Source organism: Myotis daubentonii, chromosome X, assembly GCF_963259705.1.
Source record: "Myotis daubentonii chromosome X, mMyoDau2.1, whole genome shotgun sequence".
In the NCBI taxonomy this organism is placed as follows: domain Eukaryota; kingdom Metazoa; phylum Chordata; class Mammalia; order Chiroptera; family Vespertilionidae; genus Myotis; species Myotis daubentonii.
The window spans coordinates 30,937,391-30,988,736 of NC_081861.1; the positions used below are offsets into that span (position 1 = coordinate 30,937,391).

Sequence of the window (51,346 nt, forward strand, 5' to 3'; positions counted from 1 at the left end):
CCGGGGGTTGAGGAGCTCACAATTCTGGCTCCCCTGGAGAGTAGCCTGAAAACTCTGGATGCTTTGTTGCCTCTGATAGGTGCCCCAGAGCAGCTCCTGCCCTCTGCTCTGCTCCCAGGGACTTTTCCAGGCTGAGCCCTGGCTCCCAGGCAGGGACTAGGGACCAGTAGGATTAGAGACACCAGGGGGGGCTTGCCCTCATTTGCTGAACTCTGCCCCAAACCACTTCTGCCTTATTTATTTTTTTTGCAACCCAGAGGGGGCCTGAAAGAATACTGAATCTTCTCTCCCTGCCCCTCTGAAAAAAACCCACTAGGCCTGCACAAGACACTTCCTATGTCAGGGCTGTCATCTCCCTCCAGGCAGGCCCCTAAGCTGGTGTCCAGCCCTCCAAGAAGTGGAACCCAGCAGTTCTCTGAAGTTTTGTAGGGGTTCTCATGGTGCCAGGGCCAATCCCTGCAAAGGCCCGGAGAGCAAAGGTATAACTCTCCATTTAAGTGAGAGCAGGGTTCCATCGGAAGAGCAAGTGGCTTTCCAAGAGCCCTGACCAAGGAAGGTGGCAGGTCAGATGAAAGTTACGGTCTGGGAAGTTGCTCCCAACCTCATCCTCCCATCTGTATGCCTGTGCTTTGGCCTAGGCACATCCCCACCCTCTTTACCGCCCTAATATGGGCCAGGGTAACAGACCATCATCCCAGGAGGGAGCACTTTGTATAAGCTATCCCAGGGAATTTTTCTGTTTTGCAGCTACTCAACAATCTTTTTCTTATTTTTTAAAAAATATATTTTTATTGATTTCAGAGAGGAAGGGAGAGGGAGAGTTAGAAACATCAATGATGAGAGAGATTCATTGATTGGCTCCCTCCTGCACACCCACACTGGGGATCGAGCCTGCAACCCGGGCATGTGCCCTGACTGGGAATTGAACCATGACCTCCTGGTTCATAGGTCGAAGCTCAACCACTAAGCCATGCTGGCCGGGCTCAACAATCTTTTTTGAACAAACATTCCTTATAATGTCCAGCCACAACCTGGGACTTAGAGCTTTCTAGCTATCATTGGATCTAGCTAGTGCCTTGTCATATAAACCCAATAGAGGTAAACCAGGAGTTACTGAACATATTAGTATAGGCTGGCTGGATAGACAGAATTATAGGGGGCTTCTCAACTTTACAGGTGGGAGGGCTCCTTTTAAACTATAACTTCTCTCCTGGTTTTTGATATGCTTCTCATTCTGAAAGTCTGATTGATAGGCAACTTTTCTAGCATGTCTGTGGTGGAAAGTAAGGGCCATGGCCACAGTAGCTGGGCCAGTGTGGTATTTTGTTCTGGCCACCGTCTGGATAGAATGTGTTGAAGCCAAGGGGTTCAGGGTGGGAGAAGCAACCTTGTCTCCAAAGAACCTGGGGTGATCTGTAGAAGAACATAGGCTGTCGGGCACTACTTCAAAGAGGAGACAAAGGGGGGCTGAGAAAGTTGCCAAAGTGGAAAGGCAAGTTGAGTAGAGAAGTGGGAGGTGTCCCTATGCAGGCTATGGGCAGCCAAGAGGCCCCTCCAATCCCGGAATGATCCAGGTTCTGAGGCCTAAGAGGACCGAGTAAGTGTTGGAGAATGAGGGAGAAACAGGGCTGGAAGGAAAGAGGCTGAGAGTACACGCTGGATGGCGTGGCCTGGGCATCCGTGGGCAACTCGAGAAGGGAAATTCCTGCCAAGTCAGGGAATGAGCCATTGGCAGAGACAGCATGGCTGTCATCAGGAGCAGTGATCTCAGCCTGCTGGCCCCGCCTGGCTGCAGCTCACCCGATGGGTAAGTTGAAGAGCAGGGATCCAGGTGGGGAAGGGCTGACAGGCTGGGGAACCACAACAAGGTCATTGGGAAGGGCAACCCGACTGACCTGGAGCCACAAAGGTCATTCAGGTGGCCCATGGCTCCCCAAGGTGAGGTTGGCACAAGATTTTCATCAAGGGGGTAGGTTTGCTTTGGCTACAACTCCCAGATCATGGGGCTGTGCTTAGTTCTGAGTGGTTGGGGAAGGTAGGAACTTATGGGATTCCCACAGGTCCTGGGTTCCAGGTCACTAGTAAGCATTAGGGCCAGTCACTGTGAGCTGGCCGGGACAGTGCTGTCCTCCCTCCCCACCCTTCCCAAGAGGAAGGCCTCTGCTCTGGCTCTTCTGTGTCTTGAGCCTTCAGCTTTGGTTTAAACCACAAACACTCATAGGAGGGATCCACCATTAGTCCTCCAAAGCTTCTGGCCTGGCCCTGTCAGACCTTCCCACTCTCTCACCCTGAGAGCTTGGTAAAGAAAACCAAAACGACGATGAATATGATACTGAAGGTAGCCAACTTCTATTGAGGGCTTACTACGTACCAGGCACTGCCATAGACATAGGTTACCTCATTCAATCCTCATCACAGCCTTGTGTCATAGGTTGTTTTTTTCTCTCACAGCAACAGTATTTTTAAAATATTTTTTTAATGATTTCAGAGAGGAAGGAAGAGGGAATGAGATAGAAACATCAATGATGAGACAGAATCATTGATGGCTGCCTCCTGCACACCCCCCACTGTGCCCTGACCTAGAATCAAACCGTGACCTCCTGGTTCATAGGTAAACCCTCAACCACTGAGCCATGGCAGCAGGGCACAACAACAGTATATTTAATAATCCCTAATTCAAAATTTTTCAAATGCCCCTCAACAGCAAAATGAATAAATACTTTGTGATATAGTTCCAAACGTTATACAATACAACAAAAATGAATGATTTGCAACTATCTGCAACAATGTAGATGAATCTCATTGTTTGTCAAAAGAAGCCAGACCTGAAGACATTTATAGCATAACATTCTATTGATATAAAACACAGAAAGAGATAAAGCTAATATATGCCCCAAGACAGTGGTACCAGTTTTGGGGAGTGAGGTAGGTTCTTATCGCCAATTTAAAAATAAGGAAAGTGAGGCTTAGAGAGTTTAATTGACTTGCCTAAAGATTCACAGCTGGAATAGGAACCCAGGTCAGTGGTTAGAGACCTCTGAATTCTTAGTAAAATGGGAAAGTGTGTGTGTGTATGTGTGTGTGTGTCCATTAGTGAGTTTCAAGGGCAAGATAAAGGAAACTTAGGGGACAGCTGGAACCTACCACAATTTTGATAGTAGAACTTCATAGACAAGAGGCCAGCAGAGACCTGTGTGTCTCCAGGATCTGGAATCCCCTGGGGAAAGTGTGCCCACTTAGAAAAGAAAAAAGTGCCAGGCCAGTGTGGCTCAGTGGTTGAGTGTCGACCTATGAACCAGGAGGTCACGGTTTGATTCCTCATCAGGGCACATGCCAATTGCAGGCTCCATCCCCAGTGTGGGCCATGCAGGAGGCAGCCAACCAATGATTCTCTCTCCCTCTCCCTTCCTGTCTGAAATCAATAAAAATATATTTTTAAAAAATAAAGAAAAAAATTGTTCTTGGTGCTTATTTCAGGGATTTGGCTATAGGTAGCCAAGAGGTCTCAAGGGCCAGTGCCCCACTGCAGCCCTTAGGGCTTTCCCTGGAAACCTATCATCGGCAGCTGCCTTCACAGGTGTCACCCACCACCATTGTGCCAAGGCCGATCTTTTCCTATCGCTGGGGAAGCAGGCAGATGCTGGTGGCTGAGCAGGTCCCTGAGCTGCAGGCCTTTGGCTACCCCTGCTCCTCAGAGGGCCCTCCTGCCCCTGGGGCCCTTTCAGCCTTGCAGTTTTCTGCCAAAGAGATGCCAGGGTTCAGGCTCTGTTGGCACCCCCATCCAGACTATGTAGAGCCATAAGGAGGGACAGTTGTCAGCGCCTCCCTCTTAGAGCCTCCTGTCTGTAGGACATGGTTGGGAGGCTTGTGTGGAGGCTGAATCAGGTTAAAGGAGAGGGTAAGGAGGGCGAAGAGGAAACGGGGGTTCAAGTGAATGTCTCAAGCAGAGCAGCCTGAGTTTGGACCAGAGGGGGCATGAGCTTTCTCCCAGCACCCCAATTCAGACTGTTTTTTTTTTTACCTGCTGTGGCAACCTTGCACCTCTCTCCCCCGCCCTTCCCCCATGCATATTCTTTTGACCTCTTCCACCAGGATAGGCTCGCCTTCTCTCAGAAGTCCCCCAAACTCTCCAGTCACCCCAAGCGCAGGATGCATTTGGCCAGAGATTCCCCGGGCTTTTGGAATTTGTTCCTGAATTGTATTCTCTGGGCATCTCCTGGCCTCATCACCCGCTCACCCCGCCCTCCCGCCGGGTCCGCACACAACAGGCGCTCAATAATCTAGAGTTCAGGGCTCCGGCCAAAGGCGTCGAGCAATTGGAGTGTACAGGCCAAGGGGGTTGGATAGAGCCATCCAGAGTCCCCGGAGAACGGAGTTCGCTCCGAGGCACTGTGTGGGGGCTTACCGCCGGGGCCAGGGCAGAGCTCGAGCTGAGCTCTCTGGGGGGAGCCCTGACCTCGCCGTCCCCTGGGGGCCTGCGAGCCGGGAGGGGAAGGAGAGGCCTCGCGGGCCCCTGGCACGGCTCCTCCTGCCGTGCTGGCGACAGCGGCGGGCCGGGGGTGGAGGGGCGCTGTTTCCACCACGACGCCTCCTCCCTCCCTCGCTCCCTCCCTCACCCCGCCCGCCCGCGGTCCCTCCCGTCGGTCCCTCCCTCCAGCTCTTCCCTCCCTCCCACCCAGCCTCCTTCGCGCCCGCCCCAGCCGCCGCCTGAGGGGACGTGTGTGGCTCTGGTGCAATTTCCCCTTTCGCTCGGTTGTCTCAGCGCAGGTCTCCGCTGGCTCGCGCCCCCTCCCCGGGCGCCCCCACCGGCCGCCTGGACCCTCCCGAGTCCACCCTGCCCCCCGGAGTCGTTTTCTCAGGGGCGCCGTGGGTTCACCTGGTATTTGCATCTCGCCCTCTAACTTGCCATTGGCGGCGCGACGTGTGGGAGAGCCCTGCGCCTTGCCCGCCCGGACCAGCCTGCCCCCGCGCCGAGGTGAGTCACGGGCGCGGGGCCGCGGGGGCAGGCGGACCCGGAGGAGAGGAGGGAAGGAAAGAGGGAGGCGGACGCTGGCCCCTGCGGCCGCGGGGACCGACCAGGCGCTGCGCTCAACTTCCACTTCTCCTTTCGCCGGCGCCGAGATCCCGGCGCCACTTGCCCGGCCCGGCTTCTCCAGGGAGAGGAAGGGCTGGCGGGGCTGGGGACCCGTGATCTCGGCCCCCGGAGCGGGGAGGGGAGCACGGCGACCTATCCCGGCTCGGCGACCGATCCCACTTCAGCTCAGGTACGTCGATGGCGCCGGTTCTTTGAGCCTTCGGAGACTTCGAAAAGTTTGTCCGAGGGCGGGAGCCAGAGCCCCGGGGCCCCCAGTGTCGGGGTTGGGGGCCCAGGGAAGGGGGGTAGAGCCTCAGCGTGTTGAGTCCCGCCCTTGCCTCGCCCCGCCGCGTGTGTTGTGGAACCCCGGGTCCCGATCCCAGGTTAAAATCGGAATCGATTTCCACTGGTGGGGTTGGGGGAGGGTCATTTTTCCTGCGCCCTGGGCAGCCCGGGTCCCTGGACGGGACCGATCGCGACAACAGGTCCCCCAAAAGCTGGGTGTCTGAGAGTGGGAGGTTGGGCGGGTCCGTGGCGGGGCTGTTAGATTGATCCAGCGGCCCATAGGGCTTCTGGGGCCAGGCGCCTTAGGGTAAAATACACACACACACACACACACACACACACACACACACACACGAATAATTGGATCGCCAAAATAGAGACCTCTTGGCGGGGGTGGGGGTGGGGGCCGGAGTTTGCGTGCGAGCCTCCCTGCAGCCTTCCCTCTCCCTCGTTCCCGCTCTCTGGCTCTCCCGCCTCTCAGTTCCTTCTTCTGCTGCCGGCCAGGGGACTCTGCAGGCACACAGCGCGGGATCCCCTGCCCACAGCGCCGTGCTTTTGGAGACTGCTGAGGCGATAGTGGCTTTATGAATTCCTGGTCCCTCCACCGCACCCAAACTCTGCCGTCCGGTTCCTCCCGACTGAGTTCAGGGACAGTGCAGTTCTGACCAGAATCACCTCCTGACCCCTTGGCACCTGGCTCAGCCTCGTTCTCCCAGGCTGCTCCCACCACCACCACACCCCAACCCTGGGATTTGATGGCCTTTTGATTCCTGCCCCCCATCCCTCTGCCTGAGATTGAGGCCTGTCTGGTCCTGCAGCTTCTTCTGGTTAATGTTTGACAGTTCATTGTGGCTAATCATTTTAATTAGCTCTTAAAATGGGGAGGAACAGTTAACCTTGGACTTCTCGATTTTTGCCTGGTGGGGCCTCAAATGGGAGGAGTGCTGGGGAGGTGGGGAGGTAGGAGCGGAAGTGAGGTCACCACCCCAGGGCCTGAGCCACTGCTGCTGGGCCCCAACAGCTGGTGGGCACGCCCATCAGGGACTCACCCCCTAAGAGCTGACCCCTGGCCTGAGTGCCAGGTGGGAGGGGGATGAAGGGAGCAGATCTAGCTCTCCCCTTTGGCCCTGAAAATGTCCAGGGAACACGTATGCCTGGCAAGAATGCAAACCCCTCCTCACAGTTAGTTACACAGGGTTTGGCCGGTTATAAGGCGCTTCCTACCATTAATTCAGTGGACCCAGAGCAGAAACAACTTAGCGGGGAGTTATCTTGGGACTGAATTAATCTGGAGACTTTCTATGGCCTGCTGCCGTGTGAGGAAGAGGCTGCCTTGCATGTGGTTGTCTCTGAGCCTGGGTTCAAAGGCTGGGATTTCTTGGGGGGGGAGGGGGCGTTGAGCAGGCTCCACGTTGCCACCCTCACCCAGCCTCCACTGTGAGCCTAAGGAGTGGCTTGTTTGCAACTATGTCTGGCATTCCTCCCACTGCTGCACTGTTTGCTCGGTGGTTGCTCAGGAACTGGCGCCCACCCATGGACAAGCTGGGGGCCTGAAACCCACCCTCCTCTTGCCTAAGGCTAAGAGGTGGCACAGTAGCTTCTGTCTCCTCTGTCCTATATTGGGACTTAAATATGAGGGTGCTGTGGTTTGTCGTTCATAGGCCCAATTGAAAGGATGTGCAAAATACCCCAACCTGCAAAATTCAGGGCTTTTGTCCCCTGAAACCACAGCCAGACGAATCCACAGCCAGACGAAGGCTGGGGGACTGTTTTCCCAGAGAAATCCCCGCTCCTAAGTTTGGCCCTGGGCCTCACCACCCTCCCAACTTTTTCATTTTCCTTCCAATCCCTAGAACCAAACTGTCTGGGTTTTAATCTAGCTTTCGTATTTACTAGCCATGTGATCACAGTCAATTATATACCTCAGTTTTCTCATCTGTCTAATGGGACCTACCTCACCAGGTTGTACCGATTATCAGAACAGTATGTGGCACAGACTAACATAATGATATTGTCAACACAGTGCCTAAAGCTCAGATTCAACTCAGCAAACATTTGCTGAGAGCTAGTCCCAGGACCAGGCATCAGTGGCAGTGAGGAAAATGTGGTGAAGAGGACACCACCCACCCGCTGTTGGGGCGTCTGGGTGAGGGTTGTGGGAGGGGTGGAGAGAGTGGCTGGGTCATCTATATAAATAACTGTAAGTCAAAGTCAGACTGGAATCCTTGAGCCGATGCTGGGAGCTAGGTACCCCTTTGCCTAGGGACCCTGGCTGAGTTCTGGTCTGGATGCCCCCCTCCCCCAGGCCTGTCCTGGAATTTGGGTGATTGATAAAGGGAGACCTTGTTCCCGCGTGGGCTGCAGCTGGCAAGCATTCAGTGGTATCATTTGTTGGGTTTCAGTGCAGGCTGACATTATTTAGGGCTACCCCCAAACATCCCTTAACCCAAGGAGTGGCAGGGTCCATGCCTGTCATACCCCTTGTACCTTCTGGAGGTTCCCCCCACGAGGTGGGAAGGGCCTTGAGCAGCCTCATCTCCTCGGGCTTGGGCCTGACCCCAAACGGGGCTTGGTTATCTCTCTGGGATTTCTAAACTGCAAAGAGGTTTCTGGCTTCACTGCCAATTTACTCCCTTTGTGGTTCTCAGACTGAAAACTAGTTCTGCAGGGGAGAAAGGAAACTCATCCACAGTACCCAGAATCCCATGGGCGCTTTCCTAGGTGTAAGGGGCTTTTCTCATCAACACCAACCTGCCTGCAAATCTCTGGCCGCTGAGCCTCTCGTGGCCTGTAATCGTGGCCTTGCCGCTAATGCCCTGTAGCCCGGGCCCCAGCGCTGGTTGCCAAGGAACTGCTGGTCGGGGAGCTTATGAGGGTTCTGACCTCATAGGGACTGCTGAGTTTCGATTCAACAGACATTTATTAACACCTACTGTGTGTCCAACCTGTGCTAGGTGCTGTGGAGTGGGGGTGCGCCAAGGAGACGGTGGGGGAGAGATGACTAAGACACTCAAAACCATCAGAAGCTAGGACAAACAGCCAGACTAGCGACAGTCAGGTGCTAATTGTGCTCCTCTGAGCAGGGGCCAGAGGCAGCCAGGGCTCTGAGGTCAACTGTGGCTGGAGGAGGGAGGGAAGGCTTTGTGAGGGATGAGCCTCAAGCTAGACCTTGAAGGGGGTGGGGCGGCGCGGGGAGAATTGACTAGGCAGAAAGGAGAGAAAAGACGCCTTGCTCTCTATTCCCTGGCCACAGACAGACCTTGGAAGCCTGGATAATTGTTTGGTAAATGCATGTCACATAAAAGACCAGGTCAGTCAGTGTGGGTGGCTCAGTGCAGACCCCAGTCGCCACTCTAGGAGGTATAAAGTGCCTGGCTCAGACCAGGAGCCCCGCCTGTATTGATAAGACACAAAGGATGGCCAGGCTTCCCTACCACCCACGCTGAGGGGATTTCATTTTGACACCACACCCCCCCACCCCAGACCCATACACATACACACACACACACACACACACACACACACACACACACACACACACATTCATACACATACATCCACACACACACACACACAGATCCATGACATACACACAGGCCCTGGTGAGAAGAAAGGGGAAAAGAGAGATAGGGGGCACCAGAGGAACAGGAAAACTGACATGTCACAGGTGTTCATGGCAGCCACAGGCTATTGGGTCCCACCTTCCCTAGGCTTCTGGGAGCTCTCTGGAAGCACAGGGGTTCAGGTGGGAGACAGTGATTTTCATTTTCTCATCCATCTGGGAACCAAAGGGTCTGGAGATTCCAACATATTCACCCAGACCACTGGGCAAGGGCGAGTGTTAGCCATATATTTGTTCTGTTGCTTTTGTGTCTCCCATGGCTGGGCATAGAGGAGAACTTTGCCCTTGTTAGGTTTAATTGGATATAAACACCTAGACACATACATGGCCCTCCAGACATCACTTTTCCTCTTTCACTGACCTCTTGTTCACATTCCCAGCACACTGAAACCTCACAGGGGCACACCAGAGTGCCCTGACTTCTTGGACAAGAAATTGTATCCTAAGGTGAGTTTCTTTGCAAAGAGACCCCAGCGTGCTCCCAGGGTAAGGAGGAGGGTCGGGCAGCAAGGAAAGATGTTTCATGCAGAGGGTCTTCAAGGGAAAGCTCCAGAACATTTTTCAGACAGACCAACATGAAGCAAGAAACTAAGCAGCTTGCCCATGTTGAGCAAACTTTTTCTTAGGTTTCCTCTCCCCCTCCTCCTCCTCCTCCTCCTCCTCCTCCTCCTCATCCTCCTCCTCCTTCTTCCTCTCTTTCTTCATTTGGCAGAAGAAAACAAACTAAAGTTTAATAACATTCATGCCTCCTGGAACACTGAGTAACTCACCAAAATGTTACAAGACATCATCTTAAATACTAAAGACAAAAGAGATGTTGAGGATCGAGAGTCAGTTATGGGAGGTTACCAGTAGAAGCACAGCAAACAAGGATAAGATTGGTATGCAGACTTAAGACCCTGCCTTCTTCATTGGTAGTAAAGGCAGGCCTGGTCCAGTCAGGGAGACATTCTTACAAATGGAGGTTTCCCCTACAAATGTAAATGTTCTTCACAAAGTGTAACTTCTAGTGGTTTTCCAGAGCTTCTCCCAAGTCTGACCTTTCTTCAAATTAACCAGTCTAAAATAACCAAAATCCCAAAGAGGCATATTTTGAGGTGGCAAACTCCACACTCCCCTTTGTCAATGTCAGAATTATCCAAACCTGTAGAGAATTTTTAAAAAATATTTTAATTGATTTTTAGAGAGAGAGGAAGGGGGAGGGAGAGAGAGAAAAAAAACATTGATGTGGAGTGAAACATCGATTGGCTGCCTCCTGCACACCTCCCACCGGGGACAGAACCTGAAACTGAGCCATGTGCCCTGACCAGGAATCAAACCGGCAACCTTTTGGTGTATGAGATGATGCCCAACTGAGCCACACTGACCAGGGAAAACCTGTAAAGAAGTTTTATGACTTTATTTGAGCCAAACTGATGACAATTTCCAGGAAGAATTTCTCAACAGATTGAGAAAATGCTCCAGAGAATGGCAGTTTTGTACCTTCTTTTATACATTTGATTAAAAGGAGGAGACATAAGGCACCTTACATGAAATCCATTGGAGGTTCCCATCTTCTTAGTGGATCACTTTCTTGTTCCAGTGCTGGCACTTCCTGCCTCACCTGCCCTTCCTGAAGCTTCCTTTCCTCTTCTACTCTATCCCCAAATCCTTCTCAAGAAGCGTATTATCGCCCGGCCGGCTTGGCTCAGTGGTTGAGTGTCAACCTATGAACCAGGAGGTCATGGGTAAGATTCCCGGTCAGGGCACATGCCTGGGTTTCGGGCTCCATCCCCAGTGTGTGGTGTGCAGGAGGCAGTCGGTCGATGATTCTCTCTCATCATTGATGTTTCTATCTCTCTCTCCCTCTCCCTCTCTGAAATATATATATATATATATATATATATTTTTTTTTTTTGAAAGCATACTGACTAGAGGCAGGAAAGAGCACAGGCCCTTTGCCTTCATATCCTAGACCTACCACTTACTGGCCATGTGACTGTGGACCACTCTGGGTCTCAGTGCCTACCTCACAGGGTTGGAGTCAGGATTAAAGGAGATAATGCACGTAAAGCCCTCAGCATGGTGTCTTGCACATAGTAACCTGCCAATATGTGCTAGCTGTTATTATTCCTGTGGCTACTGTTATTGTTGTTATCATTTCCCCTTCAACACACGCTTGACTTTGCCAGGCTCCAGGGATCAACTGCTTCTCTGGCAGTGCCAGCAGGGTATGCCGTATACAGTCCTATAACCATTTTCCAGATCTTCCTGCTAACTTTTTGTTAACATTCCCATCACACAGGATAAGGAGGCCATGTGAAAGAAGTGTGTGTGTGTGTGTGTGTGTGTGTGTGTGTGTGTTTGTAGACTGAAACTTGTCTTTAATATTTTATTAACGTTGCCATCTTCAGCTCAGCTGGCATGGCTCAGTGGTTGAGCATCGACCTATGAACCAGGAGGTCACGGTTCGATTCCCGGTCAGAGCACATTCCCGGGTTGCAGGCTGAATCCCAGGTATGGGGCGTGCAGGAAGCAGCTGATCAATGATTTTTCTCTCATCATTGATGTCTCTGTTTCTTTCCCTCTCCCTTCCTTTCTGAAATCAATAAAAATATATTTTTTAAAAAACATTGCTATATTCATCTCTTTACCAGTTTTATCTTGGGTATCATTCACTGCAAGAATCAGAGTAAGTTAGTTCCTTTGAGAGCAGGCCTCACATTCCACCCCTAGTGAGTATTTAGCAATCATCAGTTTGTTGTTTTGACACTAATGAATGTAGAATTCTGGGAGCCCACTGGCCAACACTGCTCACTTCTCCCTCCTTTTGCTAGAATAGATAGTGGGTCCATTCTAGACCAATGCCCAGAGGCCTGGAGTTAGAACTGGGGCACTGCCTTTGCCCAGAAGACTTCCTAGTGGGCTGGGCCATTCCAGTTCCAAAGGCCTACCAGAAAGTAACTTGGAGGTTCCATCTGCTATCAAATGGGTTGTGTTTGCTTGAGGAGCCTGTGGCCACCCACAGGGCCAGGAGGCCCAGGACAAACTGGATCACCCTTGGACCACCCCTGAAACCACTTCATTTAGTCCCTTGGTCCAGCCCCTCAGATTAGAATTGCTAGGCCTCAGGGGATGGGAGAGTGGGCAATTAGTCTTAATCTCTCCAAATTCCTGATGACTTGATAACAAGGAGGTACTTAGACATACATTTAAGAGATAATTCATCTTTTTCCCATAATGCCCTCAGAGGATAAGAGAGGCTAGTTCAGCTTTGCTGATTCTTTTAGAAACACAGAAAACACCTGCCTCATTAGGTGACCACTTCCTTGGCACCATGCTAATCTTAATACACATGCACGCACGCACGCACGCACGCATGCATGCACGCACTCACACACAAGTACTGCTCCCTGCTCTGAAGGATCTAAACCCAAATCTAGAGCTGTAGCAATGCATATGCATGTAGCCCCTCATCAGGCGGGAGCTGAAGTGCCAACCAGCCTATGTCATTTTAAGATTTGTAGACTGGTTGGGTGATGGTGGGGCCCATGGCTTATCTAGAGGAAGGTCATTCTCCATCCTCAGCTTCACTGAGGAAAGCGTCCTGGAGGTGAGACGGCAGATGGCTTTTCAAAATAGGAACATGAGCATTGGCTGTGCTATAAGGATATTCCAGGCTAGGTGGGACAATAACACTGGCGTGAGAGTGAACAAAAGATGAAACAGCACATTGCCCTAGCCAGTTTGGCTCAGTGGATAGAGTGTCGGCCTGCGGACTGAAGGGTCCCTGGTTCTACTCCGGCCAAGGGCACATGCCCAGGTTGCAGGTTCAAGCCCCTGCAGCTGATTAATGATTCCCTCTCATCACTGATGTTTCTATCTCTCTCTCCCTCTACCGTCTCTGAAATCAATAAAAATACATTACCAAAAAAATTTTTTAAAAAAGATAAAACAGCCGAAACCGGTTTGGCTCAGTGGATAGAGCATCGGCCTGAGGACTGAAAGGTCCCAGGTTCGATTCCGGTCAAGGGCATGTGCCTGGGTTGCGGGCATATCACCAGTAGGAGATGTGCAGGAGGCGGCTGATTGATGTTTCTCTCTAGTTGATGTTTCTAACTCTCTATCTCTCTCCCTTCCTCTCTGTAAAAAATCAATAAAATGTATTTAAAAAAAATAATAAAAATAAAAAAGATAAAACAGCACAAACCCACTAGAATCAGCACACCCAGTAAGTCCCAAGGTTCGGAATTTATCTTTACTGGTGGCACCAAAGAATGTGTTTTCTAAGAGAGCATTGGTGTTCTTGCTTCTTTTTGTCTCTACTGTTGTTACAGAATAAAATTCTACATTGTTAAATTACATAGTAATTTAATTATGTTACATAGTGATGTGACTTAGTAAAATTACAGACTGCTCTTGTTATTGTATCCATCTGGGGAATGGAACTTTTTATTTAACAGCTTTATTGAGGTAATGTTGACATACAAGAAACTGCACATATATAAAGTGTGCAATTTGACATATGTAGATACTCATGAAACCATCACCCCTCAAAGTTTCCTTGTGCACCTTTGCCAGCCCTTGTTCTCATCCTGAGCAACCACTTATTTTCTTTCTGTCACTATTGATTAGTATGCATTTTCTTTTTTAATTGAAATATATTTGGCATATAATATTGTGTAAATTTAAGGTGTATAACATGTTTATTTGATACATTCATATATGGGATATCGTTGCTGTTGTGATAGCACTTCTATCACTTTACATAATTATCCTTTCTTTTTAGTGATTGGAGTAATTGAGATTAAGTCGATTAGCAAGTTTGATGATTATAATACACTAGAGGCCCAGTGCACAAATTCATGCATGGGTGGGGTCTCTTGGCCTGGCTGGCAATTAGGGCTGATGGGGGCCATTGGGGCTGGCAGGCTCGGGGGAGGGGCCACAGGAGGTTGTCCGGCTGGGGGAGGTTGGCTGTGGGAGTGCACTGACCACCAGGGGGCAGCTCCTGCATTGAGCGTCTGCCCCCTGGTGGTCAGTGGGCATCATAGCAACCGATCAACCAGTCATTCGGTCATTCAGTCATTTGGTTGTTTGGTTGCTTAGGCTTTTATATATATAGATTATTGTTGTCCTATATTCACTATACTGTGCACTAGAGCTCTAGGGCTTATTTACTACTCATTGTAATAGTTTGCATTCTCTAAAGTTTTACACAAATGGAATCATATAGCATGTACTCTCATTTTGTGTGGCTTCTACCCTCCAGTATATTTAAGACTCATCCATGTTGTTATATACATTAGTATTTCATTCCTTTTTACTGCTAAGTAGCATTCCATTGTTTCTTTATGCATCAGTTGAACATTTCGTGCCACTCCCCCTGCCCCAGTTTTTGGTGATACAGTGGGGCCTTGACTTATGAGTGTCCCGACTAACGAGTTTTTCGAGATATGAGCCGTCTCTCAGCCAATTTTTTGCTTTGAGTTGCGAGCTAAAATTCGGGTTATGAGCCAGCTTCAGATACCCCATGGCTAGTTGGTGCAGCGAATGTCACAGTGAACACCACAACATCAGCCCAGCATCACGTGTCTCACTTGTTCACTTTTTGATTTGACATACGAATAATTTGAGTTACGAGCTCCATCACGGAACCAATTAAACTCGTAAGTTAAGGCCCCACTGTACAAACAAAGCTGCTATGAACATCTGTGTACAGGTTTTTGTGTGACCATATATATTCTTTTCTCTTGGTTACATACCTGGAAGTTTAATGGCTGAATCATACAGTATTTGTAGATTCAACTTTTTTAAAAGGTAATTTAAATATGTTTTTATTGATTTTAGAGAAAGAGGAAGGGAGAGGGATAAAAAGATAGATAGAAACATCCATCAGCTGCCTCTTGCACTGCCCCTCCCCCCCAACTAGAGATCAAGCCCTGACAGAGAATTGAACCAGTGACCTTAGTTCATAGGTTGACGCTCAACCACTGAGCCTCACCAGCCAGGCTATAGGTTTAACCTTTAAAGGAACTATGAAACTGTTTTACAAAGTGGCTGTACCATTTTACATTCCCACCAGCAGTATATGAGATTTGCAATTACTCTGTATTGTCTCCAAAACTTGGCGTGGGCAGTCTTTTTAGCTTTAGCCATTCTAACAGGTATGCAGTGGTATCTCATTGTGGTTTTAATTTGTATTTCCCTAATGACTGAGAATGTTGAACATCTTTTCATGTACATATCTGTCACCCATATATCTCTTTGGTGAGGTGTCCATTCAAATCTTTTGCCCATTGGAAATTGATTTGTTTTTTTGTGTTTTTTTTTTTGTAGTTGAGTTTTGAGAGTACTTTATATATTCTGGATACAAGACCTTTATCAGATACATGCTTTGCAAAGATTTTCTCCAAGACTGTAGCTCATCTTTTCATTCTCTTCACAGTGTCTTCTGAAGAGTGGAAGATTTTAATTTTGATAAAGTCCAACTAATCAATTTACTTTTATGGATCATGCTTTTAGTGTTGTATCTAAGAATTTTTCACCTAGCCCTAGGTCACAAATTTCTTAACTTTAAAAAAAATTTCAATTACAGTTGATATTCAATATTATTGTATATTAGTTTCAGGTGTACAGCATAGTGGATATATATATATATATTTTTTTTTACTAAGTGATCCCCCATAAATCTAGCACCCACTTGGCACCATACATAGTTATTACAATATTATTGACTATATTCCCTATGTTGTATTTTACGTCCCTTTTTAATTTGCATTTTTTAATCCCTTATCTTTTCACCCAGCTCCCCAAGCTCTCCTCCCTCAGGCAACCATCAATTTGTTCTCTGTATCTGAGTCTGTTTCTGTTTTGTTTGTTCATGTTTTTGTTTTTTAGATTCCACATGTAAGTGAAATCATTCTTGTCTGTCTCTGTCTGACTTATTTCATTTAGCATAATAGCCTCTAGGTCAGTGGTTCTTAACCTTCCTAATGCCACGACCCTTTAATACAGTTCCTCATGTTGTGGTGACCCCCAACCATAAAATTATTTTTGTTGCTACTTCATAACTGTAATTTTGCTACTGTTATGAATTGTAATGTAAATATATGATATGCAGGATGTATTTTCATTGTTACAAATTGAACATAATTAAAGAATTGTGATTAATCACAAAAACAATATGTAATTATATATGTGTTTTCTGATGGTCTTAGGCGACCCCTGTGAAAGGGTCATTCAACCCCCAAAGGGGTCGCGACCCACAGGTTGAGAACCGCTGCTCTAGGTCCATCTATGCTGCCCCAAATGGTAAGATTTCATTCTTTTTTAAGGCTAATATTCCATTGTATATATACCAGCACTTTTAAAAAATAGTTTGTTGATTTTGAGAGAGAGAGGAAGGGAGAACAGAGAAACATCATTGTGAGAGCACAACATCCATTGGCTGCCTCCTGTATGCCCCCTACTGGGGATCAAGCCTGCAACCTAGGCATGTGTCCTGACCAGGAATCAAACCAGCAACCTCTCAGTGCATGGGACAACTCCCAACCCAATGAGTCTCACTGGCCAGGGCATATACCACTACTTTTTAAAATATATATATATTTTTATTGATTTCAGAGGGGAAGGGAGAGGGAGAGAGAGATAGAAACATCAATGATGAGGGAGAGCATTGATCAACTGCCTCCTGCATGCCCCCCACTGGGGATTGAGCCTGCAACCCAGGCATGCACCCTTGACCAGAATCTAACCCCGGACCCTTCAGTCCGAAGGTTGTTGCTCTATCCACTAAGTCAAACCAGCTAGTGCTGGTTCCATAAATTTTATAATTACTTGTTCTAGTTGTTTTTTTTAAATGCCATTGTTATTTTGATAGGGATTGCACTAAATCTTTAGATGCTTTGGGTAGTATGGACATTTTAATTATGTTTATTCTTCCTATCTATGAACACAGTGTATGCTTCCATTTATTTGTATCTTCTTCACTTTCTTTCTTCAGTGCTTTACATTTTTCCGAGTGCAGTTCTTTTACTTTCTTGGTTAAATTTATTCCCAGGTATTTTATTTATTTGATGCCATTTTAAATATGATTATTTTCTTAATTTCTGTTTTGTCATTGGTGTATAAAAATGCAACCAATTCATGAATATTAATTTTGTATCCTGCTACTTTGCTGAATTCATCTATCAGTTCTAATAGTGTTCTGATGGATGAATATTTTGTCTAATGTTTTCTTTGAGCAGTTTTATAATTTTAGGCTTTACATTTTGGTCTTTGATCCATTTCAAGTTAATTTTTCTGTATGGTGAGAAGTGTGGATCCAAATCCATTTTTTTTTTAACATATAAATACCCAGTTTTTCCAGTACCATTTGTTGAAAACACTATCATTATTCTACTGCAGTTGTCCTTATACTGGTATATGTGGACTTATTTCTGGACTCTATATTCTGTTTCTTTTGTTGTTGCTGTTAACCCTCATCCGAGGATATTTTTCCATTGATTTTTAGAGAGAGTGAAAGGAAGGGGGAGAGAGAAACATTGATGTAAGAGAGACACATTGATTGGTTGCTTCCCGAATGCGCCTGGACCAGGGCCAGGGATTGAGCCTGCAACCGAAGTACATGCTCTTGACTGGAATCAAATCTGGGACCCTTCAGTCTGCGGGCCAATGCTTTCTCCACTGAGCTAAACTGGCTAGGGCTCTATATTCTGTGTCATTGATTGATCTATTTGTTTATCTTTATGCCAATACCAATTGTTTTGATTACTGTAGCTTTATAGTCATTCTTATAATCAGGTAGCATTTGCCCTTCGATTCTGTTCTTTTACAAAGATGTTTTTGCCTATTTAAAGTCATTTAAAATTTCATATGAATTTGAGAATTAGATTGTCAATATCATCTCTTTTTTATACTTGAATTTATCCTGTTTACATGAATAACTGCAACAGATACACTTGGCTATGCTTTTGTGATCTTATTTTATAATCATGGATGAACCTGATGTTATTGTCATTTTAGAAGATACTTAATCTTTTCATTTGTATGATTCAGCTAAAAAAAGTTCCTTAACTTTACTATGCATTTGAAAAATAGGACTATTTATTTGCCCTTCACTTACAACCCATTTTTTTGTAATGCACCAAACTAATATATATGGCCCTTTGTAAATATCTGAATATTATATCTGTAAACAACTGATTGGATGTGTTCTAAGTTATAGTTATATATCTTGCTCCAGACACCCTTTTATTTTTTAATTTTTTAAATTACTTATGTCTTATTCCCATTTCCTTACTCTCCTCCCCGTTGGCTTGTTCCTTATATCTATGGGTCTGTTTGTTTTATCAATTTTTTTAATTCCACATATAAGTGAAATTATACAGTATTTGTCTGCCTTTTTTCACTTAGTATATCTTCTAGGTCCACCCATGTTGTTGCAAATGGCAAGATTTCATTCTTATTTATTGCCGAATAATATTCCAATGTGTGTGTGTGTGCATGTGTGTGTGTGTGTGTGTGTGTGTATTACCCATTCATCTATTGATGGACATCTAGGTTTCTTCCATATCTTGGCTATTACTATTACTAGTAACACTGTAATGAATATATCTTTCAAATTAGCTTTTTTTGTTGTTGTTTTCTTTGCATAAATACCCAGAAGTGGAATTGCTGGATCCTATGGCAGCTCTATTTTTAATTTTTTGAGGAATGTCCATACTGTTTTCCATAGTGGCCGCACTAATTTACAATCCCACCAACAGAGTAGAAGAAGAACCAATTTTTGGTGAACGGTCCATGATTATCTGCTCCATACATCATTTTATAGACGCCAGTCCCTTTTCAACCTTATCTGTCTAGACAACAAAAGGCCTCTTTTTTTAAAAAAGGTTGTCTGCACACCCAATTCTCTTGAATCATTTTAGCTCTTAAAATGGATCCGGCATTATGAAGTCTGTCCCAAGGGTCTAGTGATCAGACCAGCACCCAATATTCCTGGGGTCAAGTCAATGGTTTTATACAAAAGGACCATGCTTTAATGATGACTTGATGGACCATTAACTTCTTTCTCAATGCTTCTTGGAATAAATTACTCTAGCTGGTATGTGTTTCCCCTAACAGAGGCCTGGAAACCATTGGCCCCTAGCTCTATTCCTATCCCCAGACTGTATCTATCAGGACCTAGAGCAGTGGTTCTCAACCTTCTGGCTCTTTAAATGCAATTCCTCATGTTGTTACCCAACCATAAAATTATTTTCGTTGCTACTTCATAACTGTAATGTTGCTACTGTTATGAATCATAATGTAAATATCTGATATGCAGGATGGTCTTAGGCGACCCCTGTGAAAGGGTCGTTCAACCGCCAAAGGGGCCGCAACCCACAAGTTGAGAACCGCTGACCTAGAGTCTGTTTTCTAGAGATCTTACTTAGCCTAAGAATTTACATGGACTTAATTCGTGAATGTCCAGATCTGTGTTAGAGTCAGAAGATGAGATAGGCTTTAATCCCACGGATTTTACTGCCTGTTGGGGAAAAAAGACATACACAAGAATTAAAAAACAATTCAAAACCTGTAGGATTAAGAGATTTTGTGGTGGGATTTAAGGGCTATGGGGGTTTAGAGAATGGGGCTCCATGGGTGTGGACTCTAGTTATCAGGGTGTGATCAGTTCCATTGGTTTGGGGAACTTGGTTGGGACCTTGCTGGATGGGCACTATTTGATTAAGCAAAACAGAGCAGCAAGGGCATGGCAGGCCTGAGAAACTCTGTGAATGAGCCTGGAATGTTCCCTCAGGGGACCATGAGGAGACCACTGGGCTTGAAGCCCAGGCTTGAGTTGGGAAATCATGGGAAACAAGGCTGAGTAGGTAGGGTGGGGTCAGACTGTGAAAGACCTTTGGAAACCAAGCAGATGAGTTTGGACTCTAAAGCTCTGCCTGGTGTGGCCACAGCCATAGATCTAAATGTGTGCCCTGGAGTAGGAGTTGGCATCAGCTCAAAGGCTGAGGGAGGAGCTAGGAGGGGCAGGGCCATGACTGGAACTTAATCTTCCTCACACCCAGGCAAGTGGGCTTTCTGCACCAAGCCTAGTTGGTAACTTTGTCAAAGGCTCTCACATCCACTCTGTTCAGCTCCCTAACAGAGACCAAAGGCCAGGAGTGCGGGGTGGGGTGGGGTAGGGGGGGTGATGCTGAAGACCAGCTTGCTCCTTGGCTGATGGTGTAACCAGGGGCAGAGCCATTGAGAGACACCCCTGAATCACTGTCCACAGGTCTGCTCCACTGTTGCCTGGGAGCCACTCCTTAGGCTAAAGCAAGGCAACTCCAGATGGCCTTTTCAAATGAAATTGTGTTAAGGAGAAAGGTGACACATTAACCCATTAACACATGAACATTAAGTGGTTTATACATCTGAGCAGTGGGAAAATCATTCCTGGGGAGATGAGATGGAGACCTGTGGAAGCCCTGATTGCAACTAGGGTCAGTAAGCTTGAGAGGAGTTCTGGATAGCATGAGATCTATAGTGGAGAGGGAGGAGGGGAACCCAAGGCTGTGAGAGCCATGTGACATAGCATGCCTGTGGTTACATAGCCCATTAATGGCAAAATTGTCTGAGCAGACTTTTTCCAAACTTTCCCACCCAAAGGCCCCAAACTATTCAATTGTATGCTTTTACACAGTCTCATCAAATTTCTCTGAAGTAGGACATTTTATCTTAAGTGTGAATGCTGCAATCTACTGCTTAAATGTATTTTAATTGATTTATAAGTGAACAAAATGAAAGCCCCTGGAAGATGAGCCTGGTTTGGGCAGTGGCTTTGATTCCTGCACTGGGGCCTGTCAGCTTTAGCAGGCCCCTGTGGGACCTGCCGGTGGACAGGTCAGAACTTGAACTATCAGGATCTTAGCCCAAGTGCTGGAAGGGAAATCCATCACCTGCAGCATGTTCATTTGCCTACTGTCCCCAGCCCCTCCCCCTCCTTGGTTCAAATCTAAGCCTTGTGTTCTGGGAGAAAGTTGTTGAACTCGCTCAGTAGATAGCTCTGGCCTCAGCCTTTGGGTGGCTGTGCAGATCCCAGGGTGGAAGGGAGACAGCATGGGACCCATGAGGTTCTGAAGGCTGGGCATGGATTGGTGGAGGCCATGCCCAAGGACTCCCCAGCTTTTCCTCCCCCAGCACACAGCCTGCAGGCCCTCATTCCACCCCACGTTTAGCCTTCCAGCCTACCACTGCCCTCCCCCTCACCTCTTAGTGACTGAAAACAAAAGAGCCAAGGAAGCACTCCAGGCCAGAGAGCCTCCTCAGCAGCCTAAACACCTCATTTTTGTCCCAATAGCCTGCAGACAGAGACACTATAGAAAAAAACAAAGCATGCTGTCCTCCAGTTTGGGTGGCAAGGTACATAAAGCACTATGAACTTACAGGTTTCAGTAGTGAGCCTTCATTCACGCCACCCCCCTGCCTGTACAGGAGGGGGCCTCTCCAGATTACAGTGCCTGTAGTGACGAAACCACAGCAGGTAGTGCCCTGGGCAGGCTGGCGGGGCGGGGCAGCCAGCAGGGTGAGGCCCAGATTCCCCAGGCTGATAAGGCAGGCTGTAAACACCCAGCGAGGGGAGGGGGCAGAGGGCAGGCGACCAGATGGCAGGAGAAGGAGGGAACCGGAGGCCCGGCCTAGCCGCAGGAAGTGGGGCTTGATGTGGAAACATCCTGTCCAGCGGGGGCTAGACCAGTAGCCATCAGTGATCACTCCCTCCTCTGCAGAGGCAAGCTCAGCACAAGGTGGGGCTGCCTGGGCTCCTGGCCAAGAACCTGGTTCCTGACATCTCTAAAGGACGAGATCAATGGGTCTCTATTATAGGTGATTCTCACACTTAGTACTGCTCCAAGGAAATCAGGACTAAGCTACCCCCCATGGAGAAAGGCAGCAGTAGAGGCCTGGCCAATGTAACTCGATGATTAGAGCATCTGCCTGTGCACCGAAAGGGTCAGGGGTTCGGTTCCAGGGCATGTCCGTGAGTGAGTTGAAGGTTTGACCCCCAGCCCTGGATGGGGCGTGTGTGGGATGCAACCAATCTCGCTCTCTCTCTTTCTTCTCCCCCTTTCACTCTAAAAATCAATGAAAAAAAATATCCTTGGATGAGGATTAACAAAAAACAACAAAAGAAAGGCAGCAGTAGAATTGTCTGAGAGAATTTGACTGCCACAGGAGGGTCCTGGTCATCACTAGCAGTGAGGAGCATCGATTGGAACACCTGATTGTGTCCAGGGCTGCCTGCAGCCCTCGGAGAACCATATAGCTGACATGCCATTTTATTCCATCTTGCAGTGCTTTTATAATTAGCATCTCAGAGCTGACAGAGCCTTTTGCAAGGGATCACCAAACTCATCTGCTTTACTCTCCACATGGGGACACTGGGATCCAGAGAGGGGCCTGGTCACGCTCATGGCAGGCCTTAGTTAAAACCTAGAGCATTTTCCACTGCCTACCCTGTTGCTTTAGGTCCAGCTGCCAACCCTCACGCATAGGGCTGGCCCTGCCTTGCACAATCGCTGAACCTCAGCAGTTATCCTTGCGTAGGGTTATGGTGAGGCTCGTGGGAGGAGAGAGCCACAGAGACATAATTCAGAAGACCTGGAGTCCGGCCTGAGCTGCTCCATCACGTCAACTTGTGTGTGGCCTTGAGGGAGCTGCTACCCCTCTCTGGGTCTTGTTTTTTGTCTGTGTTTTTTATTACAGCTTTATTAGATATAGTTCAATGGCATATAATTCACCCAATTAAAGTACACGATTCAGTGGCTTTTAGTATACTCACAGAGTTGTATATTCATCACCACAATCCATTTTAGAATATTTTTATCACCCCATAAAGGAACTGTACCCATTAGCAGTCACTCCCCCTTTCCCTACAACCTCTGGGCCTCAGTTTTGAAGAGTCATTTGCTATAGAGGTGTGGGGTTTTTTTTGTTTGTTTTTTTTGTTTTGTGTGTTTTATTGGGGGGGGGGGGGAAATCCCAGCGGTATTGTTCAGGCAGATGGGCTAACCCAGCTTACTGAGAACTTAGATATGAAAAGACCCCACCATAGAGAAGAATAGAGTGGATCCAGTGGTAAGCCCTTGAGGAGCTCAGGTCTGACTTTCCATAAATATTTGAATGAGCATATGAACCAACACCCTGAGATAAGAACTCAGACTTACATATATGTCAGCCGAGAGCAAGTGTATATTTATGGGGCAGGGACCATGCCATGGCCACTCTGGAGCCAGGAACTCTCTGGAAACAGTAGGCCCTTGAGGTACAGGAATCGCATCAGTTTCCTTCATACCAGAGCTGGAAGCCTCCTGCTCCACAATACCCTTCCTCCACAGCTGGCCACAGGGGCTCAACTTGTCACCATTTGGGTACAGACTTGGCCCAGGAAATTAGGATTCGGTTATCATATGGAGCTTTGGTTGAGACTGAGGTCCCAAGGGGGATGAGACATCGGCTTGGGAAGCTTTTGTCAAGGGACATCATAGGGGCCCTGAGCCTTCAAAGTTGGGTGTTGTGAGCAACGCCTGAACTTTGGGTCAGAACAAATGCTCACCAGCACGGGGCAGTGGGAAAAGCATGGACTTTGAGATGAAGGTTACATAGGCCTGGGTTTGAGTTCTGCCGCCATTCTATTTTTAAATTGATTTCAGAGAAGAAGGGAGAGGGAGAGAGAGATGGAAACATTAATGATAAGAGAGAATTGTTAATCGGTTGCCTCCTGCACACCCCACACTGGGGATCAAGCCTGCAACCCAGTATATGCCCTGACTGGGAATCAAACTGTGACCTCCTGGTTCCTAGGTTGATGCTCAATCACTGAGCCACGTTGGCTGGCTTCTGCCGCCATTCTTAATGGACAGCGTGACCTTGATCATGTTTACCTAATCTTTTCTGAGCCTCACTTCTGTATCTTAAATGGAACTATTAAGGCGGGATTATTACCAAAAGAGATTTCACTGAAAACAAAGTTCAAAGAGCAAAATATTTGGAAATAAACCTGGGCTTAAACCCCAGCTCTGCCACTGACCGACTACTTTGTTGTAAGAATGAAAGGACAGAGCCCACATAGTAAAGTGCCTGGCATGACAGGAGCCCCACAGCTCGTACCCAATAAATGTAAGTCCCTCTGCTCCACCCTGTCACCCTATAATTTTTACTGTTTGGCCCCCTTCCCCAGAAGCAGAGGGAAGAGCTTAAAGTGATATCAGAAGGCGCAAAAGAAAATCTTGCTCACATTTAAACAAGTACATACGCCTGCCCCTCTGTCCCTCCCTCAACAGGCCCATGGCTGAGGCCACATTGGCCATCCCTGCCATCCTTGGCTCAGCACTAGCTTAGATGGGTGCCAGCCTCGAAAGCACTTGCCTTGAGTTGGCACTGATCTCAAGTGCTTCCACCCCTTCCCCCTTATCTAGATGTGCTTTCCTTCTTTTTTATTCTCTTAAAGTTTATTTATTATTATTTTTTCAATCCTCACCTGAGGCCATGCTTAGAGAGAGGAGTGGGAGAGAGAGAGAGAGAGAGAGAGAGAGAGAGAGAGAGAGAGAGAGAAATTAGATAAAAATATCAATTGGTTGCCTTCCACACATGCCCCATGGGGATTGGATTTGCAACCCAGGTACTTGCTGTGACCTGTGCCATGACCCATGCCGTGACCCGGAATCGAACCGGTAACCTTTCAGTACACAGGATGACGCTCCATCTGAGCTAGAGGTGCTTTGTAAACACGTGCCACCAACTGAGTTGGGCTTGTAACTAAACCTTGGCCTTTGGTTTGCACTGCAGATGTTGGGAGGAGCTGGCAGGAACCAATGTGCACATCCAGATGTTGTCTCTGAGGCTTCCTTGACTTCCTGAATACTAGCTGTGAAGCAGTATTTACTACAACTTCCAGGGGTAGAGAAACAGGATTGTGTGGAACAGGCACTCCCCTTGGGGGCTATAGAGCCCTATCAGTGGGGCACTGGGTCATATTTGCCCTGAGGGGTTGTGGAGGGAGTAGGGAGAGAGAAAGTGGGATTCTGCTGTTTTGACAGGAGGCCTAGCTGGGCAAGGCCCTTGGCTAAAGGCACAAGAGGATGACCTCTCAGAGGTATCAAGACCATCTTCCCATCCATAATTTTTTTTGTTGGCCCACCCAGAACCATCATTTCTAGTGTGGGGGGTCCCCTTAGCTTCTCTCACTACTTGAACCTCATGGAGCAATATTACCACAGGGGGACCAAAGTGATGGTGTCTACCCACTACTAGGCCCCCATCCCAGGCATCAAGGCTTCTAGAACCATCATCATGGATTTCTAACCTGTCCACAGGAGGACTGGCAACTGGGCAGAGGTCCAGGGCCTTGAGCTGCTATGCTACTGTTCCTCTGACCCAATGCCTTGGGAAGGCCTGGCAGAGCCGGTCACCTGCCCAGGGTTCCTCACAGGCACTGGGCCCCACTGCTAGGAGCCCCACCTTGCAAGGGCATCTGGGAGATATTTATAACTGGAAGTCATCACACCAAATCAGCCTCAGGTAGGGAGTGTGATAGCTTTCTGTTCCATCACCCAGAAAATGTCACATCTTTTTAAAAATATTTTTTATTGATTTCAGAGAGGAAGGGAGAGGGAGAGAGAGATAAAAACACCAATGATGAGAGAGAATCATCAATCAGCTGCCTCCTGCATGCCCCTCACTGGGGACTGAGCCCACAACCCAGGCATGTTGCTTCTGTCCATTAATGCTAGGAACAGAATTATGCAAAATTATGAAGTGATATTGATCTCAGTGTCACCTGCTCCTCCAAATTAAACCCCATTGCTGGTCACTTTCCTCAGGCTCTTGCTTCTACCTGCCCTGCCCTTCCATTCAAAGATACCCAGGGCTGGTCCTCAGCCCAGATGGACATTGACCTCAGCAGTCACTGTCCAGTCTCTTACCCAGTCTTCTAAGGCCAGGCTCACTCTGTCCCTAAGGTGATAGCTAGGCAAGGTGATGGACTCACCTGTATTCACCTGCTATCAGGAGAGTGTTCTGGAAACAGCCCCAACTCCCTCCCAGGTCCCTGCTCCCACAGCCCAAACAGGCTGGTCAGGAGCTGCTGGGGCGTCCTCTAGTGTAGACAGCTGTCTCCTCAGCCTTCCTGTGCAGGATCCTCCCCACTCTCCGTAAAGGCTCCTCCCCTCCCTGTACTCTCTGACCTGTGTGGGGCAAGGGCGGGGCTGGGAGGGCTAGCGGGCCCTGAAGGGGAAACTGCTGAAACCCCTGGGACAGGAAGTGGCAGAGAGGGGCTGTTTCCTCTGGCAGAGCAGGGGTGTGGTGAGAGCTGGCCCTACCTCCTGCCTGTCGCTGTGGGCCCTGGGAGGCAGGGGAGAGCTGAGAGCCCTTCTTTCCCAGTCTGTACCACTACAGGAAAAAAAAAATGGAGGCTCTCAGCCCACCAGATTGGAGGGGAGCTCTCTCAGAAGAAGTCATCTTCCTTTTGCAGGGAGAGGAATTCTGAGAGAAGGGCAGACTGGTCAGCCAAAGGGAAGGGTGGAGCAGGGCAGGTGAGTATGGAGCCAGGGGGGCCACATTGGCAGCAGAAAACCAGAGCTGGGCAGGCGAACCTTCTGTAAGCTCTCGTGAGACAAAATGATCAGGACCGTGCCTGCTTGAAACGGTGTGAGTTATAAATGCAAAAGATTGCTGACTCTAGGAAGGACCTTAGACCATCCAGTCCAATCCCCTCATTGTGCAGCTTGGGAAACAAGAGGCCCACAGAACAGAAAAGACTTGCTCAAGGTCACACCATGGGCAGGGCTAGTAGGGCCAAGACTTTTTTCCTGACGAGAAGTTGCCAAGTTTGTATTTGGAGTTTCACACCCCCCCTTCCAGGCACCTCTGAACTCTCTGTGTCATTCTTCTCAGAAGTGAACTTGATTAATCTATTCACACTGAAGGGGAGTGAAAGCCTTTAGTCCAGGACTCAGCAAGCTTTTCCTTCGAAGGACCAGATAGTAAATATTTTCAGCCTTTGTAGCCCACACAAACTCTGTCACAACAAGTTAACTTATAATGCAAAAGCAGCCACAGACAATGTGTAAATAAATGAGCATATGGGGAGGGGGTGAAGAAAACTTATGTCATACTTTAAACAATAAAGAATTTAAAAAATATTCAGGCTGTTAAAAAATTTTATTTTAAATGAGCATAGCTGTGTTCCAATAAACTTTATTAGTGGCCCAGCCTGTGTGGCTCAGTGGTTGAGTATTGACCTATGAACCAGGAGGTCACGGATCGATTCCCAGTTGGGGCACATGCCCAGGATGCAGGCTCAATCCCCAGTGTGGGGCATGCAGGAGGCAGCCGAATAATGATTCTCATTAATGTTTGTATCTCTCTCTTCCTCTCCCTTCCTCTCTGAAATCGATAAAAATATATTTTTAAAAAAACTTTATTTGTGGACACTGGAATTTGAGCTTCAGTATAATTCTCATGTGGCATGAAATATTCTTCTTTTGATTTCCCCCCCCCAATCTTAAAAAATGCAAAAACCATTCTTAGCTAATGGGCCATACACAAACAGACTGGATTTGGGATGTACACCAGAGTTTTTGACGCCTGAGTTTGTCTAAGAAGTCAGGCTAAGGCGTTAGGAGAAGGAAGAGGAGGGGGAGAGAATGTACTAGGTGGGGTGGAAGCAGGTAAAACATTTGCTTCAAATCTTGAACACCACGTGGGAACTGGAGCCACAGACATTGGGGAAGGACACACCAGGTGTAGGGGACAGTGTGAACGAAAGCATGGAGGTGGGGAAGTCTCTGCGAAAGTTCAATGTGTTCTGCACATGCCTGGCCTCATTGTTATTTGCCAGCCTTGGGTCATTGGCGGCTGTTTGTCCTCACCAGAGGAAAGGGTTGGCTTGATTGAGGATGCCGAGAGACAATGAGGAGGGCTGGAAGTCACAGCCACTAGCTGCGTGACCTTCAACAAGTCACTTCTCCCTCAAGAACTTGGTGTCCGCCAAGAACTTAGTGTCCGCCGTTGGATGATAGGAGGGAATGGATGCGATGATCTTTCAGGTCCCTTTTACCTTTGATATCCTGGGGCTCTGGGTCAAGGAGAAGCTCTCAGCAGTGTGGGGGAGGGGGGAGGAGCTGCCCCGGGAGCTCATGGTGACATCACAGCTGAGGCTGCCCTCCCTGTTTGCCCCTCCCCCCCTCCCCCACAATAGGCCGTCTTTCCACCCCGTCCTTCCTGGCATTTTTCCCCTGGATGTGGCCAGGGGTGGAGGGGATATTTGGATGGGCCCCAGAAGCCAGCAGTGAACCTGAACCCAGCCTGGCCCCTCCTGCCTGGGGGAGTCCCAGATCTGAGCAAGGAGTCTCCGCCTTAATTTCTAGGACATGAGCTGGCAAGAGCCTTGACAAAGAACACTGTCCCTTCAATAAAAGTTATCTCTCTTTAATGTCCTGTGTTGCTGAGTCACAGATTACCCCAGTTTCTAAAAAACCCAGTAACCGATTTAATTAGTCTCTGGTCAGTGTTTTTGTTCTCTCCCTCCCTCCCCACCCTGCCCCAAAGGAAGCAAGCCAGCTCTACTGGGGCTGAGGGGCCGGGGGATGTGGGGTGTGTGCCATTCGAAGCCCCCTTTCATTCAGCGCATGCGACTTGCTCCCATAGTGTGCTGTCCAGATCGCCAGCCTCACCAGGCCAGGCCTGCTCCTTTGGCTCCTTTGGCCACTGAATTCCTGTTGAGGCCCCTCTTGCAGTGTGTGTGTGTGTGTGTTTGTGTTTGTGTGTGTGTGTGTGTGTGTCTATGTGTTTAGCAAAATAACTCCCAGGGTCCTGTTTTCCACCTTTAATCCTGGGTTTTTTGAGGTAATCCCAACTTCAAAACATCTAAGCCGAACTCATCTTCTTGCCATATTTCCTGGCTCAGTCACTTCATATCTCAAAATTCTTACAGCAAAAACAGATTATACACCTTGGAGTCGTTTCAACTACTTACTGTATTACCCCATACTCTGACATGTTTCTCCTTGGGGCGGCTCTGAGATTCCCCTCCTGGATTCCAGATGCCTCACCTGGTCTCCTTCCATCCCCTCCACTCAGACATCAAGCCAAATCAATCTTCCTAAAGAAGTGCTTGTTTTGTGCCCCTCCCTCGCTCAAGAATCCACTGTAACTCCCAGTTGCTTTCCATATTTTCACATTCTGCTGCCTGGTGGACCTCGGGCCTGTGCACTTCTTCAGCTCATTTCCCTGACTCCCCAGCCAGTCCTTCCTCCCCATAGTCAAGCTGGTTTCCTCTCTCTGCCATGAGTTTGATGGTTGTTGGTTATGTCTTCCCTGTTTTCATTTCATCCCACCATTTCCCATTTCCCTGTCTTCCTGTCCTTCTAGGTAAAGGCATGCTGACTACTTAATGAATGACCATGGCCAAAAAGACACAAATCAGGCCGGGGAATTGTAAAACGTGTTTGGGACATAACAGGGAGTTTTCACCTACAGTAACTCACTGGCCTTTCATGACCATGTCTTGAGCTGAGTAGGCGTCCCCATTTGACAGGAGAGGAAGGGGATCTGCCTAAACCCCAAGGCAAAGCTGGATCATTTTGCTGGTATCCCCATGCCTTTAGGATCTGCTGGGACTTCTGGGGTCCCCCATACTGGGGTTCATGACTTTGCCTCCTTTCCTGCAGTGTGTTTTCCCTGTCACTAGCTTGTCCTTCACCTCACAGAAAAGTTTAGTGCCCCTCTGCCTCCTCCCTGTCCCTGGAGCACTGGGGAGGAGGATGTGGTGGCCACAGGCACCTCCAGGGGGTGCTCTTTGGGCTGTCTCAGGCAAGGCCCCTGGCAGTCAGGGCAGCTGGGGAAATAGGTTCCCTTTGTCAGTCACCCTTCCCCCGCCCCTCCTCCCCTATTGGGCTTCTGTGCTCTTCTTGCCACATAACCACAACCCATAGGGCTGGGGTGGGGTGAAGGTGGTAAGGACGGGGGACTGGGAGCATTCCTCCAACCACAGCAGCCTGCCCCTCCCTGTGGGGCCCCCAATGCAGGCAAGCAGCCAGCCCCTTCCACGCCAACAACTAGAAACCTCCAGCCCCATCCTGTCTATATTCTGGGGGGACTTGTGGGGGGCTTCATGGGGTGCCCAGTCCCCCTTGCTCTCTGACGGTCACCTGAAACTCATCATCCCGGATGAGTGCTTTTTTAATTTTCAAAGTGCTTTCCCACCACCATCTTCATTCACCCGAGACTTCCTGGCGAGCATCTGCTAAGCTTGAATTACCCTCAGCCCTCACCCACTCTAAGGATGACAAGATACCACAGAAATATGGCTGACTTTTCCAGTGTCACACATTTTGGGGGGGGGATGCAGCCAGGAGAAGGCCTCCGTGTTCCTCCCTCGACCTGGGCAGGGTACACCACACAGTGCGGGTGGGCTGCTGGGTGTCTTGGAGAAAGATGAGAGGACATCTCTCTACCTGTGGCCTGCTATGTGCTGCAGCCCTAACTGCTCCTCCACTGGGACAGCTTAGGGCTTGGGAAGGTAGGGACAAAAGTGGAGCTGAGAAAGGGCTGGGAGCAGCTGGAGAAGGGCTCCGGGCCTGCCTCACCACTAGAGTTGTGACAAGCTCTACGCTGGAAGCAGGCAGTGACCGAGGGTCAGGGAAGGAAACTGGGTTTCTTATAAATAAGCACAGAGAAACCCCAACCAACAGAGCTTGCAAAACATTTCTTTTTTCTCTCCCTCTTCCTGATTTCATCTCAAATGGAGGGGGTGGTGGAAAGAAAGAGGGGAGAAGGAGCTGACAAAATAGCTGTGGCTGAGGCCCCTTCACTGGGCATTTGCTCAAGGAGAGTTCAGCTGGCGATATGAGTCAAGACTGTGTGGGAACCCCATGGATAGGTTACCTCCATTCCATCCATGGCTAGAGATTGGATTCCTGACTCTGGCCCTCTGTCTCTTAAATATGTGCCACTAGTCACGTGATACAGCATGCAAATTTGCTGCTGGATGACTATGGCGGGGGGTGCTGTTTTTCAGTGGAGGGTACAGCTGTTCCTGGGGTAGTTTCCATTTTGTTTGTGGTTGTGGGGGAGGAGTGCTGAGGGAGTGGGAAATGGCATGAAGGAAATTGTCACTTCCTTTCCAGAGAATTCCAGAAAGGTTTCATGGGGGACCGGGTATTTTAGGAGCGAGAGCTGGCTCAGAGGGGACAAGGAACTGGAGGAGAAGTCTGCTTTGTGGCCCAGCTGACCATCTGGCCCCCATGTTTCCTGGCGTGTGTGAAAATGCCACGGGTGTTACTAGCAGTTCGGTGAGAGCCATTGGCTCAGCTGAACGGGTGTAGATTTAAACTCACTCCACGGAGACTGTGGACGTGGCTTTCACATAGGGGCCGTTTCCTGTAGAGGAGGCCCAGATGGGTGGGTGCTGAGCACCGCTTGACGTGTCCCAGTGACAAACCCAGAAAGGGTCTTTACGTCTGCACCACCCGCACAGTTGTGGTGACGCAGGAGCGGCCCAAACCACTTCTATTTTGCTATTTTGGTTTTGAAATGCAGTCAGAATCACAGAGAGCCAGAGGTGTGCATTTGCAGGCCTGGGCCTTGGGCGCCCTCCCTCCTGTGGCTCACACACTCCCACGCAGTGCCCAGGGCCATAGTCTCTCACAGAGGCTTTGCTTTTAGCCCAAGTAGGACTGGCCCTGGGAGCCAGGGGTCCTGCAGTGGCCTCCAAGGGAGTCAAGGGGGTGGAGCTCTTAACACCCTGGGAGCTGAATTGACTGGAACAGTGACAGGTTGGGGTGGGGGGAATTCACCACTGGTTACTAAGGGCTCCCAGGTGCCTCAATTTCTTAAGTTAAGTGCCTGTGTGACCCCTTACCCCCCCACTCGCTGGCAAGACAGTGCCCAGGGCTCTGGACCATTGAATCTGCATCTCAGTGTCTCAGTGCGTCTCTGAGGACCCTGGTGAGGGGAGCCCCTGGTGTGGGCCTCTCTGGTCTCCAGCAGGGCGGGCCTTCTGTGGTGGTGGCTTCTTTGGTTTCAGGTTCCTGGGAGAGGGAGGTTATTTTGAGGGACTTGGGGAGGTGGTTCAGTCCTCTGCTGGGGAGAGTGAGCGAGCATGCAAATGAACCCCTCTCCACCTCTCACTTTCAAATCCTCAAACATCTAAGGGGGGAGAAATGAAAGTTTCTGGACTGGAAGGTTCCATGGTGGTGGGGGTGGGGAGAGAGTGATCTTAGCCTCGGCCAACAGAGTAGGACAAATGGGGCAGCTACTTGTTCCCTACACCCTTCACCTTAGCTTCAGGCTGGAGCTCAGGCAGAAGGAGACACCAGTATGAGCTGTGGGTGATGTGTGCAGCCTCCCAATACTCACAGGCCTGGGCCAGCAGGATCTGTACCAATCACGTCCTTAATTTAGAGACTTAGACATCTGGGCACAACGAAGACAAATGGATTAGTCTCTTTTATTTTAAACCTTCCCTCCTTGTGCTGCCCTCCCCTCTCCCACCTCCTCCCTGGCAGAGTGGACCTTGAGGGGGCTCACCCCAAGAGCCACATACATATTCTGCAGATATTCTCTCCCTGGAAAGCATAGGGGGCAGTGGCAGTGGCAGCCCACACCCCTCTTCACCACAGCCTCTTTGAGCCACCGTGAGCTGGAGGGCAACAGATGACTGAGCTTGCTGTCCTGATGGCCTTAGACACGCAGAGGCCCTCACACATATGTCCCCATACTTAGGACACATGGGCATGCCCCGCACACGTACATATCTACCATGTTTGCACACATGCAGCGAACTCTCATTGTAAATTACAATGCAAAAATATACAGATATTATACACAGAGTGCACACATTCCTCTCATTCTTGTATAAGCCAGAGGATATGACACCCACACCACACCCAGTGTACAAATAGATATACTTTATTGCCCAGAAAACACAGCTCACTTGTACAGAATGACCAGTATCATTCATTCATTCATTCATTCATTCATACGTTCATTCCACAAACAGGAATTGAGTGTCTTCTCCATGCCAAGCACAGTGCAAGGCTGCTAAAGTTTCATCAATGGTCAACACAGTCGTCCCTGCCCTCAAGGAAGCCACTGTCTAATGGGGGAGGTAAGGAAGGCACGCAGAGGTTCCACAGGCTGAGATAAGGGGCAGTGAGCTCACAAACATGAAGAGAAGCCAAAGGGATGAGCAAACCTGAAGGCCCACGGCGGTGGGAAGGCCTCAGGCCCTTGAGGGGGGGAGGGAACAGACACAGGAGTTTCAGAAGTTTCATGTTTAGACAAAGTGGGATTAGGTGAAAGTGATAGCCTTTCATTTGATGAGTTTGAGAATGCTTCCTGGGGACAGACAGGCGGTCTGGCCTGTGGGAGGCCTGGAGCTGCGGAATGTGGGCCTTGGGCACTATGGGTGGGGGAGACAGACCTTCTGAGCATAAATGGCCTTGGGAGGCTTCTCGGGGCCACCAGAGACCGTACCGGGTCACATACAGGGTTGGGTGGGGGTGGTGGGGAGAGGGAGGGGTGGAGCTCAAGCAGGGACCCTGGTTTGCCAGTGCTTCCTCTGCCCTGACAGGCACCAGTTTCTCATGCTCCCAAAGGGTAACAAACCTGACAGCTTGAGTTGAGTGACTTCTCAGAGTTTTTATTGGGGAGTGGGGGTGGAAAGGTGTGGGGATGAGACTGGGGGTGGGGAGAGGGTGGAGCCAGCCCTGTGGGCTAACGGAAAGGAAGTGGGAGAGGCCTGGGTGTCTCCTGTGGGGGAGAGCGGTCATCAGGGAGGTCACCCGTGGTCCCCCACCCTTCCCTCCCCTTTGCCCCTCTCTCAAGTTCCTCATTTCTTTCCTGGAGGAGAAGGTTTTGCCACCCTTGGCACTGCCAAAAGAGTGTCCAGGAGGCAGGGGTCAGTGTGTCACTCCCACTATGGTGCCTGGCCCCAGTTCTTCAGATGCTTATGGTTGAACCAGGCTGTTTTAGACCCAGCGCGCGCGCACACACACACACACACACACACACACACACAATGTCACTAAAAACAGAACACTGAGGGCCAAAGATGTAGCACCTGCAAGTGGAGAAGCCCAACTGTTCAGGTCTGGCGGAGCAGAGCAGATGGACAGGAGGGACGTGGGAGCAGGAGCGAGCCTTTGGAAGGCAGGCATGGGTGGGACCGCAGACAACACGTACAAGCATAGCAAGCACAGGAAACAATTGGAGGCCCGGGTGCCATGTGAATGCCTGAGGTACAGACTGTGAGGCATTCAAGGAGAGGAGAGACGTGCGAACTACAGCAGACAGATTTCCTGGAAAGGGAGGGCCCCTAAACCGGCCCTAGAGGATGGGCCAGGTTCCTTGGGCCCTTCCCCCAGCCAGGGTTCTCCTCACAAGTTCCCAGGGTGACAGTTCAGTCTTGAAACTGAAAGCAAAGCTGAACCAAGAACACAAGCCCACAACCAGCATAGAGGCCATCGGGGTGGTGGCGGGGTGGTGATGAGTGGGCAGATCTTGGGGCCCACCTGTCCCTTTCCCCAGGCTCTTTGGAGGCGTGGCCATGTCTGAGTCCCATCCCCACAAGCTGGGTCAGGCGAACTACACAAACCTCACAGCAAGACATTTCTTCCTCTGTAGATTCTGCCTTCCAGAGCTAAGTGACCCCCTACTCCCAAGGTAAACTGAGCCAGGCAGCATCTGGCTCACATGTCCTGACCCACACCCCTCGCACAAGAGTCTTTCCTGAGCCAAAGGAATTTTTGGCCTTTTTCATGCTATTGCCCCATCCACAAGGCCCTGATTTTCCCTGTGGCCACACCCTAGGGACTAATGTGCAGGGTGGAGAGCGATCAAAGTCCCTCTCTCTGTCACCTCCAGAGGAGTGGGGGAGGGAAGGGAGGGAGACTGCCTAACTTCAGGGCCAGCTCAGGTGCAAATGCTGGTGACTTAGATGGGCACACAGGCTTGATCACTTCCCACTGGAGGTGACTCAGTTACCTTCCTTTCCCCTCTTTCATTACCTGCCTCCTTTCTTCTCCTTCCCCCTTCTTCCATTGCTGGCCCCTTGTAGCCATCCCCTCCTGGCAGTCTGCCCTAGCACGGCAGGGTCCCTCTGATTGCCCAGCTGTCCTGGGAACAGAGCTCAAGGAAGGTGATTTACTCAGTGCCCCCACCTCTCCCTTCTCTCTAGGTCACTCTTGCGGTTGGCCCAGCCCAGCATGCAGCCTTGAACTTCGCTTAGGCCACCACATACTCCAGCTTTCTACACACCCGTTCTCCTGTGGCTTGAGTGTAGGCTCTAAGCTCCAAGTTACCTGAGCAGCATCTCTTCATCAAGAAAAACCCGCGGCTCCAGAGGGCCCTGCGAATTCTGCTGTCAGCTCTGAGGAGACAGCATGGCTATAACCCTGCAGCCCAGTGACCTGATCTTCGAGTTTGCAAGCAACGGGATGGATGATATACACCAGGTACAGCCCCCAGAGCACAGAGCACAGAGCACAGAGCACAGAGCACAGTCAGCCAGTACAGACGATCAGATAGACACAGACAGGCAGGCAGATAGCCAGCTGGTTGGCTGGCTAGCCAGTCAGCAAATATTGATCAAGCACCTACTAGGTTCAGGGCACTGGGCCCACTTGTCAGCTAGACTGTGCCAGCTAGCCACTCACAAAGCCAGTCAGTAATCATGGGGTGGTCATTTAGTGAGCTGGTTGCCCACGTGCAATTACAGGGCACGTGCAGTCACTAAGTCAGCCAAGCAGCTGCTAAGTACACCAGCTGAGCTGTTGGCTAGTCAGCGACGTGGGCTGAATGCACAGTTGTGCACTGACCTGCCTATGCTTTTTCAGCCACTTCCCATCACCCCAGAGCCACAGTGACAAAGTTGCTGGGACAACCACATAGCAGGAGTGAGCACTGCCAACTGGAACCGCAGGGCAGAGTCCAACCCCTGGCATCAGGCTCACGTCTCTAGCCTGGTTGATGGACCCTTCCATAACCATCTTTTCAGCCTCGATTTGAAATTCAGGATACACTGGAAATGGAGTCTTCTGGTTGCAGGAAGTTGGGAAATAGGACAGACTTCTGTCACCCGAGTCCCCACCACTCCGTACCTTGCCCTGAAGTGAGGCTAAAACGTTTTCTGGGCACTTAGCTGTACCCATCAGATAGGGTCCTGGCACACTCGCCACCATCCACTCCCCTCTTTTTACAAACTGGCAGCCAGCTACAGTGGAAGGAATGGAAGAGTAGGAGCCAGGAGTCCTGGGTTCTGATCCTAGTTTGGCTACAGTGTCACTTATGCAAGGCCTGTCCCCTACTGTATCTGGCTACCATCTCTCCATCTTCACCAAGGGGAGATCCACCTGGATCACCTCTAAGGGCACCTCAGCCTAATTCTGATGCCCTCTATCCTAAATCCTTGTGAAGATGGAAAACTTTGTGCAATCTCTAGCGCACTACGAAAGGCTGCCCCCTAGTGGGATTTGAGCATATTAAACTTTCTGTCCAGCTGGGCCTTACCCAAGTTGCTCAGTTTTATTGAACACCCCTGAAGTGCCTAGAGGAGAAAGCAAGAAACTCTAACCATACCTGGGTTCCCAATGCTACAAGTCATTTTTTTTTACTTGTTTCTAGTCTGCTCAGCAGCTGTTTCTGTTCTTCATAGAGGCTGTTCATAGACACTCCCAACCCCATACCTTCTAGCCCCACACACGCCCCTGCACCCTCAGCAGACAGCCTCTCCTCCAGTCCACAGAGAAGCTCAAAGCCAAGGAAGTCCACAGTTTCCTTCCATCCTTCATTTTGTTGACAACTTCACTGTTCTTTTTTTAAAATATATTTTATTGATTTTTCCACAGAGAGGAAGAGAGAGGGACAGAGAATTAGAAACATCGATGAGAGAGATACATCGGTCAGCTGCTTCCTGCACACCTCCTACTGGGGATGTGCCCACAACCAAGGTACATGCCCTTGACTGGAATCGAACCTGGGATCTTTCAGTCTGCAAGCTGATGTTCTCTCCACTGAGCTAAACCAACCAGGGCCACTGTTCTTTTTTTAAATATTTATTTTTATTGACTTCAGAGAGAAAGGGAGAAGGAGAGAAAGATAGACACATCAATGATGAGAATCATTGATCTACTGCCTCCTACATGCCCCCCACTGGGGATTGAGCCCGCAACCTGGCATGTTCCCTTGACTGGAATCAAACTTGGGACCCTTCAGTCTTGGGACCCGCTCTATCTACTGAGCAAAACCAGAAGTGTCCCTGTCCCTTTCAAGGGTAATCCTGGCCCTGTACTTACTCTCCTCTCTCCTGCTTCCCTCAAGACCTTAAACCATTGATCAACTGCTGTCTTTCTCTGATATATTTCAGACCTCCCAGACCTTCCTTCTCAACTTAGAACATAATCAGGTCTCCCCAATCCTAAAAGAAAACTTCACATGCCTCTCTGTGTTTACTTTCTCACCTCCTTTTTCTCACTCATTTTAGGAAACAATTTTTTAAAATATAGTTTTATTGAGAGAGAATCATTGATCGGCTGCCTCCTGCACACCCCACACAGGGACAGAGCTTGCAACCCAGGCATGTGCCTGACTGGGAATCGAACCATGATCTCCCTGTTCATAGGTCAATGCTCAACCACTGAGCACACTGGCTGGGCAGGAAACAATTTTTATTGCAAAAAAAAATTTTGTATCATGAATACAAAAAAGTGCATAAATCATGTACATACATATGTGTATATCTATTTAAAGAATAACTATAAAATAAACACCCATGAACTCACCACTCAGGTTGAGAAATAAAATGTTACCAGTCTCCTAGAAGCTCCTGATACATAAAACAATGAGAGCCTACTCTATGCCATGCCTTGTTCTAAGTGCTTTATGCATATTGATTTGTTTAAATAACCTTAAGGGGTCAATAATATGATCATCCAAATTTTATAAATGAGGAAAACAATGCACATAAAAACTAGGTAACTTGCCCAAGGTCACCCTGCTAGTAAGTAGTAGAGCTTGGTTTCATACCCAGGCAATCTGGCTCTAGACCAGGACAATCCAATAGAATATTCTGAGATGATAAAAGTATGCTATATTTGTGTTATCCAGTATGGGGCCACTAGTCACATGTGGCTATGGAGCACTTGAACTATGGCCAACACAACTGAATAACTGATCTTTTATCTTGAAAAAATTGCATTTATATTTAAATAGTCACCCGTGGCTAGTGACTACCATATTGGACAGACAGCTCTTAACTTTATGGCCTTAATCACTACACCCCACTGCCTGCCTCACTCTATCCTCTCTGAGATCCATTGTAATGTGCCTTGGGACTCTAGCACCCCCTGAAACTGGATTAGCCCGGGTGACTGCCCAGTAGCCAAACCCAAAAGCATGTTATTAACTTTTGTTCTTCTGGAACCTTCAGGCACAGAACTGAGTATTCTCATTCTTCTTCTATGAAGAAAGAATTTACTAATAGTCCCATGAAAGAAAATTTGAAAAATACAGAAAATTATAAAGAATGGGGGGAAATCATCCAAAGTCCCACAACTTAAATATAATCATTATGAACATTCTGGTATATTTCCTTCCAAACATAATTAAAAAAAAACAGTTGCAAAAAAACAAAACACCAAACAGTTTTGATCACACTCCTTTTTTATTTAGCCTTTGTTTGGTTTTAGAACAACTACGTCCTCCAGGAGTCAAATTCTCATCCTGATCATTTTTTCCATTCCAAGGGATTTAGCGACCACCCTGTTGAGTTCTTGGACACATTTTTTTTTGACTCCCCTGAGAGATATCTCCATTTTAAATATCTCTAGGGTACCTCAAACTAACCATATTCAGACACTGCCCTCCTTATATTTCTCCAAAAATCTGTTCCTCCCCCTCTTCCAGGTACCCCCTTAACATGAACAGTGCCCCCATGCACCCATTGAATCAAACTGGAAATTGGAACACTCTCCCCAATCCAGGCAATGACTGAGCCCTTACCTTTCTTACTCTCTAATGCTTCTGTTCTTTTGTCTTCGTTGCCACAGACTGAGCCCTAAGATGTCCACAATCTGAGCTCCTAACCCTGGGTACTCAGTGCTGACTGTAGGCTGAGTCCTTCACCTGACTACAGATCGAGTCCCTTGCCCTTGCCATTGACTAATCCTTTCCTGATCCTGGCCATGGATTAACCCATAACTACAGCCAATGAAAGCTGTCTGCCCTTGAATGCAGGTGGTACAGACCTAGCCCATCACTATTAATTAAAAATTCATCATCCAGTGAAGTCAGACCATTGTCGTAGTCTTAACAAAGGACAGTTCTTGAGGGTTCTAAGAATTCGAAATTGCAAGAAGAGCTAGATTCTGGTAGGCGGGCTTCCTGGAAGAGGTGGGTGGGTCATGAACCAGATCCCTCTCTTTTCCACAGCTGGAAGACCCCTCAGTATTCCCCGCTGTGATCGTGGAGCAGGTACCCTACCCCGAATTACTGCATCTGTATTCAGGACTGGAGCTAGAAGATGGTCACAACGGCATCATAACGGACAGGACCTTGTGCATGACACAGGATCAGATCCTGGAGGGCAGTTTCATGCTGGCAGGTCTGTCCCCTTCCTGGGCAGGGAATTTGTGGAGGATAAAGGGGTTTGTCTTCAGGGAACAGTAGCCCCCACACAATGGCTTATAGTGACACATACAGCAAAGGCAAGGCCCCCAACAGTTGGAAATTAGATGGGGCAGTTAGGACAAACAGAAGGTAGTACAACTTCATAGAGGAGGAAGTCATCTAAATGGATTCATGATCTTTTTTTTAACATTTTTATTGATTTCAGAGAGGAAGGGAGAGGGAGAGAGAGAGAGAAACATCGATGATGAGAGAGAACCATTGATTGGCTGCCTTCTGCACACCCCTTACTGGGGATCGAGTCTGCAACCCAGGCATGTGCCCTGACCAGGAATCGAACCGTGACCTCCTGGTTCATAGGTTGATGCTCAACTACTGAGCCATGTTGGCCAGGTGGATTCATGATCTTTTGAGATGGAGGACAATGAGGAGTGGAGATAGCTGGGGTGGGTGTAGAGAGAAGGTGGAGGACTAGGCTGGGAGGTGGCTCCTTTGCACTGTTCTCTGGACTGGCCCTGGTTATGGCTGTACCCCCGATCTTGTACCCTAAGAGAGCTTTTTTTCTCCCCCCTTACCATGAAACCTGAAACCAGATGAAAATGAAGCAACCTCCCAAACCATGTCAACCACTGAAGTCTTGCTCAATGTTGAGTCTCCCAACAACATCCTGGATGAGAAACAGATCTGTAAGTATGAACCTCGGTGTCTTTACTCAAGGCAACACAAATGGTATTGAAAAAGATCATGTCTAGCCCTAGCCGGTTTGGCTCAGTGGATAGCACCTCGACCTGCAGACCGAAGGGTCCCGGGTTCAATTCTAGTCAAGGGCATGTAGCTCAGTTGCAGGCTCCTCCGTGGGCTGGGCCCTGGTCAGGGCACATGCAGGAGGCAACCAATTGATGTGTTTTTCCCACATCAATGTTTCTCTCTGTCTTTCCCTCTCTTCCACTCTCCCTAAAAATCAATGGAAAAATATATTCAGAACAGAAAATAAATAAATAAAAAAGATCATGTCCATGTGTTGGATTCTCAGACACATGTGCATTCAGGCATATGTACCCACCCCCACCAACATACACATAAACTTATTCTTGAGCTGTGACTGGAATGGGAGGGGCTGGAGGGTACCACGGACAAGGAAAGGTGGCCAGGGTGACTTTTCCCCCCATTGTTTTTTGTTGTTGTTGATCCTCACCAGAGGATATTTTTCTTCCTTCCTTTCTTTTTTTTTTTACCTGAGGATATTTTTCCATTGATTTTTAGAGAGTAGAAGGGAGGGGGAGAGACACAGAGAGAGAGAGAAACATCGATGTGAGAGAGAGACACATGGATTGGTTGCTTCCTGTACACACCCCAACTCAGGCCAGGGATCGAGCCTGCAACTGAGGTACGTGCCCTTGACCAGAATTGAACCAGGGACCCTTCAGTCCAGGGGCCAACACTCTATACACTGAGCCAAACCAGCTAGGGCTTCCCCAATTTTTAAATTGGGATAAAATACACATAAAATTGATGACCTTAACCATTTTTCAGTGTACCGCTCACTGGTATTATGTTCATTTGTATTGTTATGCAGCCATCATCACCATCCATCTCCAGAACTCTTCATCTTGAAAACCGGAAACTTTCTACCCATTAAACAACTCCCCCTCCTCTTCCCTCCAGCTCCTAGCAACTACCATTCTACTTTATGTCTATGAATTTGACTAGTCTAGGTACTTCAGATAAGTGGAATCTTACAGTATTTGTCTTTCAGAGACTGGCTTACTTCTTTTTTAAAAAATATATATTTTTATTGACTTCAGAGGAAGGGAGAGGGAGAGAGAGATAGAACATCAGTGATGAGAGAGAACCATTGATCGGTTGCCTCCTGTACGGCTTCTTCCAGGGATCAAGCCTGCAACCTGGGCATGTGCCCTGACCAAGAATTGAATCGTGACCTCCTGGTTCATAGGTCAACGCTCAACCACTGAACCATGCCAGCCAGGCAAGACTGGCTTATTTCACTGAGCAGAATGTCCTCAAGGCCTGCCCATGTTGTAGCACGTGTCAGAATCTACTTCCTTTTTAAGGTTGAGTACTATTGGCCAGGGTCACTTTTCAGGGTCCCCTCTCTCTTGCTGGGCTCCCAGGAGGACTACTCAGGGTGTGGCTTATTTTATAATGTACAGGGTTCGGTACCTTCTCATCCCTTTCCTGATCTTGGATGTTGGCCATCCCTCCCCAGAAGGCCCCCAAGGCAGGCTTTTCCTCCAGGAATCCCTCAGGCATTTGCCCTGACTCCACAGGAGGACTCCTGAACCTAGTAACTGCCCCTTCCCAAGGGGGCTCTGGGAGACAGCACAGGAAAGAAAGCACTGAAGCTGCAAGTTAAGAGTCCCAGCATTTCTAATCCTGACTCTGTCACTAATATTCATTCAGGATTCAACAGATAGTTACAGAGTGGCCACATGTACCAGGCAAATTCTTACTGTGTGACCTTGGGCACATGCCCTGCCATGTCTGGGTCTCAGTTTCCTCATCAGGAAAGCAGAGGAATTGGGCTAACTGGTGTCTAAGGCCCACTCCAGTTGTAAAAATAAGTGAATGACTAAATCAAGGTGGCCCTTTATCCTGGGTGTCACCTGGAACTTCCCAACAGCAGTGGGCTCGAAATGTGGCAGCCATCGTTGGGGCCGGTTCATGCCCACAGCTCTACAGATGTTTGCTCTCCTCATGGTGCGAGACACATGAGGTGTTTTCAGGTGTCTCCTGTGTTTGGGGCTCAGAGGAACGGCACCTCTGCTCTTTCCCCGGGAGCCCATCATTCTCTGGAGCACTGGGAGAGCATGCTCCTACCCTGCACTGGCCTTTCTTTTATAGTCAGCACCTCCGAACTGCTTCCGGATTCAGACCCTGCTCCAGCCACCACTCTGCCCAACTACCTGTTTCCTGTCTCTGAGCCCAATGCCATGAACAGTGCTGGTGACACTGGTGACCAGGAGGGGCATTCTCTGGAGGAGCAGGTCTCCAAAGAGGAAAGTGCCAAGAAGACTGGAAAACCAAAGAAGAGAAGTAAGAGAGAGAGAAAGAAATGTGTGTGTGTGTATCTTCAACGAGTGGGTGGTAGGAGAGGGGCAGTCAGGGAAAACATAGGGTTGAATGGGTGGAGGCCCACAGACACATTAAGAAGACAGCTCTCTGGTATGGCAGTGGTGGATGAAAAGGCTTCCCTTACATAAAGTAAAACCTGGCCTTATTGCTTGGTCCACGCATACCCTGACATTTCCCAGCCCATTCCTGTCTGCTCGGCATAGATGTAAACTCTTCCAGAAGTGCCGATGATCCCAATGGATAAAATCCTAGGCTGGGTGTTCAAACACCAGGCCTGGCCCCCATGGCCAGTCCCTGGCCCCCTGGGAGCCTCTGCTGTGTGCTTTGTGTTCTTATCTTCCTTCTGAGAGCTCATGGAGCCAAGACCATATATGGGAGAGGACTTTGGGCTTTCCCAAGCCCTGTGTTATTGATTTACTCGGGTGATGGCTGGTTGAGACTGCCTTGTCATCATGGCAACCAAAACCCCAGTGTCGCACTCACCTGCACAACAGTCACACCTTTAGGCTGCCTTTTCATTCAAAAAATTAGCCTAGGTGGATTCTGATCTAAAAGTGACTCATTGCCCCACATCGTACTGCTGTTCTGGGGCCTGAAAATGAGGGCAGGTGCACATACCTGGGAGCTGTGGCCAAGGAGAATGATCCTGGGCTCTCCCTTGTCTGCCTTGTCACACCCAACTTGATAAGCTCCAGGCCCTCCCGCTTGGGAGCCCGGCCTGCAGCACTTGCCATGGTCTCACCTCACCCTGCTCTCCCCTTCTCCTCAGTCCGGAAGACAAAGGGCAACCGCAGTACCTCACCTGTCACTGACCCCAGCATCCCCATTCGGAAGAAATCTAAGGATGGCAAAGGTATGGCTGGTAGTCAGGGGAGCTGAGATGGAAAGGGAGCCAGGGTGCCTGGGCCACCTCTCACCACCTGGTCCTCTTCAGGCAACACCATCTATTTGTGGGAGTTCCTCCTGGCACTTCTGCAAGACAGGAACACCTGCCCCAAGTACATCAAGTGGACCCAGCGAGAGAAGGGCATCTTCAAGCTGGTGGACTCCAAAGCTGTGTCAAAGCTCTGGGGGAAGCAGAAGAACAAGCCTGACATGAACTATGAGACAATGGGGAGGGCTCTAAGGTAGGAGCTGCTGGGGATCCCTGCCCTGGAGGAGTCACCACACTCTTCCTCATGTGCTAGAGGGCAGTGATGGCGAACCTATGACACGCGTGTCAGAGGTGACACGCGAACTCATTTTTTGGGTTGATTTTTCTTTGTTAAATGGCATTTAAATATATAAAATAAATATCAAAAATGTAAGTCTTTGTTTTATTATGGTTGCAAATATCAAAAAATTTCTATATGTGACACGGCACCAGAGTTAAGTTAGGGTTTTTCAAAATGCTGACACTTCGACCTCAAAAGGTTCGCCATCACTGCTATAGTGTCTCCTAACCTTCCCATCTGCTTGCCCTAAGCCACTCCCCCGGCCCCCTCTGGAAGGAACAGTTCCCTCCCTCTTGCAGCTCTGTCTTAGCCTTTTCTTTCTTGATAGGAGAACATTTTATGGCCTCCCATCCCCAAGAAGGTCTTCCTTTTTAAAAAAAAAATGTATTTTTATTGATTTCAGAGAGAAATGGAGAGGGAGAGAGAGATAAGAAACATCAATGATGAGAGAGAATCATTGATCTGCTGCCTTCTGCATGCCCACTACTGGGGATCAAGCCCACAACCTGGGCATGTGCCCTTGACCAGAATCAAACCCAGAACCCTTCAGTCCACAAGCTGACGCTCTATCCACTGAGCCAAACCAGCTAGGGCAAGAAGGTATTCCTTCACATTCTTCAAGCCAGAGAGCTAGGGAGACGGGCCAGAGTTACCCACAGCTGGTGTGTCACACTGGAAGAGTGCTGAACCCCCCCCATTATCCATCCATCCTCTCTCGTTCTTCACCCACCCCCTGTCCTCTGCTCCAATGCAGGGTGGGGGTTGGCATTTGAAACCCCTTTTTATGGACCCTTTGAGTCCTCAGGAGATCTCAGAAATTTCATAAGTCTTCCAAGTCCAAGGGTTGGCCTTCCCACTACCCTTGTCCTTGAGCTCCCATCTGCCTCCTGGCCAGGCTCCTCCTCATGCTTGCCCTGCCCGGAGGGTGGTATGCCCCTGGCTAACTCCTCAACCCTTTTCCCCAGATACTACTACCAAAGGGGCATCCTTGCCAAAGTGGAAGGGCAGAGGCTGGTGTACCAGTTTAAAGAGATGCCCAAGGATTTAGTGGTGATTGAAGATGAGGACGAGAAAAGCGAAGTGGCAGAGGCATCCCCAAAGGCCTCCACCTCCACCAGCACTACCCGGCGAGCCAGCTCCAGGGTCTCATCCAGAGCCGCTCCCCAGGGCAAGAGCAGCCCTCCCTGGGAGAAGCCAAAGGTTCAGCATGTCGGTCTGCAGTCATCTGCAAGTCTGGAATTGGGCCTGTCTCCAGATGAGGAGATTCCCACTACCTCCACCGTGCTGGTCTCTCCACCAGAGGGCCAGGCCAAACTCACCAAAGCTGTGAGGTAAGGGCACCCAAGTTGTCATGAGTCTTCCCATAGTTCCTTGAGTTGTGGGAAGCAGTTTTCAACTTCTTGCAAAGCTCTGCTGCATGTCCAGCCTCATGGGATCCTCGCAGGACCCTTGAGAAGCCAGTAGGGCACTTGGTCAAGAAAGGAAAAGCCTGGGGTCACACACCAAAGTGATGGCAAAGTCAGCTCTTGACCTGGGGGACTTGTGTTGCCAGCTAGGGCTATTCCTGCTATCCCAGAGGGCTCCCCAAACAGACAGCAGGGGCCTCCACATCTGGGCCTCTCTCCCTAAGCCTCCCCCACTCCAAAAAAGAGGCAACAGAAAATGTTACAGGGATACCCGTCTGCTTTCCTCAGGCCCTCCAGGCCCACATGCAAAGCTCTTGATACCTCTTGTCCATGCGAAGTGCTTCCAATTTTCCCTGAAAAGGTTGGGCTTTGTCCGAGTTGTGTGTATGTAGCTCTCACTCTGCTGGCATGAGTCACTGAGATGCGCTTGTAAGGAGAGAAGTTGGTAGAATGGAGCAGCGAGGAACATGGGCTCTGGAGTCAGAAAGCCTAGATGTGAGTCCCTCCTACTAGCTGTGCGACCTAGGGCATGTGACATAACCTCTCTGTGCCCCAGTTTCCTCAAGCTGTAAGATCAGATTATTAAACTTATTCAACTCGTGGGCTATTTTGTTTTGTTTGCTTGTTTGTTTTATTGATTTCAGAAAGGAAGGAGAGGAAGAGAGAGTACCTCAATGATAAGAGAGAATCATTGATTGGCTGCCTCCTGCAGGATCCGGAGGATCGAGCCCGCAACCCGGACATGTGCCCTGACTGGGAATCAAACCCTGACTTCCTGGTTCATAGATCGACACTCATCCACTAAGCCACGTCGGCCAGGCAGCCAATGGGCTATTTTGAAGATAGAGGAAAATAGCGAATGTCAATCATTTTGAGTGTCCCTGACTAAGCACTCAATCAATGTTAACTGAAAAACAAAATACCTTTGACTCCTTTCCTCCTGTGCCCTCCTCTCTAGACAGTTGGGAGGTGCCTCTTGCCTTAACCAAATCTGTTTTCTGTTTCTTCTCAGTGCTTCTTCAGTGCCTGGCAACATCCACCTAGGAGTGGCCCCTGTGGGGTCAGCCTCGGCCTTGACCCTGCAGACAATCCCCCTGACTACAGTGCTCACCAATGGCCCTCCTGTCAGTACTACTACTTCAACCCAGCTTGTTCTGCAGAGTGTTCCACCTGCTTCGACCTTCAAGGACACCTTCACTTTGCAGGCCTCCTTCCCCCTGAATACCAGCTTCCAAGAGAACCAGGTGGCAGCACCGGGGACTCCACTGATTCTCAGTGGCCTCCCCCAACTTCTGGCTGGGGCCAACCGTTCGACCAATCCCACAGCAGCCTCCGTTGCAGGGGCTGGAGTAGCAGGGCCCAGCTCTCAGCCCCCGGGGACTGTCATTGCTGCCTTCATCAGGACTTCCAGTGCCACAGCAACCCCTGGGGTCAAGGATGGGTCACTGAGACCCAACTCATATGTGCAGGGGATGGTGACTGGGGCCCCCATGGAGGGGCTGCTGGTTCCTGAAGAGACCCTGAGGGAGCTTCTGAGGGATCAGGCTCACCTTCAGCCACTTCCAACCCACGTGGTTTCAAGGGGCTCCCACAATCTGAGCCTTCTGGGAAACCAGACTTTCTCTCCTCCCAACCGCCCCACTGTTGGGCTGACCCCGGTGGCTGAACTTGAGCTCTCCTCAAGCTCAGGGTCCCTGTTTATGGCTGAGCCTAGTGTGACCACATCTGGGACCCTACTGACTAGATCCCCAACCCCAGGCCCCTTCCCATTCAACCCCACTTCGCTCATTAAAATGGAGCCCCACAACATATAAACAGAGGGGTTGGGGAAGTGACCCACCAGGCAAAGCTGAGCAGCATTTTCATATGGACTGCCTCTAGCAGACTGACAAGTAGCTCGCCTGCCCTTACATTTTGGTGGAATGTCAATATACCAGACTCCCCCATCCCTCACCTCTGCTTGAGGTCACATGGCCAAGCCATGCCCAGTTTGAGCATTCCTGGCATCAGACCATGGCCCTCAAGAGCACTAGGGGATATGCTCTTGCCAGGGAAATGGGCTGGTGCGGTGATGAAGGGATAAACCTCCTGAGAAGTTGGTGGCCAGGGTGGGTGCAGGGGCTTCATGGGAAGATCCATGTTTGCCTGGCTGCATTTCACATCCGTGTTCCCTCAGTGGGGAAGTGACTATCCCATATGTGAATATCTCGGTATGTATTCGTGTGTACTCATGAGACTGTATCTTCGTTTCTTTGGAGAGGACAAGGGTGCAGCCGTGAGGTCTTTAAGAACATGTGTCTCCGCGCCCACATCAGCCGCAGAGATGAGGATTTGTTTTAAGGAAAAACATGCCCTAGTCCCCTTTGTACAAACCAAGACTCATTTGTTCTGAGACTATGGGGGTGCAGGTTGGATCCCCCAAATCTGGAGAGATGTCACAGAGCTGGAGCAGGTCAGGGTAGAAGAGCTCCCATTGGTGTATGCATTGGAGCAAATGCAGTTCTAAGGGACAGGAGAAGGCCACGTGGGATAAAAGCATAAAGAGAGGAAACTCAGCCCTCTGGAGCAGCCCCCCAGTCTAGACTGAGGGCTTCTCCCTGGACTTGGCCTCATGGCCCACCAGTCACTTGCCAGCACGCTTGGAACCTTGACCGCTGTGTTGAAGGGTTAGATAGGGGCAGAGTGCCCCTCCAGAGTTAGACCCAGCCGAGTACCCAGGCAGAGCTGAATTAATTAAATGTTTGCACCGAGGGCTGGGGCTGTAAAACCAGGCTTTGCGCCTGGCCTACACCCCAAATTCTGGGTTCCCTCTTGATTAATGTCGCTCCTGATATTGTCCTGCTCTCAGGCATGGTGGGGATAGTTGTGTTAGCAATGTCGAATGGATCTGCCTCCATCACTGTTCATATGTGCCTGTCGCGCAGCCAGTCTTCTACTCACCTCGTAAGTTTGCCAACCCACCTGCCCCCACTGTGGCTACAGCAGACGTTCATGTGGACTGTCGCCCCTCTTCTCCAACTTTCACTCCTGACCCTGATTCCTTCTTCCTCAAGGAGACAGGAGCCAGAAGATGTGAGCCCCCATGGCACTTCTGTCTCTACATGGCTTCTTGCTTCCCTCTTTCCTCTTTCTAAGGGGCAACTGATTCTCTCTTAAAGTCAACTCCTCCGCCTAGGGCCTGGATCTCCTCCCCCTCCCTTCTTGGCATTAGCCTGCCTCTCTCCTGCCAAGTGTGGGGGGCAAAGCTAAGATACGTCAGCCTTGGAAACAATTGTTATCTGGTGAATTTGGTTAATGTGAATCAGTGCCTCAGGACCTTTGCTATGTCCTCGGTGCAAAACCATCCACTTGATCTAACTACCTCCCCAGGTTGCTCTTCCCGCTCTCCTTCCGGTCACTGCCAAGCCCACTATTGCCCTCTCTCACTTTTTTCTTGTTTTCCCCCATGGGGTGGGGAAAGTATATACGGTTGTGCAGGTGTATTTATTACACGTCTCCAGCACTTGGCATTAAAGTGCCTTTTTAAAAAAAATAAATCAGTTTATTATGACAATTTCCTGATGGTGGAAAGTAAAGCATTTTGAGAAAGTTTCCTTTTTTTCTTTCTATTTTTTTGCATAAAGACGCTGCATGGGTTGGGGTGGCCCTGTCTCACTCACCAACTCCATAGAACTCATCATCTGAAGGTCACTGATATCTTCATGGTGACATCAAATGCGTTTACATTTCTTGGCCCCTGTGAACCCTTACAACATGTCACACTACTTCCCATCACCTCCCGCACTAGCCGGGCTCAACTGTGCCCTCTGTCGCCCATTCTCTGTGCAGTGCTGGCTCCGGATCTACCACTTTCAGTGTGGGTGTCCCCAAGGGTCTCATCCATCCTCTTGGCTCTGGATCAGCATTTTGGGGATGAGTCCAACATCTAGAGCCACAGCCCCCACGTTTCTCCCCAGCTTCTGGCTCGCATGCCCAGGGGTCTGTTGGACATTTCCACCTAGATGCCTGCCAGGTCCTCAAAGGCAGCCCCTCTCCCAAAAGTCAATTTGAAAGTTCCCACATATGCACACAAAACCTTTCCAAGAAAAAAAAAAAAACTGTCATGACTTGCCTATTTCTGTTCATGGTGCCACCATTTTTCTGACTTTCTAAATTAGACATTTCAGAGCCATCTGAAGGCTGCCTTCACTTGACCCTGTCCCTTTCCCCATCTCCTGAAGTCCAGTGCCATTTACCATGTCTCAGACCTTTCTCCCACATTCCCAGAGCCTCAGACTACCCAGAGCTTAATCCTCTCCCTCCCTAGACACATCCAGAGCCCCACTGTGACCTGCCTTGTCCCCTCCAATCTGCCAGGGCACCAATTCTGATCTGCTAGAAAGCTTTCAGGGGCTCCTCATTGCCTACAGGGTGAGACTCAGGATAACCTCTTATCCATTCTAGGCAGCTGGGCATTAACCCTTTTATTTGCTGACTCATGAGGCAGTCCAGGGGTCCTGGAAAAGGGGTGAGGGGGGCACATTAAGACTCAGGGCAGTAGCTCCAAAAGTATTTTGAGCGTAGCATCAGCCCTGTCTTCAGACAAGGTCCCAAGTCCTTGACCTTCCAGCAAGGTCCTTCACCATCTGGTCCCATCTGACTTCCCCAGTCATTTTTCACATTGCTTCCCCCCACCCCCAGTGTATTGCTCCTGCCAAACCAATACAATCACTGGCCTTTGAACAAGTTTAAGTCCCACTTCTGTGTTCAAATTTCCCACTTCTGTGTTCTTGCTTTACCTGGTTCTACTTAACCAGAATGCTCCTCCCATCCCGCTAGTACCAACCGAATACTGTCCATCCTTGGAAACTCAGTTCCTGGAAGCTGCCTTCCACAGTTCTTGTTTTGAAACTTGTAGCAATTGCCACTCTTTTGGCAACTGATCACAAACAGCCTGTGACATCTCCTTTGTTATAATCACAAACTGTTACTTAAATCTTCAACGACCTGGACTTATTTAGTCACCCCAATTAGTGTGTTACTTTCTGAGGGGCAGGCGGCTATAGCACCCACAGAGCAAGGCACACTACATAAGAAGCATTTAGTGAGCATCAGCAAACGGTTACTGATTGAGCTGGTGAGTGATGGGGACCGAACTTTGAGGTAGGTGATGCTGACCTCCCCTTTGCACAGGCACTCACCCCAGGTGCTCCACTGCCCAGGGCCCGCACTCCCTGGCTCAGTGCCCTCATGGCCTCCCCACCCCCAGCCTCCACACCCAAGACTTGTTACTACTTTGAATGTCCTCTACCCCTAAAGAAACTTCCCTGTCAGTTTCTTTCCTAACGCAAAGTGTTAAATTAGCTAATATGATAAACTAACCTGTGCTGATATAGTTATGGGAGAAGGCTAGAGGAGAACCAGGAGACAGGTTTCTTTTAACCAGCGTCATGTGGCAACAACATCCCTGCCTTTGTGATGGTTTAATGGAGTCAAGAGACTCACTCCTCACCCCCAGCAACTGATGTATTACTCCCCCCTTTGGGCTCCCACAGCACTTTGTATATACCTCTTACTGTAGCACTTAGCACATGTAGGTCCTTAGTTATATGTTTGTTTCCCCTCCAATAGACTGTGAGCTCCTCAAGGACAGGGACTGTGTGTTAGTCACTGATGTATCCCCAGCGCCTAGCACAGTGCCTGGCACACAGTAGGTGCTCAATAAATGTTTATTGAAAGAATGAATGAGTCCTGTATATGATCATGGGGATTGTGGCCCTATGCCACGGGAGGAGGACAACCCATATTGGGGGCTACCACAGCTTTTTTACTTCTCATATAACACTGCAGGCAGCTGCTTCCTTTGCCTGGGTCTGTGGCCACAGGAGCACAAGGCTGCTTCCAGCTGTGCCTTGCTGTCACCAGGTGTTACGGACAACTGTGAACTCCTGCCCTTAGCTGCTGCCCCTTCCTGGGACAGCCTCATGACCATTTCCTCATTCCGGAGTGGGACTGAGTGACAGAA

At 49.1% G+C, this 51,346-nt stretch overlaps 1 protein-coding gene across 8 annotated transcripts; it reads left to right on the forward strand.

The window, feature by feature from the left end:
• Positions 1-4,688: 4,688 nt before the first annotated feature.
• Positions 4,689-51,062, forward strand: ELF4 (E74 like ETS transcription factor 4). Of its 8 annotated transcripts, XM_059679537.1 has the most exons (12): positions 4,996-5,264; positions 11,375-11,477; positions 33,007-33,114; positions 35,185-35,461; positions 36,854-36,955; positions 39,435-39,606; positions 40,223-40,315; positions 42,492-42,683; positions 43,492-43,575; positions 43,657-43,849; positions 44,902-45,267; positions 46,355-51,062. In XM_059679537.1, exons 4-12 carry the CDS (start codon positions 35,390-35,392, stop codon positions 47,154-47,156), a joined length of 2,076 nt encoding a protein of 691 aa, XP_059535520.1. In that variant the 5' UTR covers positions 4,996-5,264; positions 11,375-11,477; positions 33,007-33,114; positions 35,185-35,389; the 3' UTR covers positions 47,157-51,062. The 8 variants fall into 8 exon arrangements, with proteins under 8 accessions (XP_059535518.1, XP_059535517.1, XP_059535520.1 ...); XM_059679535.1 differs by lacking the exons at positions 4,996-5,264; positions 11,375-11,477 and adding an exon at positions 4,689-4,975; XM_059679538.1 differs by lacking the exon at positions 33,007-33,114.
• Positions 51,063-51,346: the final 284 nt, after the last annotated feature.

Excerpts from the sequence above, each read along its gene's own strand:
- ELF4 (XM_059679535.1), top strand. The coding sequence starts at position 35,390 with ATGGCTATAACCCTGCAGCCCAGTGACCTGATCTTCGAGTTTGCAAGC. Across the intron at positions 39,607-40,222 it reads GGGCAGTTTCATGCTGGCAG|ATGAAAATGAAGCAACCTCC; the intron begins GTCTGTCCCCTT and ends ACCTGAAACCAG. Across the intron at positions 42,684-43,491 it reads TGGAAAACCAAAGAAGAGAA|TCCGGAAGACAAAGGGCAAC; the intron begins GTAAGAGAGAGA and ends CCTTCTCCTCAG.